This window comes from Dermacentor variabilis, chromosome 7 (genome assembly GCF_050947875.1).
Source record: "Dermacentor variabilis isolate Ectoservices chromosome 7, ASM5094787v1, whole genome shotgun sequence".
NCBI lineage: Eukaryota > Metazoa > Arthropoda > Arachnida > Ixodida > Ixodidae > Dermacentor > Dermacentor variabilis.
The window spans coordinates 81,319,152-81,391,240 of NC_134574.1; the positions used below are offsets into that span (position 1 = coordinate 81,319,152).

The 72,089-nt window shown below is 46.8% G+C and overlaps 1 protein-coding gene across 1 annotated transcript; it reads left to right on the forward strand.

The window, feature by feature from the left end:
• Positions 1 to 8,764: 8,764 nt before the first annotated feature.
• On the forward strand, positions 8,765 to 31,739 carry LOC142588722 (cytochrome P450 3A4-like). The gene is made up of 7 exons (XM_075700536.1): positions 8,765 to 8,796; positions 13,033 to 13,156; positions 15,943 to 16,132; positions 22,967 to 23,175; positions 28,978 to 29,421; positions 29,671 to 29,939; positions 31,448 to 31,739. Exons 1-7 carry the CDS (start codon positions 8,765 to 8,767, stop codon positions 31,737 to 31,739), a joined length of 1,560 nt encoding a protein of 519 aa, XP_075556651.1.
• The last annotated feature ends 40,350 nt before the right edge of the window (positions 31,740 to 72,089 follow it).

Consider the following 72,089-nt stretch of genomic DNA (forward strand, 5'->3'; position numbering starts at 1 on the left):
CTAGTGTGAGTGGGCCTTTACCAATCGGCATTCTCCAGGCACGCTGCTTGTGGCGGGGTCAGTGGTCTATCGTACAAGTCGGATTTGTCGCTTCCGCTGCAACTTTTGTCCATAGAAGCATCACGTTCTGGTGCTACTTCGTAAGGATGTAAATTCTCAGCACGCGTGCGAGCTAAAATGCTTTGTTCCAGCTAGCTCAGGTCTTCGAGAGACGACATCGGAAATCAGAAACGCATGCCTGGCCACAGCAACACGAACCGTGCATCACGTGTAAAAGCGTCGTTTCGTTTTAGATGCGCTTGGTTTCCTTTTCATTAGTGAAATACCAAAGCAGTTGGACAGGAAACCGCAAAACCGCGTGGCAATCATCGCACAAGTACTTTAACACTTTGGAAAACAGGAACCGCAGGAACATCGAGTCCATGAACAAAATAATACTTTCTCACGCCTAAGGGCGCACTTGTCTGCCTCCCACTAATGCTGGCCTATAATCGCTATCGCGCTCACCTATCACAGTTTTCAGCATGCTTCCAGCGAACGACTTCATCCCCACTACACATAGAAAAATCTCGATAAAAAAAATTCCACGGCGTTTTCAGAGTTACTGACTCTGGCCGGTAAGCTTCCCGTTGCACTAAAAGAAGTGTGTACCATGCAAATTGGTTGTCGTTCCCTTTAATGTCGATTACTAAACATGCGCCAGAGACGTATATTAAAATGCAATTCTTAGAGCTCCTGTACAAGTACTCGTGCACAGAGCTGTACACAGACGCTTCTAAGTCACATACCGGGGTGTCTTACGCAGCCATTGGCCCATCCTTCTCAGAATACGGAGTACCGCACCCTGAAACAAGTATATTTAGGGCTGAGGCCCATGTACTATTGTAGGCTGTGAAGCATATAAGGAAATCAAACCTCCAAAAATCAGTTATATATATGGACTCCCTAAGTGTCGTGAAAGCCTTGATGTCATTCTGTAAACACAAAAATCCAGTAATTATTGAACTCTATTCTTTGCTGTGCAAGGCGTATATATCTAACCAGTATGTGATTATATGCTGGGTGCCTGGCCTTAGGGGCATCGATTGTAACGTTCTAGCGGACCAGATGGCCACATCAATTGCATCCCATGCTGTTAATCATACCGCTGCAGTCCCTGTCACTGATCTGAAGCCCCTCTTACGAAGGAAGCTGCGAAACTACTGGCAACGCTTGTGGGACTTGGAAACAAATAATAAGCTGCACGTAATAAAGCGACGATTAGGTTTTTGGCCTTCTGCAAGACTATCCCGCCGAACAGATGTCATATTCTGTCGTATAAGAATAGGTCACACATTTGGCACCCATAACTTTTTACTCACTGGAAACGAGCCTCCAACCTTTGGTAGATGCGGGAAGAGGCTGACCGTCCTCCACATCCTCCTGGAGTGTCGTGAAGCCGAATTTGAGAGAAAGAAACATTTTCCCTTAGCATACCGGCAGCACATCCCCCTTCATCCTGTGATGTTACTCGGCCTAGAACCGCTCTTTGACACCAAAGCAGTCCTAGGTTTCCTGAAAGATGTATTACATGTTATTAGCCCCACACATTCGTAGCGAGGCAGCAGTGCTCTACGCAATTTTAGCATTTCACATATTTTGTATACTGCATCGTTCTTTTCCAGTGCCTTTTAGTGTTTGTAGTACACGTCAATAATCATTGCCATAATTTTATTACGCGTAGATTTCATGCAATTTACAATAACACACTGAGGCCCCTTTACAGCCACGTCACATTACCTTCACAGCACCCATCAGTACACTGCGAACTCATTAATACTAGCATGGCGCTCTTTGGCCATACCTGGCCTTTGCGCCATTAAACATCGACCATTCATTCATTGACGCCAACGACAAACTATGTCCGGTGTATTGATTCAGACAGTTCATTTACATACCAGGAGAGGTACACGACGGGGCTTTTAAAGATTGTTTTTCCGTGTCATTATGAATTAGAGTGCTACCAAAACTGTACTCCCTGTCGACAGATAAACCCTGTCGTTTATTATCGGTGAAAGGTTGGACCCAGTTCCCGCGAGAAGTGACGCATGTCGCGGTGGGCTTTCTGCGCAACAAACGATGGAGATGCGGCGCACAACATTCAAAAATGTTACGCAAACTGGATAAAACAATTGGTCACCTGAATGTTTATAGACACAGGCCGACACACACCTAACGTGTGCATGATTTACATCAATACGCTCCATTTTATTGCGGAAACTTGAGCGATAAGTATTCTTCCTACTGTTTGAGCCCGGAAAAAGAAATCGATGAAACTTTTGTATAACATTTTTTTTTCCGAGTGCTCACATCTCTTTGTGCGTAGGAAAAGTTAAAAGTGTGTGAAGTGATTACGACCTTACCAATAAATGGCGCTTGGAAGCGAACTGGAGCGTTACATGCTATACGAACAACGCAGAGTTTAGGCCGCTGCTGTACTAAAACATGAAAAACCACCGAAATTATTTTAGCGAAGTTAGGCCGGACGCATGGCAAATCTTTACGCGAGGCCAAATAAGTGTGACTGAAGTTCAGCCTTTGCGAAATAAAAAAAAAACATTACTTAGGAAACTGTTCGTGAGCTCTACATGTGGTCAATCATTTCAACTGTATAACAATATCCGCGCAACCGTTAAACTATTTGGTAAGTTTAAGGCATCTGAAATACTAAACGCAACGTTTTGAAAGAAGCAGCTTTCTGGAAATTGGGGCTGCCATCCTCAAAGGTTGTTGGTACATCCAAATGCATAAAATCATGTTGTAAAAAGAGCAGCTAAATACATAAATAATTCAAACTCTTTATGTGAAGACAAGATATGATGTATGCGTCAGCTAGCCGTCAGTATCCATGCCTCGAAAGGAATTGGTATATTTATAATTGGTGAGGTAGTTTTATACTTGTACAGGCTGCATTTTTGACAAACCCATTGTGTGCTTTCATTCTCTAATACCCACTTTGATGTACGCTAAGGCTAAGGTCGCACGCGTAGGTTTCAGAACGAAAGGAATCGGGTGCTTTCACAGTTTACTGGTGTGCGTTGATCTTGGAAATATACTATGTGCAGTTCCTCTTTACTTTCTTTTTCTTTCTGTAGTTCGAACAAATATTTATTAACAAACCACATGGAGCGCATCACAGATTTCGACGTGGTCTTGTTGATTGCTTTGTTAGCGCGCAATACTAGACAAGAGGCGACAATGTCCTGCTGGGTAATTAAAGAAAGTCATTGTCTTTTTAATTACCTACTTTAGGAAACATCTAATGTTTGCCGCACCGAAGACGAGCAGTGGTGATATCAGCTCAGCAGAAACCCTACGACTAGCGCCTTCCTTCTACATAAACGTCATTAAAATTATTTTTTTAAATAAACAACAAGGTATCTCGTAGCACATTTCAACAACACAACTCTCGAAAATGGTGCTGGTTTTAGCGCTGGAACAAATACACCTTCACTAGTGCTACGCTTGAATTTGATGACCATAGAACACGTGCCCTATATTGAGTAATTAAAAGTTTACTAAATACTGTTTATTAGCTCTGTCAACCTTTCGTTTTATTCTGCAAGTAATGGCCGCCTATTGAAATGTAAACCATCCAGAAAGGAGAAAAGCGATATGTCTAATAGCCTATTTCAAAAGAAAGTCCACAAAAGAAATTAAGTGGTGTGCGTGTGTGTATTACTGTAAGTAAAGATTTAGTAGCAAGACCAGTGCATTGGCCGTCTGCATCTTTTGCTGTCGTTTAGCCCTCTATGAATGAAGACGTCATCACATACAAATCACACAGATTGCTATACTTCAGCTCCTAGCTTATAGTGAGCTGTTCCCATTAAAGGCGACCGTGAAATATTCGTTCGTTCGCGGGGCTTAGTCTTATATAAGCGACAGCTCGATTCTCTACACCACAGAACAAACAATTCATTAGGTTGCATAAAAGTCCTTTCGAATCCTTGAGAGCGGGCAGACACGTTCAGCCCGCTCCCTAGCTCACGAATCCTGCTCGCATTAAAAGAGCATAATTACTCTGAACCCACTTCACTCCGTCCCATACATCATTGCAATAATTAAGTCTGGCCGCTCGACAATCACATAGCTGTACGCTGGACGAACTAGAACAGCTGTACCGTTCACTGCAAAATTAAATTGTCACGCGCCAGCGGGCCATATGACTGGGGAATCTATACAGGAAACACACTCACCAGAGCAAAGTACATTTTGTAGTGGTAGTGCATGTCATCCTCCCTTATATATAGCTTTTACCGCTGCATTACCCTTTCAGAAGGTAATGTGCTCCTGACGCATGTACACCAAATTGTGAGCAACATGGTTTCGTGGGAACTCTTCTTCAGCGTTTTACAATTAGTGTTTTTAGGTGCGGTTTCCTGCTTCATTTTGTGGGTGATCGAGCGCCGTCACAAGCATGGCTTTTTCAAACGGCTTGGAGTGCCCGGCCCCAAACCGGACCTGTTCTGGGGAAACTGGACGCAGCTCAAGCGGGATCGCATACAGGTTAGGAGCCTCTATTCTTTTTTAAACAGTTTTCCAAAAGCGGTATTGCAGCATTTCAAGGACATCTGCCGATATTTTTATCACAGTTGCCCGCTCGATTTCCCTCTCTCTAGGGAGTCGCACTGGACCGTGAGCTTCTCCATATATTGCAAGCAGGGCGTTATGTGCTGTGCGAATATCTTTATACATTCGTTCAGCCTATCCTTAGAGCACTGATATTGTGCATGCGTTAAAGCTTTTTTTTTCTTCAACCTCGCATTTAAGTATGAGATAGCGTCATCCACAACGTTTTTTTTTTATTTTAATTAGCACTTCTATCGAGTTATTCTCGTCGCACATAGTACTTTCGCCCATTCAGAAGTTAAATGACGCCATACATGTTGCTAACATCTCCACCTTATCTACATGCTGAATATTATCTATCTATCTATCTATCTATCTATCTATCTATCTATCTATCTATCTATCTATCTATCTATCTATCTATCTATCTATCTATCTATCTATCTATCTATCTATCTGTCTGAAGCTGTGGAAAATGGGAAAGTGGCGTATCGCAAGCGAAGTTAAAATTTCGAGTCGCAATGCTGCTGTTCCAGTAAAGCAGGCGGCGCCTCCAAGAGCACGAAACTTTCGATACCTTCATCCGCGACGGCGCGTTAACAACGGGAGGATAGGCACAAATAGCTATAATATGAAAATCATGGTCAGTATACCACACCATGCTACTTCGGGCCCTACTCGGCAACATTATAAGCTATAGGTGTTAAGTCTACAAGCTCCAAAAGACGAACAATGGTGATGAACCTTTCAGACGGGCTTCTGTTTAATATATCGTGTCCCTGCTAACGTTATCCAAGCTATATAAAAAAAAGTAATAAAGACAGAAACACAGTGCCACATACAAATAACACCTACGCTGTTCAGTCGTCAGATTTTGGCGACCGCACGCCGTTGGGCTTATAATGGCATCTTGCACCCTGCTTTTTTTTCCTTTTTGTTTTGTTTTAATATTGTGGCTAACGTTAGCTGGGACAACCTACATACCGAGGATGCAAAAACTCCCTTGCTCAAGAAAGGAGTGCTGAATGTTAGAGCAGTTTGGAATGTCCAGCGTAAAGTTTGCCGCTTTAGGTAACTGGTGAGTGAAGCATACCATCGTAGCTACTTCTCGACAAGTACACGCAGTTGCTAACACACGAATTTTTTAAGAGAAAATGAGAAATATTCAGTAATATAAATTTATACAGAAAGTGTACGTACAACCAATAATGACACGCTCAGGCTGACAGCGAATGGTGGTTTGTAAACCAGGTACTAAGTAAAAAAAGGCGGTGGTGACAGTACCGCCTTATTATCTAACAAACTCCCTGCTGCCTTCTGCACAGTGAACACATTGGTGGAGGGCAGTTAACTCGCTACTAATAAGAAATAACGCATTTCTTTCATGCAGTGCACAATCTGGTACCTTGACAAAACTTTCACTGCGCTAATGCGTCTAATGTATCTAAAGAGGGCTAGAAACTTGTGACGTCACACTGTAGCCGTGAGCACTGTTGCATAAAGGTTAAATTCACTGACTTTGAACTTTTCTTTCAGTATTAATAATTATGTCTTTATTGATAATCAAAAAGCATATATGTTTTGGTTATAGTCCATCAGTGCAAACATGTGTTTCTCCTCATTCTCCCTTGAAGTAACGACGACGGTTAATGTCCTGTTGACCTTCTGTACTGACGACCACATGCCCACATGCGCTGACGCTTTCATCGTATCATTTCGAGATTTCCAAGCTCTCTGAGCGTGTCATACTCTCTAAGGCTCACCCTACGACAATGTTATATCCTATGCAATCGGTGTTACGGTACGTCTGCTCAGTTTCAACGGTTCCCCCGGTTTCATCCAGAAAACGCAGGCTCGTTACACTGTCACGCTGTACCTCTGCTAGTCTAGAGAGCAGGTCAACTTCTACGCCCTTTGAACAAGGCATGCAGTCAGTGGACCGACCGTCAGTAGTATATACAAACTTCTGTGTAGGGTGTCCCACCGACAAATTTCACAGCAATAAGGAAAGGGCACATATGTGTAGAAAATAATTATGTATGGACCATGTGTTTTTTATCTGCACCAATTTGTTTTTTTTAATTGCCTGTGGCAGAAAGCAGCATTCTAATGTTGAGCTAAATAACTCGTAAGAAATCCATACAATAATTTATACGTAATTAGCATAAACATGATAGTTATTCATTATCCATTTTCATTTCTCCTTGAAGTAATGGGCCGCCTCATCGAGTAGTTCAGACCAGGGACATGCAATATCTATAAAGTAGCGCTTTTCTGTGACTAGGTTAAGGTTCATTAATCAACTTCTTAGTTAATGAGCTTCAGTACATGTTGCATTTGCAGAATTGATTGAGCCAGTAGTCTGTACCTACATTCCCAACTATTATTCCTTTATTTCTTTCGGTTTGAGTCCGATATGGCAGTCACTCATGAATGTCTTTTTTTCGTATTTATTTCGCACACGGAGAGACGGAACGAGGGTTGGGATATGTTTTTTTTTCTCTCCCACATGTGTTCTCCCTTGACCTTCATGTTTTACCGGTGGCGGCCAACTTGGCTAGGATGCCCAACGTGTAACATTACTCGCCAATGGGGTCCTTTAGTTGTCCTTTTTACTTTCTTAATTCGTGAATTAAGTTTTAAGCAGGAAGCTGATGGCTGAAGTTGGTGGGTTCACGTGCAATGTAACCTCTACAGTGATGTTTGTCGGGCGACTGATGTGCCCAATATTTTAGACATGCTGAGAAAAGAAAACGTAACACACCTCGCTGGAGTGCCAGCGCAAAAGGAACGCTCTAGGGCGCTCGCGAGTTGATCACGCTTCGAATGAACAGCGAATAACACAGGCTTTCCGTAATTATTATGTCTACCTAAATAATTTTACGATTGCGATAGCGATTATGTGGACACTCCCGGCGAATTATTACCGCCGTCCTCGCCATCGGCGTTACTGTGACGTTTGGCGTACATTTAAGTATATGCTACATGCCATGCCATGCTATATGCCCTGCTGTATATGCGCCTCATTCTATCACACTATTCGATCGCTAAAGTTGCCCATACCAGGATTTACACTCTTCGCTAAGTTATTCCTCGGAACTTTGGGAATGGCAGTCCACAAAAATTTCGTAAAACATAACGTGACAGCGCGAGCCTTTAGTGTTGAACTATCTCAGATTATTGAATGTGCGGAACAGTGCGGATCGAATGCGGCTATTTACGGGCAGCGTAGTGGTGAGCGATGTTACTACAGAACCTTCCCGGTGTGGCCAAGTTTTTATTGGTGCGAGACACCTTGGCGCATGCGCGTATATCGCGTGCGTGTTAGAACGACGCCCGAAGACCAAGCGCAACGCTAAACCTTCTTATCACAATCAGTGCTTCACCCTCTTTAGGCTGCACTGTCTCCGGGATGGGCCAACGAAAGAGGTTAGAAACATACAGGATAAGGAAAAGTGATGATTTTGTAACTTGTTCTCTAACTTACCTTATTTACTTAATGTAAGACGACGTAAACGCGACCAACGTGGTACTCTGTCTTTTCTATGGTTATTAGTAAACGCAAACGCAGAAGCCTTTACCTAGTATACTTCGCGTTTACAACGCGATGACTCCTAGAAACCGGCGAACGGCGTCCTCACAATAGCACATGAGATTAAAATATGGCTTCCACGGCGGTCGCATTCCGACGGAGATAAAGTGCACAGAGACCCATGTACTTTGATTTTTTAGGCGCAGGTTAAACAACATCAAGCGGTCGCAATTATTCCGGAGTCCCCCCCTACGACGTTCCCCTAACCAGATCGTGGCTTTGCCACAAAAAACCCCATAATTTGTATATACTTTTTTGAAATATGACTGTCAGCAAAGGGTCCCCAGGGCATCCGAGCGATAGCGAGATAATCCACGCAGCATCGCCCAAACACGGACCGCATGAGGCGGTTTGTGCTTGGGCAAGCCACCACGGAGAGACCCCAACCTAAGGAACAGTCCGGATTAAAATTTTTGGCGTACTCGTTGCCGCTTTGGTGTCCTAAAGGTGCTGCCGAGGTGTATGAAATCAAGGCACAATGTTTGCATTGGTGAAATGTGAATGGATGGATGGATGTGTGTTGTTTAGTGGCGCAAGGGCCAGGTGTGGCCAAAGAGCGCCATGACTGATAATGATGTGTTAAGCGCTGACTGGTGAGTTACGATGATGGGGTGTAACATGGCTGTAAAGTGGCCTAAAATTAATCGCTATCGTAGAAGCATAAAACGATATGTAGGTATAAAATTATGACAGTGATACGTGGATTGGTCTCTGGGTATAGCACGGATGACAAGTGATTATGGGGCTAAAATGCATGAATATGGAAATAACACATATGTCTCCTTAAGGCTTTTGAGCCCAAAGGCTGGGAGGCAGGTGCTTTCTTTTAATGCAGCTACCGCAGCAAAAACCTCTATTAAGAGGCTGTGCTACGGATTTCCTGGGGCTATAATATAAAAACTACGTACGCTTTTAAAAATTGAAACAGTGATTTATGTTTAAAGAGAGGTTCCATATCTATAATCATTTGAGGATGAAGTAGAATTTGTTGCCGGTGTGGTAATGGAAAATGCTTTTTCCTATTTGCGTCTAATTCCCTGCATTGCATCAGGATGTGAAGCGCGGTAAGTGGCTCACCACATTTATCACACGTGGGTGGATCACCACCTGACAAGAGGTATGCGTGTGTACAGTATGTGTGTCCTATTCCAAGTCTGCAAAGTGTTATTTCCGTGCGGCGGTTCTTTGATACCGGCGGCCAGTTGCCAAGATATGGCTTAATAACATGCAGTTTATTTTCTGTTTCTTTATTCCGCAACCGCTGCCAGTAAGCCCTGAGCGTTTTCCTTATTGAGGGCTTAAGGTCCATTACAGGGACAGTCGTGGAAGTGTCTGCAGCGTTCGCGTGGACAGATGTGGCTAGCTGGTCAGCCAACACCTTTCCTCCAATCTCGCGCTGCCCTGGCACCCAGCATACTACGATATGCTGCTTGGACGCATAGGTGGTGCATAATGCTGAGTACCGAGATACAATTATAGGATTTTGATATTTCTTGACAGTTTTCAATGCGTTTACGACGCTCAAGGAGTCTGTATATATAACTGCCGTTGGGATATTCAATTCTTTAATGTGTTTAACGGCAGCCAATATTGCGTAGGCCTCTGCTGTGAAGATACTTGTGCTCGTGTGCAGAACATCGGTATCCGAAAAAAATGGACCGACTGCTGCGTAAGATACGCCAGAATTACACTTTGATGCGTCTGTAAAGAATTCAGGACAGGAGTATTTGTGCTGTAATTCCAGGAAGTACATTCGTATATGCGCGAGAGGCGCGCGCTTTGTAACAGCTACGAAGGATGTATCACACTCTATTGGTTGCCACTGCCACGGGGCCGTATAGCAGGGAACATAAGGTGGTATTCAAGCAGGGGAACCCTTATTTCTTCAGCTATGTCTCTAAGACGCAGTGAGAAAGGCTTTGCCACTGTGGGCCGGTTGCGAAAAAGTTGACAACTGGACAAATTGCTTATGGTGTAATACGCGGGGTGCTGACTGTTTTCGTTCACTCTAAGAAAATACATGAAAGACGAATATCTTCTCTGCAGTTGAAGGGACCATTCATCCGATTCAACGTACAGGCTTTCCAAGGGGCTTGTTCTAAAGGCGCCTGTGGGCAGGCGAATTCCTAAGTGGTGGAGAGGGTCTAGCATCTCTAGAGCAGATGGAGTAGCCGACTGGTAAACTATGGCTCCATAGTCTAGTCGTGTGCGTATGAGGCTTTTGTACAGGTTCATGAGACATTTTCTATCACTTTCCCAGGTTGTGCGTGAGAGCACCTTTATGATATTCATTGTTTTCATACATTTGTTTTTAAGATATTTTATGTGCTGTGCAAAGGTCAGTTTTGCGTCTAAAATTATGCCTAAAAATTTATGTTCCCTGTTTACAGGCAGACGCTCACCATGCAACACAATTTCAGGATCAGGGTGCCGGCCTCTTTTTCAAGAGAAAATCACACAAGTGCTTTTTTGTGGGTTCAATCTGAATCCGTTCCCATCCGCCCATTTGGAGACCTTGTTAAGACCTAGCTAGACCTGTCGCTCACAGATTGCAAGAGAACTTGATTGAAATCCTATGTGCACGTCGTCAACATATGTTGAATAGAAGATGTTATGTGGTATGTGTAGACGAAGAGAATTCATTTTTACAATAAAGAGCGTACAGCTAAGCACCCCACCCTGCGGCACTCCAGTTTCCTGTACAAATTTCCGTGACAAAACATTGCCCACTCGAACGCGGAATGTGCGATTAGATAACTTTCTATAACATTGAACATATTACCACGTATACCTAAGTGTGAGAGGCCTCTCAATATCCCGAACCGCCACGTAGTATCATAGGCTTTCTCCATATCAAGGAATACTGATAAGAAAAACTGTTTATGGACAAAAGCGACACGGATACGTGCCTCGACACGTATGAGATGGTCACTGGTGGATCGACCCTCCCGAAACCCGCACTGGTATGGGTCGAGCAATTTCTTTGACTCGAGGAAGTGTAGTAGGCGACAGTTAATCATTTTTTCGAATACTTTGCAGAGACAACTTGTTAGTGCTATAGCTCTGTAACTTGTTATAGAGGAAGGATCCTTTCCATGCTTCAATATTGGAATTATAATAGCCTCCTTCCAAGCAGAGCGGATCCTGCCGGAAGACCATATAACATTGTAAAGGGACAGGAGGGTTTTCTGTGTTTCGGAACATCTCATATATTACGTGGTCTGAACCTGGGGCGGATGTATTACAACAGTTCAGAGCTGCCTGCAGTTCTCCTATGCAGAATGGTTCGTTGTACGCCGCGCTTTTTGCACATTTTCTTTCTAACTTTTGCTTCTCTATTCGTGTTTTGTAATTTCGGAATGTTTCGGAGTGGTGTGAGGAGCTGGATATGGTGTTCAAAGTGTGTACCATGAAAGTTGGCTTGATCTTCCAGGCTTTCTCCGTGGCTATTTACTAAAGGCAGGGAATATGTTTGTTGCCCATTGACTTTTTTCACTCTATTCCATACTTTCCTCTCATCTGTGTACGAGTTGATGCTTGATATATACTTCGCCCAACTCTATCGTCTTGCTTGTCGGCGCGTTCTCCTCGCCTGGGATTTGACATGTTTAAAGTTTTCCAGGTTTTCTGCAGTTGGAGAATCGCGAAGCATCGCCCACGCTTTGTTCTGGTTCCTCCGTGCTTGCTTATATGCATCGTTCCACCAGGGAACACGCCGTTTGGAACCCATGCCGCTCGCTTGAGTAATACATTTGCATGCGGCATCAAGTATAGAAGCTGTAAAATATGCAGCAGCGTCATCTATGGTTACACCGGACATCTCAGACCAGGTCATGTGTGTAAGAGTTCGGTACTGTTCCCAATCTGCTGAGTCAACCTTCCACCGAGGGACCTGCGGGGGAAGTTGATCTTGTTTCGGCGTAGTTAGGATTATTGGGAAGTGGTCACTCCCATACGGGTTGTTAAGCACATTCCATTTAAAATAGGGTAAAAGCGTCGGCGATAAAATGCTAAGATCTATGGCAGAGTATGACTTGTTGGCCAGGTTAAAATATGTGGGCTCCTTCGTGTTCAAGAGACATGTTCCAGAGGAAAAAATCACCTGTTCAATGACGCGACCTCGCGCATCACAGCGTGAATCACCCCACAAACTACTGTGTGCATTAAAATCACCGAGAACCATACAGGGCTCTGGGAGCTCATCTATTAATGATTCTAAGTCGCGTCTGTGAAACTGATAATGTGGTGGTATGTACAATGAGCAGATGGTAATGAGTTTATTTAAAAGTACGGCTCGAACGTTCACGGCCTCAAGGGCCGTTTGGAGCTTCAGATGCTGACACGCTACACTTCTATCAGCAATGATGGTTACACCGCCAGATGATGCGACAGCATCCTCGCGGTCATTCCTGAAAGTCATGTATTGTCGGAGGAAGTTAGTGTGCTTAGAAGTTACGTGGGTTTTTTGAACACACAGCACTTTAGGTTTATACTTACAGAGGGTTTCTTGGACGTCATCTAGGTTTCTTACTAGTCCTCTAACATTCCACTGTATGATGTTATGCATTTTGAAAAAAAGTTGTGCTGTGTCTCGAGAGAGAGGAAAATGACGTTACTTTACAGAGCCTTTGTTAGGCCATGTAACTGGTGTTTTTTTTTTCTTTTCTGGAGCGGTCAAGAGAACCTTGCCGCTCCTTCGACGCTACCTGCGCCGTTTGGCTTGGACTGGTGTCCATAGCCTCTTGCGAGGCACTGGACACCCGCTCTAGAGAGCGATGCGTGCGTCGCGTAGATTTCATCTCAAGCGACGAAGTCTTCGTCCCCACCAGGCCGGAGGTCGACAGGACCCCTGTGGCCTCTGCGGTGCCCTGGCTGCTACCAGAGCTTGAAGAGGCCACTGGTGTGGACAGCTTGAGAGATGGCAGGGCAGCGCTGGCTGCTCCCACCGTAGGGGCAAGTGGCGCTAGCCTCGGCACGCTAGGCGTGGTCCGGGCTGCCGCCAGAGGCTGTTGTTGTGCCGCCCCCCGTGGCACCACTGCAGCGAAAGTTGTTTTCAGTGAAAGTAACGAGGAAACCCTTTGTAGTGTTTCACGGAATTTTATGTTCTCCTTCAATTTTACAGTAATTATTTCCTTTTTGTTCTTCCAAGCTGGACAAGCTCTGGAGTATGCAGGGTGACTGCCGTCGCAGTTCGCACAATGTACCTCATTATTGCAGTCGTCAGCAGAGTGACCGGTTGTGGCGCACTTTGCGCACATAAGTTGTCCTCGGCAGTTCTGGGATGCGTGAACAAATCTCTGACATTTGAAGCAACGGCGCGGGTTCAGAATGTAGGGTCGAACATGAAGTTTTACATAGCCGGTTTCAAGTGTTTCGGGTAGAGTAGTTGAGCTGAAAGTGAGTATTAAATGCTTTGTTGTGATTTCATTGTCATTTCGTCTGATTTTGATGCGCTGCACATGGATTACGCCTTCGTGCTTCCATCCATCCAGGAGTTCTTCATTCAATGTCATTAGCTCTTCATCTGGTACTACGCCTTTTACGGTATTCATGGTTCAATGTGCGCTCACAGAAACAGGGATGTTACCAAAGGCTATGAGGTGTGCGAGTTTGTTGTACTGTTTCTTCTCTTTTAGCTCGAGCAGCAAATCCCCACTTGCCATCTTTGTTACCTTATAGCCAGCTCCAATGGTCTCTTTTAGGCACTTGGCCACAAGAAATGGTGAAATTGTTCTAGCTTTTGTAGATAATTCTTCGCAGTGAAGGACGTGGAATTTCGGAAATGTTTCGTTCTTTCAGGGTAAGAACAGCGAGGTTGCGTCGGTGCGTACCGTTTTCGAGGCACGATCGGGTGAAAACGGTTTCGAGGATCCCATAGAAAAAATGGTTTGTTCGGCAACGGCGTCTGCCACGCACCACGGAGCCCAAACAAGGGGACGTGGCAGAACATGTAAACAAGTCTGCACAGCGCCAGCAGTATGCCGTTACTATAACCCAATATGGTATACCCAAGGTAGGACAGCCACACGAGGTTAACCCTTGCCGCCAGGAAAAGTTGAAGTGAATGGAAAAGAATAGGGGACAGGAAAGATTAAAAGTAGACGAGAAAGACGAAGATGAGGGTAGAGACAGGAAAAGGCGACTGCCGATTTCCCCCGGGTGGGTCAGTCCGGGGGTGCCGTCTACGTGAAGCAGAGGCCAAAGAGGCGTGTTGCCTTAAAGGCCCGAACACCCGGCATCGGCTCAACCCCCTTTTCCCCGTGACCGGGGAAAGGATCCCCCTTTCCTTGGACACGGCTAAGCCGCGCACGGCTACACGCGGGAGTGTCCGACCCTCGTGTGCTCGGGTACGTGGTGTCGCAACACACCAAACGCCTGCTGACGCAGACGCCCCTGCGGGGGTTTAATAGGAATGGACGCGCGATTTGCCACTAGCATTGCGAAGGAGCTACTAGGCATAGTCGCGTTGCAGGTACAGGGCGTACATAAACAAAGCCTGATTTCTAAGGCGCAGGTGTGCCTTAGTTTACGGCCCAGTATGCTTCCCGTACCTTTCACGCGGTGACACTGCAGTCACCTGCTGGAATAGAGAGCTTTGGTAAACAAGCTGCACGTTGCCTGACCCAGACATTTACTATGGCCTCAGAAGTTCAGGCAGACGGCTCGTGGTCAATGTTATCTGCATTCTCCTTTTCTAAAGCCTGATAAGCGTAAGCAAGGGGCAGCCTGAAATCTTCCGCATGCTTTTTTTAGGGCGCGAAGGGGCACAGGTTGGTCGGACAGGTTGACTACTTCCTAACAACGTTGTCCGGTAATGCCTACGAGAGCTTGCTGCTATATTTAAAAAAATGAAACAATACGCCTAATCTAGAGATCTTACCGCAATTATCCAAGTTGTCCTTTACTTGTCTTTACATTCATTTAAAATTTCTTCGCCACGCTGTCTCCGTATAAAAAGTGATCTTGGGTCTCATTAACCTTTGGCTCTTGCCTTTCAACCTTGGCATTTGTGTGTCATGAATGCCGAGAATCGATGCGCAGTTTATTGTGTCTTTAATTTCTTCTTATGATTCCGCATTCCCCAAACATCTTCAAATACTACGTTTACAAAAGAGCTACGACATTCAGGAATAATTCAGAAAGTTCTTGGACATAACGATACGCTCTTGTAGCTCATGCTAAACTCTAGGCGTAGCAACGTCCTCCTACAACAATAATAACCTAGAATTGAATAGAAAAGCACATTATCAGGCCGGTAAATTCTACCGTTCTTCTCTGAGCAGGACAGGAAAAGAGACCCGAGGGCTTGGTATTATGTCAGTTACATAAACAAAAACATATAACGAAACGACGTAAAGCACGGGGAAAATTACGTGTAATACGTTTATTTGAAATGTTGAAATAACAGCGAGAAGTGAAATGAAATTAGGCGAAAAGACAATAAGTGTCACTTGAACATCTAGGAAACGTACTATCATGCGTATAAGGAGTACAGTTAGCAAGCATAAAGTTAATCATTGCCTTTAATTACCGAAGATATGGTTAGACTTTTTATGCAATATGTGTACTTGAGGTTGTTTCAAATCTGCACCTTACTTCTGCGTTCAGCAGGGTGTGGTTCTTACGGTATGTGTATTAAACACAGCTCTAAATCTCCAGGTGCACATTTGAGCCAGTCCGCTGTAGGCTGCCTTAGGTGAACTGCTGACATCTGCCTAAAAGTGATGTTATAAATGCAGGTGATGCACGAGTGGATCGCAAAATATGGCAAAGTATTCGGTATCTACATGGGCGACAAACCCCACATGGTCCTCACCGATACCGATATGATCAAGGAGTGCTTCATCAAGCCATCGAAAATTTTCCAGGACAGACCAATGTTCTTCATTGACGCTGAACCGTTTTCTAGCGCGCTGACTTTCTTAAAAGGTACGTATTCTGAATTAAGAAGCACATTCGCTGGCAATCTTGTAGCTGAAATGGCTACAGCAACACTAGTTCTACGTAAAGAAGAAGGGCTGTCCACATAGGCCAGTAAATGTGGCTTCTTCTTTGAACCTTGAACCATAGTGCCTGCTTCCTAGAGATACCATATCTATAAACTTTATTTCTTAATGACTCTTAGTCATCGCTGCCGGACTCCAACCGAGTCCCTAATCTCGGCGATGAGTTCATTTGTCTGGTTCTAGTAACGAATTTGGTGCGGGTTACCAGCAGCGGCCATACTGTAGGGCGCGTCTCTTGCGGTGGGGCGCTCCAGCTCACCCGCGTGTAGGGAAAGGCGGGATTAGTGTTCGAGCGAAAAAAAAAAATGTCCACGAAGACCCCCTAAACTGACCATACTGTGAAACATTGGAATCAGGCTGAGCAAGCATCAATTTATTAGCTGTAATGTCACTCTTTCAAACGACGCCAACTAGCAATGTTACAAACACAACTGCAAAAGCATACAGGTAGCCGCTAACAGCTGGTTGGGCTTTATTATTTGGCCACTGGGTGTAGACGCAAACAAATGTACCGACTTGAGAGGATTTGAATGAAACCACCTGGTAAGAAGCGACACGCTAGATAGGTAAGAGGAAGAAAAAGTCGTGCATCTCTGCTTGTTCACCACCGGATAGCGCCGCTTTGTCAAGACTCGGACTACCAGGAAATGTTTAGTCCAACTAATACTGCAGGAAGCAGCCAGACTTATGGCACATACCATTGCGTCAGGTCTCGCGCCACCTGTACCTGTTAAAGTCTAATTTCATTTTCGTTACAGTAACAAAAAAAAGTTTCAATTCTGTGGCTCTCACCAAAGCCACGATCTCACTATGAGGCGTGCCGTAGCGGAGAACTCAGGAATAATTTTGACCGCCATGGGCGCTTTTTTTCCTTATTATTCAAAAGTTTCCCTGCGGCATAGAAGGTGAGCCAAAACTAAATAAACGAGCGCTTTTGCATTTAGTTCCCCTCATAATAACGCTGGCACGGTCGGGATCGAGCCCACGACCTATGTGACCGCATGGCCACTCTCGCGGAAGTATAAAATGATTTCTTATAGCAAGACATTAAAGGACAGGTGAGCAAGAGATTAGGCAGCAAGTTGCAAATACGTCAAAAGTGAAGGGCACAAGCGTTCTGCATCCCCTAGTCGACGACTGCACTAAGGTCCTTAATACCATGCACCCTTTCGCTTCACCAACCAACCTGGCTCTGACGACGGAACGCAAATGTCCCCAGCGCAGTGGTGCATAAATCATCTCTACGCCAGATGATCCACTATAAGGAGAGGTAGGAGGATAGGCGGAGGCACGCTGGGTTCAGTTACTCTGGCAGTTGCTACCGACCTAGTGTGGGATATAGATTTACTGGGTTCGCCTGGCGATCAAGAAGTCCAACGCTTAGTGAGAAGGACGGAGCAGCAACGCAAGCGCCGGCAGGCAGAGCGCGAGCGGGCATACCCAGACAATGGGAATGCGGGTTACGTGCAAGCGTATGAGAACACGCTTGGGAATACGTATGGGAATACGCTTGCAGGTAATCCGCGGAATACGGAATAGTACACGGAATACGCTAGCACCCGTACGCCTCCGCATAACCTTCGTTGGTGAAGTGAAACGTCACCATAATTTTCAATGCGTAAGCGTTTCTGTGTTTACCCAACGAGAGCAATATCCGTCCGTCTGTCCCGTAAAACGATCGCTTTCAAAATAAAGCCTGCAGCAGCGAGCGACTTTACCTTCACGCTGCCTGTAGCTTCAAAGCGAGCGAGGCGGCGGGAACACAACGCTCACGAAGCTCTCAGCACAAGACGCACCCTGCCCCTTTCGCAGATCGCTTTAAAATTAAGGGCCCGCGCGTCATTCCTTAACGCGAAGCCGCGTAAACACAGCGCGCGGAGCTATCGGTAGTCGGCACCCTGTCCGCGTAGCAGGCTTTTAACATACGGTCCTTCAGATACATATATGCGCACAAAGACAGGACGTCGAACGAAGAAGAGGCACAAAACATGCGCAAACTTCAACTGGCTTTTATAGTGACAGCGACATATATATATATACATACACACGCTTCCACAATCAAGAAAAAGCAGGAAGGCAAGAAAAGAACAAAAAAACAAGAAAGTGAGAAACGTGCATAGCCACGTGTGCCGGAGCAACCAAAACTTGTCACTGTACAACGAACTCGCCCAAAACGTAACGCTTCTGAACTACATTTCAAGCTACGGTCCGCGCGGCCGTGCCGTACACGCAGCCGCTGCTTGTGTATGTTTCATCACGGTTCATAATGGTTCAACGTGGATGTATAAGGCGCTGAAGAGCGATAACGGCTTATAATGATCGGAACGCCATCAGCCCTCCTGACGCCGTCACCTGCACGCCGCCGTATCGACTATTTTGTGTTGCCGCAGCACTATCGTTCGCACTGGCCGGATCAAGTTTCATAACCCTGATAATGACATAGGGCTGAGTGGAGATGAGCAAGTGGCACAATGCTTACGCATACTTGAACACTTCCAGAGGAGTCTCGCCATGAATTTTTTACCCAGCACAATATTCAGGACCGACACAAAATTAATACGAACCCTATTCTTTGCCTACTTCGGCCGTTTCGAGCCTATCTATCTATCTATCTATCTATCTATCTATCTATCTATCTATCTATCTATCTATCTATCTATCTATCTATCTATCTATCTATCTATCTATCTATCTATCTATCTATCTATCTAGCGTCTTAAGCCAACGCAGTGGCCCAGTTTGTCTACCTGCCTGGGCCACTAGGTATGTGCTCCTGGTCATGACGCCGTCGTGGTCATTATATTGTCATCATTCCAGCTTCGTATTCTTTATTCATGCTGTCGTCACCACACCTTCAATTCCGACGCACTCGCCCAAGCTGAAAGCCTGGGTCAGTAGATATGTGTTCGGGATCGTGATGCCGTCGTGTTCGTTGTGTCATTGTCATTCCAGCTTTGTTAAATATCTCCCTTTTTTAAGCAGTTATGCTTCATTTATGCTTCAATATCTCCCATAACTAACGCTACCGTCGTCACACAGCCGTCCCCTTGCCGTCGTCGTCACGCTGCCATGTTATAATTGTCATCACTTAAATAACGCCATCCCATTGTCATGTCATCGCCGTCATATACCACCTTCATCGTTCTGTCAACGTCAATCTTTATTTGTTATGCTATTTTAATCATACTTTCGTCATTAATAGCGAATATGCCGCCCTTGTCATGGTGTCATCGTCAACGCTATCATGCATCCCGTGTAAGACTATCATGTTATGCCATCGTGCTCCTGCCATCATCCTCACTACAGCTAAGTCATCCCACTCTCGCCATGCCGTCGACAATGACTGTATCACGAATGACGACAAGTCATTGTCTTCCTAAACTTGTCGTCATCCCAATGTTCCCATGCCGTTGTCATGCCATTGTCGTCACTGCATCATCGTCATAGTCGTCGTCCCGGTTTCGACGTTATACCATGGTCAGGGTGCTGTCATCACTGTAAATTCGACATCCAACTCTCGTCACCCCGTCTTCGTCATACTGTTGTCGTCATGCCATCACGGTGTCGCTATCTATCACCAACGTCCTCACTTCTGTACTATCTTCATCCCATTCTTCTGTCATTTCACCATCGCCATAACTTCAGCATCGTCATCCCACTGTCGTAGTGCCGAAGTCGTCATACTACCTTCATCGATCTGGCGGCGCCATTATTTGTTCGTCATTTTATCGTATTCATGCTGTCGTCATTCAATCTTGATTATACCACTGCCGTCATGCCATCGTCGTCGCACAGACGCTGTCGAGCACTCGTTGACATGGCACTGTCGTCATGCCACCTTGGTCGTGCGAATGTCGTCAATTTCGCTTCATCATCTGGTTGTTGTCACACCGTCGTAGATGCTTCCTAAATCATGGTACTAAGTTATACACAGAAAAACCACCGTGTGCGATTTACATGCATCCTTCGGCATGTACGTAAATCCCTTTCGCGGTCCAGGATCAGCGAAATGAAAAGCTTGGTGCGTATACTAAGACAAAACGCTAAGCTTCTCTTCACATGCTAAATATGCGAAACAACGTGCCCTTCGTTCTACTGGTATTATTTGTCGTATACTACGTGGCTTTCACTCCCATGTTCCCTTTGTGAAATTGTATCCTACTGTGTGCACTTTATTACTAGAGTATGCCTCTGCAGTTTGGAGCGGAACGTGCAAATCTAATTTTGACCTCGTGGAACGCTTCCAGAATAATTTGACAACTATTTTCAACATGAAAGAAGGTAGGGCATGCAGACACGGACACAAAAGAAGACAACCTGACTGCACAGCATTTTTGTTGTCTGGTTTTCTTGTGTCCGTGTCTGCAGGTCTTACCTTCTTTCACAATGAATCGATACCAACTAGCTCAATATTCTGTAAGTACAAGCTTCACGTCTAGCACTCCGACATCACATGCGTGTACTTCTACTTATCTGCACAATCCTGCATCTTTGGCTTCGTTCATTGCTATTTGTTTTCTCCGACCTAGGACTAGGCCATGGTTTACCCGGAATTTTGCGTGTCGGTTAGAAGTTTGGATGATGTCCGGCTTTCTGCTACCATCGACCGGCCATGCTAGGATGATATGTGCTATACTCTCCGCTGAATCCTGGCGTCAAGTTAGGTTTTACTAGGAGTGCCTCAAGGTTCGTTGTGTAGCCCCAGGAGGCGATCGCCGCCAGAACAAGAAATGCGCCGATTGGATGAGGACAGCGAACCACCACATGGAATTCTAGTGAAGGGTGAAAATTTGAGAGTTTATCCCTCCACTAAATAAAACATTTGAATATTATCACACCAGGTGGCACACCATGCATCAGATGCATAGGATGCGGCGCAAGGCAGATAGATAAGTCTTGAGGAAGGAAAAGAAGAGTATGGAGGTGTATAAATATTGATGTAACGAAAAACTTGCATGGCATACCTGAATAATTCAAGCAGGCTAAGTGACTGTTATTCACCATCCCATTTCAAAGGGAATGTAATTAAATCAGTATCGTCATCATTACCATCGTATTGTGCCATGTGCATGCGCGCCGCGTAGCATCGATAGGTACAAATGTTGCACTGCAGTTCCGGTATGTGCCACGAGTTGCCCGAGATGTAGCAGTTGCACATAGCACTTGCATGCTGCATGTAGCTGACCCTGGATGTAGCAGGCTGGGTGACTATTTGTCGTCATACCGTTTCTAACGGTATGCCATTATTATCATCAACATCATCAACAGCAGCGTACGGTGCCACGAGTCAAGGGATGTAACAAAATTATAGATTTTTACCTCCATTTTCTGAACACATAAGCAAAGTCTGCCCGACTCTTGGCCAATCCCCGCGAGTGGTAAGCGCCAAACTCATCAAAGACATCATCATCATCATCATCATCATCATGTGACATACGCGCCACGTAGTCTGGATACCTGTGTTTAATCTTCGGTACACATTATGGCACCTCCTCGCAAGCGACGAGCTATAAGAAGCGAACCAGGCAACATCGGGTTCAGGAGACCGCTGTGCAGAGAGCAGGACAAGCCGCAGCTCGATGTCGACGCCGGGCGGACATCGTTCTCGTGAAAATGACGCGAAGATACTTCGCCGCGAAGACCTGTCGTGCTTGGCACCGAAAATGGAGCTCCTATGTAGCCGCTCCTCTAGCTTTCGCTGTAACTGCGCGGCGTCTGCCGCGCAGGCCTGTGACTTTTTACTTGTGCCAATAAGCTAGGTAAGATTTGCGCTGCCGCGCAGAGAAAGAATGAGCAAGTAAAAGAGAAAACGCGGACAGCCGTAAGTGTCGTGCAACGTACGAACAAGTTGGTAGACTGCCGTACTGGGCCGGTATTTAATTTCCTCTCAGGAGCGACCGTGTTACCTTGTTCTCTTGTGTCCGTGTCGGCACGCTTTACCTTCGTTCACGATGAATACATATCAAATAACTCAAGTTTCTGCAGTTTTAATGCATTTTCAAGCGTCCCTTTTGCCGTTATGGCGACCATAGTTTGGCTCTGTGGAATACCACATCAACTCACACCTCTAAAATACACACTTATTAAAGTGAACCTTTTGTTCCTTTTTAAGGTGGTCCATTCCATTGTGCGTATTCCAAAACTTCTCAATCATGTGCAAGTTTCTGTGCCGCAAAAGTATACCGTGGATTTTTCTGCTTTTCCTGCCTGGCCTCGCTGCATTAAAGAATGACCTGCGGCTTGAACATAAACACATGTAAAAAGTATTCTGCCTGCATTGACCTATTTTAGAGTTTATTTCCTGTGTTTTGTATACATGTAAGTGATCATGTTATCGGATTAACTCCCTTTTACACCCGCATTTTCGTATTCTGTTTCCCCATTTGTCTCTGTTTCTCCATCTCATTTCCCTTCAGACGCATTTCTCTTGTCCGTACATTTCTTTCTCTCGCATTACTCTTTAGGTGCACCAGTACGAAGGCTTCGTAGCTTCTCCTGGCGATATATTTCATTGATTTATTGATTGATTGTCAATTTCATGAAAATTCTTTTTAAATAGCATAAAGCTGAAGCCACCCATTCTTTACGAGATGCATGGTGCTGCAATACATAGCGAATTGTACAACTTCATAAGTCAATGCGTTAGCAAGCAACGTCTGCAGCGCGGTGCAACTTGCGTTTTATTTCATCTGCTGTCTCGGACAAAGTGACACGGGTGCCAGGTGTTGCAAGCACTCTATTCCTTTCTTCACCGCAGGCGAGAAGTGGCGAGAACTGAGGTCGCTTTTCAACACGTGCTTCACGACTAGCAAAGTCAAGGACCTCTTTAGCGCCGTCGATGTGTGCACGACGGAGTTCGTGAAGAAGATGGACGCCCTCAGCCGAAGCGGGCACACAATCGACGTTTATCACAACGCCCACTGCCTTACGCTGGACACCCTCGCGAAGACGGTCTTAAACTGGCAGGTACGCTAAGGCTTCGGTACGTCGGTTTTTCTTCCGACATCTTCAAAAGCATTTAAATCAAATGCTGCAAAACATTTGGCTATGTTTTTGTATCCGACTAGACAGCGATGCGAATAGCCCAAATTGAAAATGGGTGTAATAACTTGCATCCACAGAAAATGAAAAGCAGATCTTAGTTTAATAAGATCGCTTTCTGCAGCGGTCAAGGCATTTAAGGAATGTTTTAACAATTTACTTTAGAAATCTATTTACTACATATTAGTTAACTAGTCAATTTCACCTGTTAAAGGATTCAGTAGTTATTAACCCATCAATATTACGACCTTGTTCGCGAATTAATTGCAGCCGAAATTGCTTCGCAAAGCATCGCTTAAATATATATATATATATATACATCATTAGCCTGGTTACGCCCATTGCAGGGCCAAGACCTCTCCCCTACTTCTAAAACTACCCCGGTCATGTACTAATTGTGGCCATGTTGTCCCTGCAAACGTCTTAATGCCATCCACCCACCTAACTTTCTGCCGCCCCCTGCTACGCTTCCCTTCCCTTGGAATCCAGTCCGCAACCCTTAATGATCATCGGTTACCTTCCCTCCTCATTACATGTTCGGCCCATGCCCCATTTCTTTTTCTTGATTTCAACTAAGATGTCATTTACCCGCGTTTGTTCCCTCACCCAATCCGCTCTTTTCTTATCCCTTAACGTGACACCCATCATTCTTCTTTCCATAGCTCGTTGCGTCGTCGTCAATTTCAGCAGAACCCTTTTCGTAAGCCTCCAGGTTTCTTCCCCATACGTGAGTACCGGTAAGACACAGCTGTTATACACTTTTATCTTGAGGGATAGTTGGAACCTGCTGTTCATGATTTGAGAATGCCTGCCAAACGCACCCCAGCCCATTCGTATTCTTCCGGTTATTTCAGTCTCATGATCCGGATCCGCGCTCACTACCTGGCCTAGGGAGATGTATTCCCTTACCACTTCCAGTGCCTCGCTACCTATCGTAAACTGCTCTTCTCTTCCGAGACTGTTCAACATTTTTCTTTAGTTTTCTGCAGATTATTTTTCAGATCCACCCTTCTGCTTTGCCTCTCCAGGTCAGTGAGCATGCATTAAAATTGGTCTCCTGAGTTACTAAGCAAGGCAATGTCATCACCGAATCTCAAGTTGCTAAGGTATTCTCCATCAACTTTTATCCCCAATTCTTCCCACTCCAGGTCTCTGAATACCTCCTGTAAACATGCTGTGAATAGCATTGGGGAGATCGTATCTCCCGGTCTGACGCCTTTCTTTATTGGAATTTTGTTGCTTTCTGTATGGAGGACTACGGTGGCTGTGGAGCCGCTATAGATATCTTCCAGTATTTTTACATATGGCTCATTTACACCCTGATTCCGTAATGCCTCCATGACTGCTGAGGTTTCGAATGACTCAAACGCTTTTTCTTAATCAGTGAAAGCTATATATAAGGATTGGTTATATTCCGCACATTTCTCTATCACCTGATTGATAGTGTGAATACAGTCTATTGTTGAGTATCCTTTACGGAATCCTGCCTGGTCCTTCGGTTGACAGAAGTCTAAGGTGTTTCTGATTCTATTTGAGATTACCTTAGTAAATACTTTGTAGGCAACGGACAGTAAGCTGATCGGTCTATAATTTTTCAAGTCTTTGGCGTCCCCTTTATTATGGATTAGGGTTATGTTAGCCTTCTTCCAAGATTCCGCTACGTTCGAGGTCATGAGGTATTGTGTATATAGGGTGGACAGTCATTTTCTATGATAATGTTCCCACCATCCTTCAACAAATCTGCTGTTACCTGATCCTCCCCAGCTGTTTTCCCCCTTTGCATAGCTCCCAAGGCGTTGTTTATTTCTTCCGGCGTTACTTGTGGGATTTAAAGTTTTTCTAGAATATTCTTTGTCACATTATCGTCCTGGTGTTACTGGTACTGTATAAATCTCTATAGACCTCCTCAGCCACTTGAACTATCTAATCCATATTAATAACGATATTGCCGGCTTTGTCTCTTAACGCATACATCTGATTCTTGCCTATTCCTAGTTTCTTATTCACTGCTTTGAGGCTTCCTCCGTTCCTGAGAGCATGTTCAATTCTATCCATATTATAGTTCCTTATGTCAGCTGTCTTATGCTTGTTGATTAACTTAAAAAGTTCTGCCAGTTCTATTCTAGCTGTAGGGTTAGAGGCTTTCATAGATTGGCGTTTCTTGATCATATCTTTCGTCTCCTGCGATAGTTTACCGGTATCCCGCCCAACGGAGTTACCACCGACTTCCATTGCACACTCCTTAATGATGCCCACAGGATTATCGTTCATTGCTTCAACACTAAGGTCCTCTCTCTGAGCTAAAGCCGAATACCTGTTCTTTAGCTTGATCCGGAATTCCTCTAGTTTTCCTCTTACCGCTAACTCATTGATTGGCTTCTTGTGTACCAGTTTCTTCCGTTCCCTCCTCAAGTCTAGGCTAATTCGAGTTCTTACCATTCTATGGTCACTGCAGCGTACCTTGCCAAGCACGTCTACATCTTGTATGATGTCAGGGTTAGCGCAGAGCATGAAGTCGATTTCATTTCTAGTCTTACCATTCGGGGTCCTCCACGTCCACTTTGGGCTAATCCGCTGGCGGAAAAAGGTATTCGTTATCCGCATATTATTCTGTTCTGCATAGTCGACTAATAACTCTCCCCTGCTATTCCTAGTGCCTATGCCGTGTTCCCCCACTGCCTTGTCTCCAGCCTGCTTCTTGCCTACCCTGGCACTGAAGTCGTCCATCAGTATAGTGTATTTTGTTTTGACTTTACCCATCGCGGATTCCACGTTTTCATAAAAGCTTTCGACTTCCTGGCCATCATGACTGGATGTAGGGGCGTAGACGTGTACTACCTTCAATATGTACCTCTTATTAAGTTTCAGAACAAGATCTGCCACCCTCTCGTTAATGCTATAGAATTCCTGTATGTTACCAGCTATATTCTTATTAATCAGGAATCCTACTCCTAGTTCTCGTCTCTCCACTAAGCCCCGGTAGCAGAGTACGTGCCCGCTTTTTAGCGCTGTATATGCTTCTTTTGTCCTCCTAACCTCACTGAGCCCTATTATATCCCATTTTCTACCCTCTAATTTCTCCAATAACACTGCTAGACTCGCCTCACTAGATAACGTTCTAACGTTAAACGTTGCCAGGTTCAGATTCCAATGGCGGCCTGTCCGGAGCCAGGGATTCTTGGCACCCTCTGCTGCGTCACAGATCTGACCGCCGCCGTGGTCAGTTGCTTCGCGGCTGCTGGGGACTGAGGGCCTGGGTTTGATTGTTGTATTCATATAGGAGGTTGTGGCCAAGTACTGCATCAGGGTGGCCAATCCTGCTCTGGTGAGAGAGTGCGTTACCGGTTCTGGTCACCGGGATCAGGCCGCCTGTTTGTGCAATTTTCTCAACACACGGTTTTTTTTGTTTTTTTCGGTGGAGAATTGCGCGGCACCGGGATTCGAACCACGGTCCTCTTGCGCGCGAGGCGGATACTCTACCGCCCCCGCAGGTGTTGTACGCCTCATTTAACCTACAGTGGTGCCTTATTTGATCAGTCAAGGTGGGCCAATCTGAGCTCGGTTATACCGCACGGATGGCACTCAACTAGAGAACCTGGTATTTGTGACCTGCACACGTGTGGCCATACATATTAGAGATTTTTTTTTAGAGGAGGGTCCCCGTACAGTGATAAACTAAAAGAAAAGACATATTCAAAAGCGGGAAAAAAAAGGAAAACAAAAAAAGAAGAAATAGAACAAGTGATTTGAATTCGTGACCCTTGGATGTTGCCCGGAAAGATAGCTCAGTCGGTTGGTCCGTCAGGCCCCAGGTTACATTGAAGCGCCATAGCTCCTGTGCAGAGCCTCATACTTACGTGGAAAGGGACTGATGTTATCCGTGATCGTCGATTTTGTCAATGGTTGGAAGGCATACTTTCTTGGAAAAAATGGCCGCCCGTCGATGAGAGGGAAGTCGAGCGGCTCTAGAGCATAGGAAAAGCTTAAGCAGGTGCGAGCTCAGCGCGGCACGCTTAGCGTGGGAAGCTAGCCCGAGTAACTATCCCAAGGACTGCTGCTCACGAGGGCGAAATACCTTCGTCTAATTATAATAACCCTAATATGACTACTTTCGAAAAGAGACCGGCGCAGAGGGCTGTACTACATATTATATATATATATATATATTCATCTCATCTATGGGATCGAATGCGAGCGCTGTTGCTTTGTGTCTGCGTGTAGTATTTAAGACATCGAGTTTAAGGGAGGAGAAGAAGAAAGGAAAGTTTCTGAAGCATAATTGCAGCGCCGTGGTTTTAAAGCACACCCGCGGTAAAGAAACGGAAGGAGATATAAGCGTGCGTGGCCATGATACGCACACGACAAACTGCCTTAAAACATTTAGAAACTTGAGAGAAAGTTTCGTTAACAGCCGATAACCTGGCAACCAGCACATGAATATGACGAGAGAAATTATTCAGACGTGGAAACTTTCCTTGAACTAAGTATGGTATGCGAGACAAATGCTTGTAAGTATTGAACTTTTTAAAAGATGAGGGGAATATGCGCTCACCGAGAGGACAGCGTCCGCACGAGACCACACCAGGCACCTTACTGAGACATGGAGCGCTTTCTGGCCGGAACAAAGCCCCCTTCTCTGCCGGCCAAGCGCAGAAAACGTGCATTCCGATCGCTCAAGGCTGCGCGGACATAGTATAGCTCTAGAGTCTAGGAAAAGCTTAAACAGGTGCGAGCAGCGAGCACGTCACGCGTAGCGTGGGAAGCTAGCCCGAGTAACTATCTCAAGGACTGCTGCTCAAGAGGGTGAAATACCTTCGCGTAAATATAATAACCGTAATAAGACTACTTTCGAAAAGAGAACGGCCCAGAGGGATGTACTACGAGTGCTATGACTCGTAATTTATATATAAATATATAGTCATATCATAAGAAGCCATACAACACTGACACCAAGGACCACATAGGGGAAATTCCTTGTGCTTAATAAATGAAATAATGAAACGATATAATAATGGAAATTAAAGTGGATGAAAAAACAACCTGCCGCAGGTGGGAACCGAACCCACAGCCTTCGCATTTCGCGTGCGATACTCTACCAATTGAGCTACCGCGGCGTCGTTTCCCCATCCACTTTCTTGGATATTTATGGGTCCTAGTAGAATCCTGGGAGTGTTAGCCAGCGCCTCCACCCACAGACCTTGGCGGCGGACGTGGAACGTCCTTTTTGCCGCAGGCGTCACGAGAACGTGATCTTTTTGGGTGAAGGCAACTGGTCAATAAACCCACACATACTACCTGAAGCCATCAATGTTGCCGGATTCAAGACCCTCGTTATGTAGTAAACGAGAAGAAAGAGGGTTAACCAAGGGGCCCGATTTTTATTAGTCATATCATAAGAAGCCAACAAACATTGACACCAAGGACCACATAGGGAAATTACTTGTGCTTAATAAATGAAATAAAGAAGCGATAAATTAATGGAAATTAAAGTCGATGAAAAAACAACCTACCGCAGGTGGGAACCGAACGCACAACCTTCGCATTTCGCGTGCGATGCTCTACGAATTGAGCTACCGTGTCGTCGTTTTCCCATCCACTTTTCTTGGATATTTATGTGTCCTCGTAGAACCCTGAGAGTGTTAGCCAGCGCCACCACTCACAGACCTTGCGGCGGACGTGGAATAGCGAACTTTAGAGTGTTTTACACACTATTTTTTGCGTTTTCAGGTGAACTTCCAAATGGACGAGGCTAACCCCACAGTCTCCAGGCTCTGCACAGTATTCCAACAAATGGACGAAACGGCCATAGAGAGCTTTTTTGCCTTTCCATTATTGCGCGCGGCGCTCCGATGCGTCTATCCGTTCTCAGACTTTTGCAGGAACATGAGGGAAGTCTCGAACGACGTGCTTAAAATTTTGAACTGGCGAAGAAGTCCAAAGGCACCGCGAGAGAAAGATGTGCTTCAGTGCCTGATCGACCTCCAAACGGCAAACGAAGGCGCCACAGAAAAAACGAGGAGATACGCACGTGCCCTTAACGACAGCACCCTGTTGTCAAATATTATCATGTTGTTAGCCGTTGGCTTCGATAGTACTTCTTCTTCGCTGGCTTTCGTGTTCTACTTGCTGGCAAAACACCCGGAAGAACAAGAAAAGATTCGCGCCGAGGTGGTGGCAAAAATGGAAAGCTTAAAAGCTGCGAAAATTGACCGCGTCAATGACCAAAGTACTCCGTCAGAGCAACAGCCACCAGAGAAGCCAGATATAATCAAAATGCTTCACAATAACAACGCTTCTCGGTTCTACGAAACGGACAAAAGCCACCAAAAGCCACAGGGGCAAATGCAGTCTAACGCAAGTGATGCAACGCGCCGGGACGACACAGTCACAGGAAATGGGAACATTGCAGAAACGCTCCAGGAGTGCACTCTCGAAGCAGACGACATACTAACCCTCGAGCGTCTAGACATGGTTGTACGCGAGGGACTCCGCCTTTACCCCGCACTGCCTGTCATGATCTTGCGCGAGTGCTCCCAGGACACGACAATCTTGGGTCACTATATTCCCCGTGGGACAACGGTCGTCGCCCCTCCTTGGCACATCCACAGAGATCCGAAGATATGGAGTGACCCGGACGAATTTATTCCTGACAGGTTCGCGAAGAGAGAGCAAAGCACCCTGTCTTCTACGTACTTTCCTTTCGGCCTCGGATCACACATTTGCCTCGGCCAAAGACTAGCTATGCTGATGATGAAAACTGTTTTGTACAAAACGATTTATACGTTTGAGCTGAGCTTGAGTGCAGAGGAGTCAGGCCCTATGAAAGTGAAAGTACCGGGCCTCTTACTCAATCCTGTTGACCCATTGCGGCTTCAATTTAAGCGTAGGTCAGGTGCACGCGAAAAGTTGGTTTGATTCGGATATGGCTGACCTGTTTCTCACTTCCCGTTCCTTCGAAACCATCACCGCCATAATAAATCAGCTCGGAAAGTATCACTTGCATTCTTTGTGTAACTTAACCCTTCCTTTAACCAGATTGAAATACCACGAGAAAAAAAACTGTACGTTCAATGCGAAATTTTCTGAGAACGCAAAGATGCTTGAACATCGTTACTGTATCGTGACTTAGGAATACATATACTGAGTCCAGAAACCAATTCTTGAAAATATCAACTATAGTGCTGGCGTGCTGTACCCCTTTCCTATAGCTCAGTTAAATTCTTTGAACCCTCGTGCCTTTTGTAAGGGTTCGTTTGGGCACAATTTGCGAGCACTCTCGAACGCTGTCGTAGTGCCACAATAGTCAGTTATATTGCTGCTCACGAGAAGCGGTAGTGAAATTTGATTAATGTTCTCGGGCTACCATAAGTGCTATCTCCGCAAAATTATGGCGTAGGCTGTTCATTTGCAGGACAATCACAAAAGGTAAATGATGCGAGAGCTCTCGGTAATTTTGTTTTTCGTGTTTTGTTATTGAGTGTGATGCGTTCATAAATGTAAACAGATATTCCACAGCACTGAAGATCACGGCTGGCAGACGACGAACGGCCATAAAGAACCAGCAGTTGAGCAGAAATGGGAAACAACACCCAAACATGCCGCAGAAAACATCACGTGTCAAAAGAAAAAGGCCTTCTAGTTCCTACAAATACTTCCTGTCAAAGGCCCGACGAAGAGCACAAGCAGAAGTAATCAGGGTATAGGCACCCAGGTTAGGCCCACCAGAACTACGTGTGAGTCAGCGAGCGAAACATCTGAGAACTGTTCGGACCGATGGCAGGAGCCCAAAAAAAGTTTTTTTTTTTAATTTAACGCGGCGGGTGTAGGCAGAGAAGCGGCCGGGGAAGATAGCACCTACCTCAGTGTTAAACAGAACGTCGACAGAGCCAAACACTACGGAGCCATTAGCAAGCTTTGCATTGGAGACTGAGAGTTCGAGGCGAACACCTATGAAGCCGCCCCGGAGAACACTTCCAAGGGCCTGATTAGGAACATTTCCAAGAGTGAGAGCCCGGCAAACATCATCGCTAATCCAGTGATGCGGCGCAACCCCGGAGTGCTGCACGCGAAACGCATGAGCAACACGGACAACATAATCGTTTTGTTCAACGGACTCCACGTACGGAGATACGTATATTACGGACCTATGCTCGTCAGATGCTCCCTCTACAGGAAGCAGATTGACGTGTGCTACGAGTGCGGAAGGCTGGGACAACTGCACCGACGTGTGCCCCAATCCCAACGACAAGATTTGCCTTGGATGGGGACGCAACAATCCGACGCCTGACCATCGATGCGAGCCGCGGTGTCGACTGTGCGGCAAGGGACACTTCACGGGAGACCGCAGGTGCAAGGCGAGATACAAGACCCCATACATAGTCAAGCGTCGCCAACAACAGCGAAAAAGACAAGAAGAGGAAGAAGCAGCCACAGCGTACGGTAGCGGTTACAACAGCAGCAGCGACTGTAATGGCAACGCCGGCTACTAACTCAATTTTCCAGAGGTAGACCGTCATTCAGTCACCGACAACCGAAGCGGACGCTCGACTAGCCGCGGCGGGAAGGGCGGTGCAGGAAAATCGCGATCCCGATCCCGCTCTCGCAACCGAGCACAGAGGCCGAGAAGCACGTCGATGACGCGCGGTGGCGGCGGTCCGGGCACCGCAGCTGTGGGCCACATCAACCAACAAAGTCAGCAGCAGCAGCTGTGGCAGCAACAACAAGGTCACAGGAGCACTGGGCAACAGGTGAGCTGGGCGGCTGTCGCCGCTCCTCCCGGCGGCGGAGGCGCTTCGGCGGGCCGCTCTGGCGAGCCCACCGTCGGCGGCGGCGGTGAGAACGAGCTCGAGCGAGCGATAGGGCGAGTCCTAAAACAACGTTTAGAACCATTAGAATCAATATTTGCCGAGCTTAAACGCGGAAATGCGCTCCCTAGAGAGGAAAATATCAAATTGAAAGGCGAGGCTCCACAACCGCAGCAACCTTCGCAACGTCAAACGACGATGCCGCCGTCCTCGGCGCCTCGATCGCGGACTCCATCACGGCCGGAGCCGGCCGGGATGGACACGGACAAAGAGGGCAGCTCGGGGGAGACGGCGGATGAACGCAATGATCGTCCAGTTACCGCGAAAAGGATCGCACTAGATCCCGCAAGACCCGACAGCAAACAGGGATGCGGCCGTTATGAGCAAATACAGAAACGAGTAGACAGCATCGACAAGAGCTTCGAGGAACGTTTTAGAAAACAGACGGCTCATATGAACGAAATGTTCAGTAACGCGCTAGCTAAACTCTCCGAACAAATAACACAAATGTTCGCCGCGCACTTGGTGCGCATAGACGACATAGAAGCGAGGCTGTCGCCAGCTGCAGGCAGACCAATCCGAACAATGAGCAAGCCGTACGCTAGACAGCAACAACGCAATCAGCAGCAGCAAAACACGCTCACGGACGTAGAGACGCAACCGCAGCTGCAACCGCAGCAGCAACCAAGTCGCCTCGATGGTGACGGGTTAAATTAAACGCAGGCATCACCATGGCTACACACGCAATGAAACACACTAATACTGGGAAACAACAATACACAATCTGGAAGTGGAACTGCCAGGGCTACAGGAGGAAGCGGGGTAATCTCCAGCAATTCATACGCAGCCGCGAGACGAAACCGGACGTGATCCTTTTACAGGAGACAAACCATCCGGTTAAACTAGCTGGCTACAAAGCCATAGACGGGACCGCGACGGAGAACAGGAAAGAAGGAAACGGGCTACAGCCCGCGTGGCGGGTGGCGCGGAGCCGGGGGCGATGGTGCCGAGCCGGCCGTCTCCCCCGCCACGCCCGTTGCCGCCGTGCTCGTTCGACGTAACGTCACTGTGGCGCAGCGAGAACTTGCCTGCGTAAATATACCTCACGTGTTCGTAGAATTATTTCCTAAGAGCGGCCGAGGACTCTTCGTCCTTAACGTGTATAGTAAACCCACGCTGCAGCACAGATTCGGGGACTTACTGCGGGGGGGGGGGGGGGGGGGGCGCGCGGCTTCCGGCGGCGAGCCTCTACTTGTTGCGGGCGACTTTAACGCGCCGCACGGAGCCTGGGGCTACACCCAAGAAACATCCAAGGGCAAACACCTTTGGGAAGACTCGCAAGACCAAAGGCTTGCACTGATCGCGAATCCCGCTGATCCTACACGCAGAGGGAACACGCGTGAGTGCCGATACATTACCAGACGTTGCGTTCGTTTCGAACGTAACAACAGCGCACTGGCAAAATATGCAGAAAGATTTGGGGAGCGACCCCGCGCTGATTGAGATCACGATAGGCAAGGGCCCGAGCTGTCGTGGTACTAACCCTGAGGGCAAAGGTCGTAAGCTCAAACTCGTGAAGTGGGGCACGTTCCGCAAGAAGCGGGGCGAGGGGACGAGCCGATTACGGACATAGACGAGTGGGCCGAGACGCTCAGAAGGGACGTAGGCGCAGCAACGAGTGACGTTCCGCCCGAGCCGAACCTCGAAATAATTGACAGCAGGCTCCTACACATGTGGGAAGCAAAGCGAGCCCTCCTAAAGAGATGGAAATGCCAAAGACATAATAAGGCGTTGCGCAAACGCATAGCGCAGTTAGACAGAGGCATCGAAGAATACGCACTGCAGGTATGCAGGGCACAATGGGAAGACACGTGCAACGGCCTCGAGAGGCAGATGACCGGGGCGAGCGCTTGGCGCCTTTTTAGACACCTATTAGATCCGGAGGGGACTCAGGCCACTCAAGGCCACAAGACTCCTAGACTAGTAAGAGATTATAAAGGCGATAACTTCCTCGACGCAATAGGTGACGGTTACTTTAAGAAGGCCCAAAGCATCCAGCACGCCGAGTACGACGGCGTCGCAAACGAGAAACTGGACGCGGAATTTAGCGAATCGGAAATTCGGATAGTCCTGTTCGAACTAAACACTCGAACGGCGCCCGGCCCGGACCGGGTTACCAACAAGACTCTCCGCAACCTAGACGACGAGTCAATCTCCCGACTCGCGGCCTACGTCAATGAGTGATGGCGAGGGGGTTCCCTTCCTGAAGCGTGGAAACGGGCCCGCGTTATCATGATTCCTAAACCTGGCAAGCAAGTTACGCTCCATAGTCTAAGACCGATTTCGCTTACGTCTTGCGTCGGCAAAGTCATGGAACACGCAGTTCTCACCCACGTGACCGACTTTCTCGAAGATCATGACGCGTTCCCGCACACCATGCTAGGATTCTGCCGCAACCTCTCCGCACAGGACGTATTGCTTCAGCTTAAACACCAGATCGTAGGCGACACTTCCAGCTCCACTAAGGCAATTCTAGGCTTAGATACTAAAAAGGCCTTTGACAACGTTAAGCACGAATCGATCTTAAAAACAATTAGAACATTAGGACTAAGCCAAAGAATGTACAATTACGTTAAAGATTTCCTCGCGGGCAGGCGCGCATGCGTCGTCGTCGGTGACGAGGAGTCGCCGGAATTTGAGACGGGTCCGTGCGGCACGCCGCAAGAATCCGTCATATCACCATTACTCTTTAATTTAGTTCTCGTTGGTCTACCCGAAAAATTAACAGAAATAGAAGGATTACATCACAGTCTCTACGCGGATGACATCACCCTCTGTGTTCCCGGGGGAGGATGTGACGGTCACGTCGAGCGAACGCTACGGGCAGGAGTAGATGCGGTTCAGAATTACTTGCATGGAATGGGCCTCGAGTGCTCGGCTACCAAGTCCGAACTCTTACTCTACAAACCCACAAGGAGAGGCCGTAAAACCCTACGCGAAGAGGAACGGGAATATTCCAAAATACGCATTACATTGGCAGATGGTACTCCGGTACCGCACGTAGAGAAAATTACAATCCTAGGGTTACACCTGCAGGCAAACGGCCATAACGGAGAGACGGTGCGAATACTTCGTCGTTCGGTAGTTCGGAAGAGTTCGGAAGAGTTCGGAAGAGGGCGGTCGGCGTTCCACTCAACGCGAGCACCGACAAGTTTCTAGAGCTTGGAGTTCACAACTCCCTTAACGAGTTAATCGAGGCGCACGACGTTGCGCAATACGAACGATTATCGAGGTCAAAGGCGTGCCGATGCATCCTCGAGTCGCTCAGCATCGCGTACCACACTCAGCATGGAGAAATGACGGCGGTTCCCGCCTCTGTTCGCGACCGCCTGATCATCCCGCCGCTTCCCAAAAACATGCACCCGACGCACCACGCCGGGAGCCGCAACAAACAAGCAAGCGACCTTCAGAAGTTCGGTAACAGCAACGAGGCGGTGTACGTAGACGCGGCGCGATATGGAGGAGGGAGACGCGCACACGCGATTGCGGTTGTAGACCGCTCGGGTAAGTGCCTCGCGAGCGCCACGGTGACCACGGGACACACAGAGGCGGCCGAAGGAGCCGCGATAGCCCTAGCACTCGTCGCGGTGCCGAACGCTGCGATCGTGATCAGCGACTCACAGGCGGCCATCCGCGGCTTCGCGCGCGGTCGTGCCTCGCGGGAAGCGGCCCGCATAGTACAAATTTCTGACGACGGCGACTCGTCATCGCCCTCGCAACCCCGAAATTCTACGGTCTTCCTCCTCTGGACCCCAGCACACACCGATGTTCCGCTCGCGGGCAACGAGGCGGCCTACGCCACGGCTCGAAGTCTCACACGCCGAGCCGCCGCTGATTATGTGGCCGCTTCCGCCCCCGAGAGAGGGGCATCGGATCTGCCGTATCGGGACACTACAACAGAAACACAGCAACTAGAAACAAACTGGGCGTGGGGCGATCGCCTAACCACGTTCAGAGACCTCACCCAACACTACAGACTCGAAAGACGCACATTCCCGCCACCGCACGATAAATTGAACAGGAACGAGGCCGTAACTTTACTTGAAGCAGTTTGGCAAGGCGCATAAGACCAGGACTGGAGAAGAACACAAACGACAGGACCGGCGCCGGTGCTGTCGTTTGTGTTCTTCTTCTCGAGTCCTGGTCTTCTGCGCCTTGCCAAACTATTTCAAGCATGAACCAACTAGCCCAAGCAAGAGCTTTACTTGTAACTTTACGCTTGCTCCAGACACACCTACCCTAGCCCCGCTATCTTACACCACTGCTATCCGCGTTTATATCCAACAGACGCGTGTAAAACATGCGGACAGAGAGCAACGCTGCGACACATGCTCTGGGAGTGTGCCGGCAACAACGGTAGTCAAACCAGCTCCGTTCGCGACGCGTCCATAATTGCGGCGGTTGCCAGAGTAGGAGAAGGCTCGAGCTCGCTTCTTCCCGACGCCGCACCGGATGCGGGAGCCGCCGGGGACCTTCTCCGTAGGCGTCGCCGCTGCTGGGAGGCAGCTATCAAAAGTTCAGAGCTGGCAGACCAGCTCTGGGTCGTCCACAAAGCCGAAGATTCCGCTCGAGTCCAAGGACTTCGAGCCGTCACCTGAGGCCACCACAGCAAGAACTACCGGACTATTCTTCAATAAAGTTTCTTCTTCTTCTTCTAATTCTTCTTCTATGTTCTGAATTTCGCCGCAAGAGGTCCTACGGAGCGGACTTACTCTACGTGTGCTCCAGATTCAGCGAGAAGTTCTTTAGGTTTGGCACCTCGCAATGGCTGACTTCCTGCAGCATTTGACTCAGCTCAAGAGGCACCATTCAGACAGACCACGTGTACAGAGGTGAGCTTATTTTTCAGGCAAGTACTAATCATGAAAGTTGCAAGGCGTAGGCTGCGCCCAGCTAAGCCTACTGAGGATTGCCGAGCCCCGCTACCCGAAGCCACGCGCCTCGAGATCCACGCTCACACCCGGCCGCCCGACAGGTTTCATTAATGTTTATTCTCTCGTCAAACACAGCCATAACTTATCGTTATGGAAGTTGGGCGAACAGACTCCCCAGCAGCAATAACAAATACTGAAGCAGAAATGAACGACATGTAACCGACGTTCGGCAGCAACAGGCGAAAGACACTGTGGAAGACCAGACCGTTGATGTTGCTTCTAGCGTGATGCCAGATGAAGAAAGAATGCATCGCAACACAGGATAGACAGAAGGAATTCTCCTACGACCAACAGAAGGGGCAGAACCCAAGTGGTGGAAAACCGCAAGAAGCTCCACAAAAGCCGTGGGGCCACAACAACGCCAGCAAATTACACCTTCGCTGGCCAAGGACTCCACCGCCAGCAGAGATCCATTAAAAGAACATGTATAGGCATAAAGCAGGTATGAAAGTATCAAGCTAGAAAGACGGAGTGATAGGAAGAGGATTAGCTCAAACATGCAGCACAATTGCAACAAAACTTAATTCGGACGAGTAGCGAAGAAGAGGACTGCGCACTTAAACTAGCCGAACTAACAAACATACCAATTGGAAAAGCGATTTACGAAATCACACCATACCTCAAGTCGATTCCGGGCACTGTACGCGGCGTTGTTCACGATAGAGAGGAAGGAACCACTGACGAACTGCTAGTAGATCTGCTAGCAATGACTGACAACTGCAAAATCGTGTACACTAGAATTCTAGGAAGATCGACGTCGGTAGTGAACACCTTCGAGGGCCCGCGCGTGCCGTTTTACATTAAAGTTGGATGTGTGCTCACCCGCTAACGACCCTACACAAAGTCAATCCAGTACTGCAGATCCTAAGGGGAGATAGGACACATACAAAACGTCTGCGCTAAACCAAATGGCAAACTACGTGACCACAGCGGAGAACACGACGCTTGCCCAAACAACCAGCAATGCGGGCTGAAAGGTAAGCTGTGCAGAATGCCCCATCAAGCGGCGAGTAGAGCCTGTCGAAGGAAGCTGAAGCCGGCCTCGTCGCCTTTGAGAGTCACGGAGGGATCCAGATCGAGACAGAGAAGCGTCTGGTACCAGCCCAATGTAGTAACTACCAGCGACAAGGAGCACACGATTACGATGTCGCACCCACCATAGTCACCAAATAAGACCGAACAGAGAAAAAGTTCTAGATCCAAGTTGACATCCAGGGGTAGAGAACTGAGCGTACCGAGGATAACGGCAATTGGCATGGATCGCGACAGCGCCAGCACAAGGTAGGCTGGACAAACGTCCTCACAGGGCACAGTCAGACGCCGAGGGAAATAACTGGCCTTCAAGGCAGAAAGTAATCGACGTACGAAAACACGGTAAGGATTCTCCGAAGCTGAACGAATAATTAAAGCGAGAGCTAGAACATCAAAAGAGGAAGACACAAGAGAAGGAGGCCAGAGCAAAAAAGTAGACCTCATGCCAAAAATGAAACTATACAAAGAATATAGCCAGCAACTGCAAACACCAATACCGCGGCCGCCATCATCACCACAACCATCATCACCACCACGATCACAGCCAGTATCACTGGCAGAACAAACAGTGATAACTCGCAACGACCTCAAGACACTTGAAGACCGCATCAATGCCAAAGTGGCCGTCATGGTGGAAACCATTATTTCCTGAGGTATCACAGGATGTACACACCATGATAACGCAAATGATACATAGTGGGTTCCAGTCTCCCAAGAGCGAAATGGAGAAGCAGATTCGGGCACTAGAGACCAAAATGACGCAATCGGGGGAAAGCTTCAGTCAGCGCATCCGTATGTTAGAAAAAAGAGAATGCACTGAAGAAACCTAAATACTCAGCGAGAAAAACTGAGATCCTTCAGATCCTAAGCGAACAAGATGGCGAGGCCAACTAAAGAAAAAGAAGACTACAAGCAAAACCAGCGGCTCAAAATTTTGCAATGGTACTGTCATTCCATCAGAAGTAAGAGAAGCAACCTTATACAATTATGCGCGCAATTTGACCCAGATATTACAGCCCCACAAGAAACCGAAGGTGAAGCTTTCAAGGACAGTAGTTACTTCACTCACCTCACAGACGCTAAGACGAGGACAGCAATCCTGACGCAGAAGACCATCGACGCTCAACGGCACGACATCCAACGCCGCATCGAGCACACCCTCGTGGAAATCTCGCCCGAGAAAAAAACAGCAGCAAAGGTTCTTTGTGTCAGACGTGTACAGCCAGCCAAAGGACCACCTAAAGTATGTAGACAAGCTAATGCGAGAAGTGAAGAAACTGGGCAAGTTGGTGATTTTAACGACCTCCATGTGGCCTGGCGGTATGGGGCCTCAAAGAAAATGCATATGTGCACAACATGGCCCAACGCCTCTTCACGCTGCTCAACGACCCGCAGACACCCACGCGCATCGGCAACAGAGTATCTAGAAACACCTGCCCCAAACTCACGTTGGTACAAGGACTCAAACGCTATGAGTAAAGCTGCATAGAGGGGAATCTGCGCAGCGATCGTTATATAGTGCGAAGGATCATCCCTCACCACAAGGCGGCGATGAATATCGGAAAAGTCAAGATTACGGACTAGCAGGCCTTTCGTAATGACGCTTTCGCAAAAGTGACGTTGATGCCACGTCAGACGACACAGAATTTTGTGTTAGAGGAGTCGTGGAATGATGCGAGAAGCACACGAGGACAATCTAACTGTCGCAAGACGACCTGCGCGGTCGACGCGCGCTTACTCCACCTATGGGAGTCGCGGAGGGGACTGGCGAAATGCTGGCAACGCAACAAGTGTAACTGCAAACTCCAAATTCAAAGCTCCAAGCTCATCAATGAGGCGCCGAAGTACTCTTTACAGTTTCAAAAAAAAAAGAACTGGTTCGAAACTTGTAAGAAGCTTGAAAGGGCCCTAATCTGCGAGCTCACCTGGGTGATACTCAATACTACACTAGCTAAGAAGAATAAGAGCGCCGCCAAACAGAAAGCACAGATTCACACACAACCACCCAGGGAAAGAGGAAGACATTATCAAAGTGAATGAGAGGTTCTTCGTGAACCAGCGGAACATAACTGTACATTCGCCTTTACCGAGCGTCGAGGCAACCCAAACATTGAACTTGATCAACTCTTCGCAGTAGCAGAGTGTGAGAAGGTCTTGAGCAAGCTCACCAGCAACACGGCGCCGGGCTACGACCGAAAAAACAAAACACTCTGGAACCGAAACCGACCCTCTGTAGATACATCAGCGAGTGTTGGGAGGAGGATAAGCTACCACCCGAATCGAAACATGCGGATGGAACAATGATTCCTAAACTCAACAAGCCCATCAGTTCAGAACTGCGACTTATATCCCTCAGCTCGTGTGCTGGAAAACTCTATGAGCACATGGTGCACAAGCGCATGATCGAACATCTCGAAGACAACGAACGTGTCTGAAACATCATGTTCGGATTTAGAGCTCACCTATTCAAGCCAGACGTGTTACTGCAGATCAAGGCAAAGATGATATGTGGTGTTTAATGGCGCAAGGGCCAGGTGTGGCCAAAGAGCGCCATGACAAGTGGTGATATTGACGATGTATTATGGAGATGTGACTTGGCTGTAAAGTGGCCTAAAAATAGTTGCTGTAAAGTGCTTAAAATCTACGTGATATAAAATTATGGCGATGACTAATGACGAATACTGTGAACATTAAAATCCATCGTAAAAGAATGACATAGCATTGAAAATATATGAGATGGTAAAAATGGCTGGAGCACTGTTGCCTCGCCGGAGCCCTTGAAGCACAAGGGCCTAGAGGCACGTGCTATACGAATGAGCTATCACAGCGGTATCCTCTGAAGAGAGGACCCGCTATGAACATGTGGGGCTAATAACATGCAGGACAACATCCTTCAGGAAACTTAGGACTGCGTTGGTATCAAATAGCGGTTCTGGGCCGAGTAACATTGCGGGATGAAGGGGGATCTGCTGCCGGTATGCTAGGGGAAAATGCTTCTTTCTCTCAGATTCGGCTGCCCGACACTCCAGGAGGACGTGGAGGACGGTCAGCCGCTCCCCGCATCTACCGCAGGTCGGAGGATCATTTTCATGGAGTAAAAAATTATGTGTGCCAAATGTGTGTCCTATTCTGAGGCGACAGAATAGGACATCTGTTCGCCGTGATTTTGTTACGGAGGGCCAAGAACCTAATTGTGGCTTTATCACGTGCAGTTTGTTATGTACTTCTGCGTCCCACTTACGTTGCCAGTGGTTTCGCAGTTTCCTTCTTAAAAAAGGCTTCAGGTCTGTGACAGAGACCGAAGCAGTAGGATTAGCTGCATGCAATGAAATTGATGTGGCCATCTGGTCTGCTAGAACGTTACCCTCAATGCCCCTATGCCCGGGCACCCAGCATATAATGACATGCTGGTTAGACATGTATGCTCTACAGAGAATGGAATACAGCTCGATTATTACGGGGTTTCTGTGTTTACAGTGTGACTTCAAGGCTTTAACGACACTTAAGGAGTCTGTAAATAAAATTGTTTTTTGAATATTTGATTTTCTGATATGTTTCACAGGCGACAATAGTGCATGGGCCTCAGCCGTAAATATACTTGTTTCAGGGTGCAGTACACCGGATTCCGAGAAGGACGGACCAATGGCTGCGTAGGACACCCCGGCATGCGACTTAGAAGCGTCTGTGTAAAACTCTGTGCACGAGTACTTGTACTGGAGCTCCAAGAAATGCATTTTGATATGTGTCTCTGGCGCATGCTTAGTGACCTCTACAAAGGATGTGTCACACTCTATCAGCTGCCACTCCCAGGGCGGTACTAGCTTAGCTGGAGGCATTAGGCGTTGTTCGAGAACTGGGACATCCATTTCCGTGCTAAGTTCTCTTGCACGCAGTGAGAAAGGAAGTCTCATAGAGGGTCTGTTATGAAAAAGTGTTTCACACGTCAAGTCGTTAGCGATTGTGAAACACGGATGTTCCTTATTAGAGCGAACCTTGAGAAAATACGTTAAGCTGATGTTTGTTCTCTGAAGATGGAGTGGCCACTCATCTGACTCTACATATAGGCTTTCAACAGGGCTTGTCCTAAATGCGCCAGTGGCCAGACGGATACCCAGATGGTGAACAGGGTCTAACATCTTAAGTGCGCTCGGTGCGGCAGAGTGATATACTACGGCACCATAACCTAACCGTGATCGAACTAGGCTCTTGTAAATATTCAATAAACACTGTCTGTCGCTACCCCACGTTGTGTGGGATAGGATTTTAAGTAAGTTCATTGTTCTAAGACATTATTCTTTAATGATGATATGTGGTGTTTATTGGCGCAAGGGCCAAGTGTGGCCAAAGAGCGCCAAGACAGTGGTGATGAGTTTGCAATGTAGTTATGGCATCGATGGGGATAATGTAAAGTGGCTGTATAGGGGCCTTAAGAATAGTCGCTCTAGAGTGCGTAAAATCTATCTGCAATAAGAATATGTCGATGACAATGACGTGTTCTATGTGCAATAAAATCCATCGTGAAAAGAGTAATGCAAAATAGAAAATATATAAGCTGGTAAAATCACTTGGAGCACTGCTGCCTCGCCAGAGCCCTTGACACGCAAGGGACGAGAGGCATGTGCTATACGGAAAAACTATCACAGCGCTATCCTCTATAGAGAGGAGGCGCTGCGAACGTATGGGCTAATTACATGTAATACAACATCTTTCAGGAAACCTAGGACGGCGTTAGTGTCAAAGAGCGGTTTTGCTCCGAGTAACATAACAGGATGGAGGGGGATATGCTGCCGGTATGCTAAGGGAAAATGTTTCTTTCTGTCATGTTCGGCTTCCCGACACTCTAGGAGGACGTGGAGGACGGTCAGCCTTTCCCCGCATCTACCACAGGTTGGAGGCTCGTTTCCCGTGAGCAAAAAGTTATGTGTGCCAAAAGTGTGTCCTATTCTTAGCCGGCAGAGTAGGACATCTGTCCGACGTGATTTTGTTGCAGAAGGCCAGAACCCTAATTGTGGCTTTATTACGTGCAGTTTATTATTTGTTTCCATGTCCCACGAGCGTTGCCAGTAGTTCCGCAGTTTTCTGCGCAAGTAGGGCCTCAGATCTGTGACAGGGACTGCTGCGGTAGGATTTACAGAATACGATGCTATTGATGTGGCCATCTGGTCCGCCAGAGCATTGCCTTCGATGCCCCTATGACCCGGCACCCAGCATATGGTGACATGCTGGTTACATATATACGTTTTACATAGGACGGAATAGAGTTCATTGATTACTGGGTTTTTGTGCTTAGAAAATGACATTAGGGCCTTCAGAACACTTAGTGAGTCCGTATATATAACTGATTTCTCGAGTTTTGATTTCTTTATATACTTTACAGCTGACAACAGTGCGTAGGCCTCAGCCGTAAAGATGCTTGTTTCCGGATGCAGTACATCGGATTCCGAGAAGGATGGGCCGACGGCTGCATAGGACACCCCCTCGGGTGACTTCGATGCGTCTGTGTAGAACTCCGTGCAGGAGTGTTTGTATTGGAGTTCCCGGAAATGCATTTGTATTTCAATCTCTGGAGCGTGTTTTGTAACTTGCATGAAAGATATATCGCATTCTATGTGCTGCCACTCCCAAGGAGGTAGCAGCTTGGCTGGCTGCATTAGGCGGGACTCGAGGAGTGGGACATGCATTTCATCACTAAGCTCCCTCACACGCATCGAAAAAGGCCGTCTTACGGAAGGACGATTATGAAAGAGCGTGGCATATGTCATATCGTTAATGGTATTAAAACATGGGTGTTGAGGATTAGAGTGGACTTTCAGGAAGTATGTTTGGCTGATGTATGTTCTCTGCAGATGTAGTGACCACTCATTTGATTCTGCATATAAACTTTCTATGGGACTTGTTCTGAAAGCTCCAGTGGCCAGTCGAATTCCTAGATGGTGGACCGGATCTAGCATCTTTAGCGCGCTCGGGGCTGCAGAATGATAGATCACGGCACCGTAGTCCAACCGCGATCGGATGAGGCTCTTGTAAAGATTCATTAAACATTTCCTGTCGCTGCCCCATGCTGTGTGGGATAACACTTTAAGTAAGTTCATTGTTCTTAAGCATTTGACCTTGAGGTACTTTATGTGTGGAATGAAAGTTAATTTCGAATCAAGTATGATGCCTAAGAACTTGTGTTCTTTGTTCACAGGAATTCGCTGACCATACATTTCGATACTGGGTTCTGCAATGAGTCCTCTCTTTCTTGTGAAAAGCACACAAGAACTTTTGTTGGGGTTGACTTTAAATCCGTTTTCTTCTGCCCATTTGGACACTTTGTTCAAGCCCTGTTGAACTTGCCTCTCACATACTGTAAGGTTGCAGGATTTGAATCCTATCTGTATGTCGTCTACGTAAACAGAATAAAAAATGGCTGGCGGTAACGAGGCAGGAAGGGTGTTCATTTTCATGATGAAGAGCGTGCAGCTAAGTACACCTCCTTGAGGTACACCAGTTTCCTGTATAAAAGGTCGCGACAATACATTGCCGACTTTCACGCGAAATGTACGGTTGGACAAATAGCTTTCTATTAAGACGAGCATATTGCCACGGATGCCAATTCCCCACAAGTCTCTCAATATTCCATAGCGCCACGTAGTGTCGTACGCCTTCTCCATATCGAGGAATACGGATAGGAAATATTGTTTATGTAGAAAGGCGTCGCGAATGTTTCCCTCAATGCGCACAAGGTGATCGGTTGTGGACCGCCCTTCTCTGAAGCCACACTGAAAGGGATCGAGGATATTGTTGAGTTCAAGGTAATGTACAAGTCTGCGGTTAACCATTTTTTCAAAAAGCTTACAAAGACAATTTGTAAGAGCTATCGGACGGTAACTTGCCGCCAAGGAAGGGTCCTTGCCCTGTTTAAGAACAGGGACCACAATCGCTTCTTTCCATGTGGATGGGAGGTTTCCCGCAGCCCAAATAGCGTTGAAAAGCGTGAGTAGTGTAAGTTTGGTGTCAGCGTGTAAGTTTCTGATCATTTCGTACATGACCCTATCAGGTCCCGGCGCAGAGCCCCTGCATGTGGTCAAGGCAGCTCTCAACTCAGCAATATTGAAAGGCCGGTTATAAGGTTCATTCTGCCTGGATTTTCGTATTATGGGCTTACATTCTTCTATTTGTTTGTATTTCAAAAATGATTGCGAATAATGGTTTGAACTCGACACGCTCTCGAAGTGTTCCCCAAGTGAATCTGCCTGATCTTTTATTGTTTCACCTTGTGTGTTTACCAAAGGAAGTGAATATGTTTGGCGCCCTTTTATCCTATTAAACCGGTTCCAGACTTTGGCCTCATCTGTATACGAGTTGATACCGGATAAAAACGTCTGCCAACTCTCCCTTCTAGCCTGTCGGCATGTTCGCCTGCCTTGCGATTTCACTTTCTTAAAGTTAAACAGATTCTCCGCAGTGGGAGAGGCGCGTAGCAATCCCCACGCTTTGTTCTGTTTCTTACGAGCGATCCTACAGTCCTCGTTCCACCACGGGACACGCCGTTTGCATGCCCAGCCATTTCCTTGTAATATACATTTAGTTGCGGCATCTATTAAAAAGGCTGTAAAGTATTCCACGGCAGCATCAATTCCTAACGAGGACATCTCATCCCATGAAATATTACTGAGAGTTCGGAATTTCTCCCAGTCAGCTGTATCAATCTTCCACTTGGGAGCCTGTGGTGGATATTCGTTTTCTTTAGGTGTTCTTAATAGTATGGGGAAGTGGTCGCTTCCGTAAGGATTGTTTATAACTTCCCATGCGAGTTCAGGAAAAATAGAAGGAGAAACTATGCTGAGATCAATTGAAGAAAAGGTTTTGTTGGCAAGACAGTAATATGTGGGTGCCTTCTTATTAAGCAGACACGCACCGGAAGACAAAAGGAGCTGTTCAACGAGACGACCTCGCGCATCGATACGAGAGTCGCCCCATAGGGAGTTGTGCGCATTGAAATCGCCAAGAACAACATAAGGTTCTGGCAATTGATCTATAAAGGATTGGAATTCATGTTTCGTTAATTTGTAATGTGGGGGTATATAAAGAGAGCTAATGGTGATGAGTTTGTTTAGGAGAACAGCTCGAACCGCCACTGCTTCGAGAGGCGTTCGTAGCTGTAAAAGTTGACACGCAATGCTCTTATGGATAACAATGGCGACACCGCCCGATGATGCGACAGCATCATCGCGATCTTTGCGAAAAGTTATGTACTGTCGGAGAAAATTTGTGTGTTTAGATTTTAAATGTGTTTCCTGTAAACACAGCACTTTTGGATTGTGTTGGTGGATCAGTTCTTGTACATCATCAAGGTTTCTAAGGAGACCTCTGACGTTCCATTGTATGATTTGTGTATCCATATTTAATGTAAATTAGTGCTGTGTGTACGGAAACGGAAAGATGCCTTAGATTACAGAGCCCTTTCGAGGCCCTGTAATTGGTGTTTTGTTCTTTTTGAAGCGTTCGAGTGATTCTCGACGCTCCTTAGGCGCCTGGTGCGTCTTGAGGATAGGTGTGGTGTCCATTGCCTCTTGTGAGGCGCCGGACACGTGCTCTTGAGAGCGGGAAGTTTTCAGAGGGAGTCCCGCCTTGGAGGGCAAGACCCCTGCGCCCACCAGCCCGGAGGTCGATGGGGCTCCCAGAGGGATTTGGCTGCGCTGGCCGTTGCCAGCGCTGGAAGGGGCCTCGGAGGCTGGGGCAGCCTCGGCTGCACCCACCTTCGGGGTGGATGGTCCCTTCTCCTCGGTTGACGGAGCAGCGCTAGCTGCAACCGCCGCGGGGGCAGATGGCGTGACTGCCGACTCACTGCTTGTGGGTCGGACAGCCGCCGGAGGCCGTTGTGACGCTGCCCCCTGACGCGCCACTTCGGCAAAGCTGGCCTTAGGAAGGTATGCAACCCGCCTACGTGCCTCTTTGAATGATATGTTTTCTTTTACTTTGATAGTGACTATTTCTTTTTCTTTTTTCCAAGACGGGCATGACCGCGAGTATGCGGCATGCTCGCCATCACAGTTCACGCAGTGTGGAGCGTTTTCGCACGTTTCAGAGGCATGGTCACGGGAACTACATTTTGCACATGTCTGGCGGCCTCGGCAGTTCTGTGAGCTGTGGCCGAATCGCTGGCACTTAAAGCATCGTAGGGGATTCGGAATGTACGGTCTCACTCGGATTTTCACATAGCCTGTCTCGATAGTGTCTGGTAGGTTGCTTGAGCCAAATGTAAGTATTAGGTGCATGGTATTGATTTCTTTTCCGTCACGTCTTATTTTAATTCTCTTAACATTGATCACGTTCTGATCATTCCAACCATCTAGAAGTTCAGCTTCAGACAATTCAAGCAGATCAGCATCCGATACAACGCCACGGGTAGTATTCATGGTACGGTGTGGGGTCACTGTGACTGGAACACCCCCAAAAGATACAAGTTTGGACAGTTTTTCAAATTGTTTCTGATCGCGGAGCTCTAGGAGAAGATCACCGCTAGCCATTTTCGATGCTTTGTATCCGGGACCAAAAACTTCTGTCAGAGATTTCGAGACAATGAAAGGTGAGATCATTCTTACAGTCTTCTCAGGCTTATCGGAGTGGATGACATGAAAGCGGGGAAAGTTCTGTGTACGATTGCCAAAAAACTTAAAGACATCTTCGGTGCGCCCTCGCTTCTGAGGGCGATCAGGAAGTTTGGGGAAACCAGTTTCCATGAAGATATATAAAAATTCGGCAACAGCGCCGACCGCCCACCACGGAGCCCAACGCGGGGACGCGGCAGAGCTTGCATACAAGTCTGCACGACGCCAGTCGTACGCCGCCACTATAACCAAATATGGTGTACCCAAGGTTGGATAGCCACACAGGGTTAACCCTTGCCACCAAGAAGAAGGAAGTAAATAGAAGAGAGAAGGAGACAGGAAAGGTGGAAAGTAAGGGAAAGACGAAGGTTGTAGGAAAAGAGAGACAGGAAAAGGCGACTGCCGATTTCCCCCGGGTGGGTCAGTCCGGGGGTGCCGTCTACGTGAAGCAGAGGCCAAAGAGGTGTGTTGCCTCCGCCGGGGGGCCTTAAAGGTCCGAACACCCGGCATCGGCTCAACCTCCAGGATCCCCCTTTCCCCGGACACGGCTAAGCCGCGCACGGCTACACGCGGGAGGGTCCAACCCTCGTGTGCTCGGGTACGTGGTGGCGCAACACACCAAACGCCTGCTTACGCAGACGCCCCTGCGGGGACATTATTCTTTAAGATGTTTTATGTGAGGTATGAAAGTGAGCCCGGAGTCAAGAATAACACCAAGGAATTTGTGTTCTTTGTTGACAGGGATTTGTTGTCCGCCCAGTTCTACAGAAGGATCTGGGACCAGGCCTCTCTTTCTTGTGAAGAGAACACAAGAGCTTTTGTGGGGGTTGACCTTAAATCCGTTTTCGTCTGCCCACTTGGAAACCTTGTTCAAGCCCTGCTGTACCTGTCTTTCGCATACTGTGAGGTTGCAGGATTTGAAGCCTATTTGTATATCGTCTACGTATACGGAATAAAAAATGGCAGGTGGTAGTGAAGCACGTAGCGTGTTCATCTTAACGATAAAGAGAGTGCAGCTGAGCACGCCTCCCTGGGGTACACCAGTTTCCTGCGTAAAGGGACGTGACAGTGCATTGCCGACTTTTACTCGGAAGGTACGATTTGACAAATAGCTTTCAATTGTGTTCAGCATATTTCCACGGATGCCAATTTCCGACAGGTCTCGCAAGATACCGTAACGCCATGCCGTGTCATATGCCTTCTCCATATCGAGGAATATCCATAGGAAAGACTGTTTGTGTATAAAGGCATCGCGGATATTTCCTTCCATGCGCACAAGATGATCGGTCGTCGACCGCCCTTCTCGGAATCCACACTGATAAGGATCGAGCATATTGTTGACCTCGAGGAAATGTATAAGTCTGCGATTTACCATTTTTTCAAAAGCTTACACAGACAATTAGTTAGAGCTATCGGGCGGTAACTTGCCGCCAAGGAGGGGTCTTTTCCGTGCTTTAGAACAGGGACTACAATCGCTTCTTTCCATGTGGATGGGAGGTATCCGGAAGCCCAAATAGTGTTGAATAGTGTAAGTAGTGTAACTTGTGTGTCAGTATGTAGGTTTCTGATCATGTCATACATGACTCTGTCAGGTCCCGGTGCAGTGCTTTTGCATGTGTTCAAGGCAGCTTTCAACTCGGCAATACTGAAAGGCCGGTTATACGGTTCATTCTGCCTGGATTTTCGTATGATTGGCTTACGTTCTATTATTTCTTTATGTTTAAGAAAGGACTGGGAATAATTGATTGAGCTCGACACACGCTCAAAGTGCTCCCCAAGTGAATCTGCCTGGTCTTGCAGAGTTTGGCCTTGTGTGTTTACCAAAGGGAGGGAGTATGTTTGTCGCCCTCTTATCCTACTAACCCTGTTCCAGACTTTCGCCTCATCTGTGTACGAGTTGATGCCCGATAAAAAGTTCTGCCAGCTTTCTCTTCTAGCCTGTCGGCGGGTTCGCCTGCCTTCGGATTTTACTTTTTTAAAGTTGATAAGATTTTCTGCAGTGGGAGAAGCGCGTAGCAAACCCCACGCTTTGTTCTGTTTTTTACGTGCGATCCTACAATCGTCGGTCCACCACGGGACGCGCCGTTTGCACGAGAGGCCATTTACTTGTGATATGCATTTAGATGCGGCATCTATTATAAAGGCTGTAAAATACTCCACAGCAGCATCAATTTCTAACGAGGAGATGTTATGCCATGCGATACCCGTAAGAGTTCGAAATTTGCCCCAATCAGCTGTCTCAATCTTCCACCGAGGTGCCTGTGGTGGATATTCGTTTTCTTGAGGTGTTCTTAGTAGTATGGGGAAGTGATCGCTTCCGTAAGGGTTCTTTGTAATTTCCCATTCAAGTTCAGGCAGAATAGAAGGAGAAACTATGCTGAGATCGATTGAGGAAAAGGTTCTGTTTGCTAGAGAGTAATATGTGGGTTCCTTCTTATTCAAAAGACACGCACCACAAGAAAACAGGAACTGTTCAACAAGACGACCTCGCGCATCTATACGAGAGTCGCCCCACAGGGAGCTGTGCGCATTGAAGTCGCCAAGAACAACATAGGGTTCTGGCAGTTCATCTATAAAGGACTGAAATTCATGTTTAGTTAATTTGTAATGCGGGGGTATATAAAGTGAGCAAATAGTGATGAGTTTGTTTAGCAGAACAACTCGCACCGCCACTGCTTCAAGGGTCGTTCGAAGCTGTAAAGGTTGACATGCTATACTTTTATGTGTGAGAATCGCAACACCACCCGATGATGCGATGGCATCATCGCGATCTTTGCGAAACGTAACATACGTACGGAGAAAGTTTGCGTGTCTGGATTTTAAATGTGTTTCCTGTAAACACAGCACTTTTGGATTATGTTTGTGGATGAGTTCTTGCAAATCATCAAGGTTTGTAAGGAGACCTCTAATGTTCCATTGAATGATTTGTGTATCCATATTTAAAATAAATTGGTGCTGTTTTTACGGAAACGGACGGGATGCCTTAGATTACAGAACCCTTTCGAGGCCCTGTAATAGGGGTTTTGTTCTTTCTGGAGCGTTCGAGGGAGCCTCGCCGCTCCTTAGGCGCTTGGTGCGCCTTGAGGATGGGTGTAGTGTCCATTGCCTGTTGTGAGGCGCCGGACACGTGCTCTTGCGAGCGGGAAGTTTTCAGAGGGAGTCCCGCCTTGGAGGGCAAGACCCCTGCGCCCACCAGTCCGGAGGTCGATGGGGCTCCCAGAGGGATTTGGCTACGCCGGCCGTTGCCAGCGCAGGAAGGGACCAGGGAAGTTGAGGCAGCCTCGGCTGCGCCCACCTTCGGGGTCGATGGTTCCTTCTCCTCGGTTGACGGAGCAGCGCTAGCTGCAACCGTCGCGGGGGCAGATGGCGTGACTGCCGACTCACTGCTTGTGGGTCGGACAGCCGCCGGAGGCCGTTGTGACGCTGCCCCCTCACGCGCCACTTCGGCAAAGCTTTTCTTTGGCAGGTATGCTACCCGCCTTCGTGCCTCTTTGAACGATATATTCTCTTTTACTTTTATGGTTACAATTTCTTTTTCCTTCTTCCAGGAGGGGCACGACCGTGAGTACGCGGCGTGATCCCCATCACAGTTTACACAGTGTAGAGAGTTCTTACATTCTTCAGTTGCGTGTTCAAGGGCACTGCATTTGGCACATGTTTGGCGGCCTCGGCAGCTCCGCGAGCTGTGGCCAAAACGTTGGCATTTGAAACATCTCAAGGGATTTGGCACATACGGTCTTACACGGAGCTTGATGTACCCGGCCTCGATTGATTCGGGCAGGACACTTGAATTGAAGGTGAGGATTAGGTGCTTGGTCGCAATTTCTTTACCCTCGCGCCTTATCTTGATTCTTTTGACATTTATGAAATTTTGTTCGCTGAAGCCCTCCAAGAGCTCAGCCTCAGTGAGCTCCAGCAAATCATCGTCCGAGACAACGCCGCGGGAGGTATTCATCGTGCGGTGCGGGGTTACTACTACTTGGGTCTCCCCAAATGATACTAGCTGTGGCAGCTTCTCAAATTGCTTCTGGTCGCGGAGCTCCAGGAGGAGGTCACCGCTAGCCATCCTCGACACCTTATATCCTGGGCCAAAAACTTCGGTAAGGGACTTAGATACTAGGAATGGGGAGATTGTTCGTACTTGTTTAGCTGGTTTTTCTGCGTGGATTACATGAAAACGAGGAAAATTGTGGACTTGGCGTCCGAAAAACTGAAAGACCTCTTCGGTGCGCCCTCGTTTCTGAGGGCGATCAGGGAGTTTAGGAAAAGCGTTTTCCATAAGTACAGTTGGGTTTTCGGCCGCGATGCCGACCACCCACCATGGAGCCCAACAGGGGGACGTGACAGGAGCTCCTGCTATAGAAACCCTGCCAACGCCAGCCGTACATCGCTGCTATAACCAAATACAGCATAACCAAGGCTGGCTAGCTACACAAGGTTAACCCTTGCCGCCGAGAAACTAGGAAGTGAGGAGAAGTGATGAGAAGACAGGAAAGATGAAAAAGACGAGAGAGAAAGACGAAGATTGGAGAGGAGGACAGGAAAAGGCGACTACCGATTTCCCCAGGGTGGGTCAGTCCGGGGGTGCCGTCTACGTGAAGCCGAGGCCAAAGGGGTGTGTTGCCGCCGCCGAGGGGCCGTAAAGGTCCAAACACTCGGCATTGGCTCAACCCCCAGGATCCCCTTTTCCCCGGACACGGCTAAGCCACGCACGGCTACACGCGGGAGGGTCCAACCCTCGTGTGCTGGGGTACGTGGTGTCGCAACGCACCAAACGCCTGCTGACGCAGACGCCCCTGCGGGGGATCAAGGCAAAGGTGATAGACAAACTGCACATGCACAGCAGGAGAGCCGTCCTCGCACTAGACGTCAAAGGGGTTTTCGACAACGTGTCACGTGAAACGATACTTCAATACCTCAACATCTATAACTGCGGAGAAAAGATACATAATTCATTCCGACCTTTTCTGAAAGTGAGGAGAGCCACAGTGGGAATACGCAACTTACCCAAGCGGACCACCAGCACTGGTCCAAGCATGGCCCAATTCTGGCAGAAATATGTACCAACCATCCACCAATGCTGGCATATTGGCAAAGTGCAACCCAATCCAATGCTGGCCCATAGTTAAAGCCAAGATTGGACGAATATTATGACAACGCAGCAGCCATTGTGCTGCTAGCGTAGTGCCAGTGTTGAGCCATATCGTTGCCATTATTCATCCCAGCTTCGAGCCAATGCCATTTGCATGACGAATAATGTAAATTCGCTGACTCCAGCGTACGCAGCCATTTTTACCGCGGACCTTTCGCTAGCGGCATTTTTGATAGCAATTTTCCCCATACTGTCTGCCTCAATAGTAGCTAGGAAAGCTCGACAGAGAGACATTGTGTCAAGAAGCATAAGTCCTCTATGGATGCAAATAATAATAACAGGATACTAAAATTCACTTTTATGACAGTTTATTTAGGAATAAATTTGCACGAATAGGCGTTTTCCGTGGACCTAAATGAGTGACGCTCGGTTATGTTCAAACAGTTTATTTACAGGCAGGCGCCAAAGATCCAGTTCTCGTGGAGCTAGGTGAATGGCGGTAGATCAGGCAGGGCCCCGAGGATTGGAATTAGGCAAGGTGCCGAGGTCGGTGGGCTGGCCAGGGCTTTCAGGGCAGGGAGCTGACATCGGTAGACAGGTTGGTCAGTGCTTGGATGACAGTGGGCGATTCAGGCCCCCGAGGACCACGATAACGCGGTGGTTTCGTTGAATTTGCTACCACCTCCCATAGCGACTTCACCCTTATTGGAGGAGACGCTCGCACTGGAAAATAAAAAGAAATATTATAGAGATGTTGGTATGACAAAAGTATGTGGCAATATTTGCATGTTGAAAAAATTTTCACACTGCAAGAAAAGAAGTTTGAGCAGAGAGTTCGAAGGGGTGAATTAAGAAATTTTGTTACAAGAAATTTGTCAGGCAACAATGTTTAATATTTAGACATTTTTGGCACGTTTCGTAGAAAGTGTAACAGAGAATATTTAGAACACAAACATAAAATGCGCAGGATCCGTCCGCCTTGTTTAAAACCCACACCTAGTCAGCGTAGCACTTTCTAATCAAAAAATTGCAGCTAAACCTACTACAACACAAGAAGCCTAGTTTCAAATAGTGTAGACACAATGCGGCCTTCGTGCAAAATTTTTTCATGTAATATCCGAGAAGTTGCGTCGGGAAGCACTAGTAAAAATAGGCATTTATTATACGGAAAGAAAGAAAAACACGCCGTGCGTGTTTGCTGGATATGATGCCTGACCTAGAAGCGCGGTTCCTCCGTATGACTAGCAGGATCAGGCAGTGTGCATGGCACGATAAAATCAAAGTCCTAGAATTTCGGTGAAATTCAGAGATTTACACGTGTTTTACTCCGAACACAATCCAAAGGCTGCCATTAAAATAATCTTGGTAATTACAGGCACACTTCATTAGCCAGGGCTGTTTCAGCGACTATATATACCGCGTGTTACCGCAGCAGTTTATAATATTCATCGTAAAACATCACAAAATAACTGTCAATTCAGCTCACAGCGTTTACGCTCAGTAAAAGTTGATGGGTCTACACGAGCAACTTATCAGCACCTAAATTTGCGCGGGCAAGAAATAAATAAAATAAGAGCATATTTCAGTGATTCTCTACGCTGTGTGCTCACTTACTGCGATAGCAGCATTTTCCTACCGTGAAGACCACCATTTCATTTTAGAGTGCCTGCTTATTCCTGAAATAATTGCGTTCCACCACAACAGGGAACTCGACAACAATCTGGCGGTTATATGAGAATGTATTCATTTAAATAAAGGGTACTCAAAATATGTATTATCACATTTAAAATGCAACCACTACACACAAAAACCTGTTTTAAATTTCCAGTCAGCCTAAATTTATAATCCGCACATCAATGCCCCAAAATTACAGCAGGCAAACACAATATAACGTTGCAATCGCCACCACACAGTGTTTGTTCTACGTCAAGGACGCAGCGAAACTATGAGAAATGCTAGAACTTCAACATTAATATACGCACAAATCCTAAAATCAAAGCAAAAAGAAAAAGCGCTTGAATAGCTGGACATAATTTTTAAGGCAGGAGTATCCTGAAATTCAGCTCACTGAAACAACCTTGTAAAACATACAACTTAATGCCCCGTTTCCTAATTCACTCCGTCTGGCTTCTTATAAACCTTATAACATGCGCAAAATAAATGCACCCGCCATTGTAAGGCCCACGCTTATGTGTATCAGAGTTCATCCTACATCGAAGATGGTGGCCACCAGCACCGACTTTTCTCTAATTGTTGTTTCGCCTATAATTAATTCCAACACTCACAAAAATCCGTGGCCACTTTGCTGCGTATTTCAATATGTAGGTCTCTCAGTAGCAATGACGACCATAAGCGAGCATTTTTCACGATAGCAGTGCGCTGACAGGAACATACAAGACTGTAAGCATTCACGCCACCCAGTTGGTGTGATATAGTAGGATACAACTTTTAAAAACAGCAATTGGCAACCAAGGCACACGGACCGCGCGGGGTTGTTACTTCGCCAGCCCACAGAAGGAAACAAAATCGTCGTCATGCGACCATTTCAAAGTGGTGTCGTACTTGATTGCTGCGGACATGGAGGACGGAAATAACAGGAGGTAGCATGCCGCAACGCGAATGAATCCCTCGTGGCGGCCCAACACGCGATAAAGCCGTCAGAGCGCGCCGTAGGTTTTAGTACTCCCGTTTGATTTTTTTTCGATGCACATTCGAAACCATTTCAAGCTCTTCAAATAAACAAAAAAAATTACCGACGATTACGTTACTGCCTAATGCGAAATTTGAGCGCAGCAAATAAGCTGTTTCACCTTTTGGATAGATTGAGGCAAAGAAATCGAGCAACACATGTATGCGCTATCACAGAATTTTTTTTTTTATTTTTCACACGTATTCCTTTAACAAAGACTCCACTAACAGTTCTTGACAGTCATGAAGGAAGCTTTGTGGTCGGAGAAATAGACTGATATATGTTCGACTTGGTACACCAATGCTTGATTCTCAAAGACGAGATCTATACAAGTGGCTCGCGAGGTTGTCACAGCCGTGGGGGAAGCAGAGGCTAAGCGCCGCCGCCGAGAAGACCCTGCCGTTCGCGCCGCCGAAGCGGAGGCTCATTGCCGCCGTCGAGAGCAACCAGCAGTAAGCGAGGCTGAAGCAGAAGCTCATCGCCGCCGCTGAGAAGACCCTGCAGTTCGCGCCGCCGAAGCGGAGGCTCATCGCCGCCGTCGAGAGCAACCAGCAGTAAGCGGAAGCGGAGGGGGGCGGCGTGTACACCCAGCGGCAAACGATTGGGGCAGAAGCGCGCGCAGCAAGCGGACAACACGATAAAGGGAGGAGGGAAGAGATAGCAGCGACTGACTGATGCCTTTGACTGATACTCTTTCTGCATGGCGGCGGCGGTGTTCTATGCAGTCACGTTATCTTGACTCTCTAGCGGCGTCAGCGGCATCCAGCGGTATCAGTCGGTCGCTGCTAGCGCTGGGGGGATGAAAGGGGGGCGGAGCTGGTTACGAGGCCGACGACGACGCCGACGACGACGACGACGCGAAACCCAGGAACGGACGCCAAAGAGCTGCGCTCTAAAACATGGCTACCACCGCGGCACTTTCGCTCAATGCCGTGCTCAAGTTTCTGGATTGCGGCTTCGAATCGCGGCGTCGCGTTATGCGTGCCTGTTCGGCGAGCCGCATCAGAGATAATGCCTCTCAAGCGTGTCGGAAGTTGAAGGCAAACGTTGCAGGCCTCTCCGAATGGTACGCGGCGTTGCTACAATGCTGACTGCTTTTGCGGTAAGCGTGCGCTGCGGTTCGTGTTGCAGTAAACTGCATAGTAATGTATGTTGTCATTTCAGAAGCTAAGCACGCATATCCTATAAAGGGAGGCTCAAAACTGTTCTGTATAGTATAGTTTGAGTTGTAGCGCACATTTCTCTTTCGTTCGCCGATACATGCTATGTTTTAGCAGCCGTGGTTGCGTAGTGGCCATAGTGTTGGGCTTCTAAGCACGAGATCGCGGGATCGAATCCCGACCACGGCGGCCGCATTTCGACGGGGGCGAAATGCGAAAGCACCCGTGTACTTAAGATTCAGGTGCACTAAAGAACTCCCGGTGGGCCAAATTATTCCGCAGTCCTCCACTGCGGCGCGCCTCATAATGAGATCGTGGTTTTGGCACTTAAAACCCCGTAATTTTTTTGTAATAAGATCGTATCCGTCCGATAACCTACCGCTTGTTCGTGTTCGCAGCACGCAGTGTTCGAAGCAGGACCAGTGCTTGGGAGCATAGTGGGGACCGCTTGATCCAGCCGTATATCGGTCTCAAACACCAAAAGCTGGAACAAGCGCTCTTTGCAGTTGCTGCTGCTTTTCATGGGAGCAGATAAATTGACAACGCACCGCGCTTCACGAGAGAACAGCATACCACGTACGTAGCAAATGCAATTCTTGCGCGAGTCAGCGTCATCTGAGGCAATAATGAATGAATGTTTGGTTTTTATTGGCGCAAGGGCCAGGTATGGCCAAAGAGCGCCAAGCCAGTGTTGATGAATTCGCAATGCAATTTTATGAGTCCAATGAGGTTGATGTGATGGCTGGCTGTAAAGAGGCCTTAAAATAGTCGCTCTAGAGTGCGTAAAATCTATCTGTTAAAAGATTATGTCGATGATAATGACATGTTCTATGAGCAATAAAATCCATCGTGAAAGAATGATGCATTATAAAAGATAGGTGAGATCGTAAAATTACCTGGAGCACTACTGCCTCGCCAGAGCCCTTGAAACATAAGGGCCTGGAGCCATGTGATATACAGTATGACTTTCACAGCGGCATCCTCTCAAGAGAGGAAGCGCTACGAATGTATGGGACTAATAACGTGTAGGACATCATCTCTGAGGAAACCTAGGACTGTGTTTGTATTAAAAAGCGGTTATGGACCGAGAAACATTACAGAATGAAGAGGAATGTGTTGACGGTACGCTAAGGAAAAATGTCTCCTTCTCTATGATTCGGCTTTCTGACACTCCAGGAGGACGTGGAGCACGGTCAGCCTCTCCCCGCATCTGCGACAGGTCGGAGGGTCGTTTCCGGTAAGTAAAAAGTTATGGGTGCCAAATGTGTGTCCTATTCTTAGACGACAGAATAGGACATATGTTCGGCGTGATTTTGTTGCAGAAGGCCAGAAACCTAATTGCGGCTCTATTACGTGCAGCTTATTTGTTTCCATGTCCGACAAGCGTTGCGAGTAGTTTCGCAGTTTCCTGCGCAAGAAGGGTCTCATATCTGTGACAGCAACTGCAGCGGTAGGATTAACAGAATACGATGCAGTTGATGTGGCCATCTGGTCCGCCAGAACGTTACCATCGACACCCCTATGACCCGGCACCCAGCATATGATGACATGCGGGTTACATATATATGCTTTACATTGGACGGAACGTAGTTCATTATTTACTGGATTTTTGGTCTTACAGAATGACATCAAGGCCTTCACAGCACTCAGGGAGTCCTCATATATAACAGACTTTCTGGGTTTTGTTTTCCTTACATGCTTCACAGCCGACAATTGTGCGTAGGCCTCAGCCGTAAGGACGCTTGTTTCCGGATGCAGTACGTCGGATTCCGAGAAGGATGGGCCGACGGCTGCATAGGATACCCCGGCATTTGAATTCGAAGAGTCCGTGTAGAACTCTGCACAGGAATGCTTGTGCTGGAGTTCCCGGAAACGCATTTGGATTTCAATCTCTGTAGCGTGCTTTGTAACTTCCATGAAAGATATATCGCATTCATCAGCTGCCACTCCCAAGGAGATAGCAGCTTGGCTTGATGCATTAGACGAAGCTCGAGGAGTGGGACATGCATTTCATCACTAAGCTCCCTCACACGCAGCGAGAAAGGCTGTCTTACAGAGGGACGGTTACGAAAGATTGTAGAATATGTCATGTCATTAACGGTATTAAAACATGGATGTTGAGGATTTGAGTGGACTTTCAGAAAATATGTTTGGCTGATGTATGTTCTCTGCAGATGGAGTGGCCATTCGTTTGATTCTACGTATAAACTCTCAATGGGACTTGTTCTGAAAACTCCAGTGGCCAGTGAAATTCCTAAATAGTGGACCGGATCTAGCATCTTTAGCACGCTCGGGGCTGCAGAATGATAGATCACGGCACCGTAGTCTAACCGTGATCGAATGAGGCTCTAGTAAAGATTCATTAAACATTTCCGGTCGCTGCCCCATGTTGTGTGGGATAAAACTTTCAGTAGGTTCATTGTTTTTAAGCATTTGACATTGAGATACTTTATGTGCGGAATAAAAGTTAGTTTAGAATCAAGTATGATGCCTAAGAACTTGTGTTCTTTGTTGACAGGCATTTGTTGACCATACATTTCGATGCTGGGATCTGCAACGTGCCCTTTTTTTCTCGTGAAAAGCACGCAAGAACTGTTGTTGGGGTTCACTTGAAATCCGTTTTCATCTGCCCATTTGGACACGTTGTTCAAGCCCTGTTGTACTTGCCTCTCACATACTGTAAGGTTAAAGGATTTGAAACCTATCTGTATGTCGTCGACGAAAACAGAATAGAAAATGGCCGGCGGTAATGAAGCACGAAGGGTGTTCATTTTCAGGATAAAGAGCGTGCAGCTAAGCACACCTCCTTGAGGTACACCAGTTTCTTGTATACAAGGTCGCGACAATACATTGCCGATTTTAACGCGGAATATACGTTTGGACAAATAGCTTTCTAGTATATTTAACATATTTCCATGTATGCCCCTTTCCGATAAGTCTCGCAAGATCCAGTATCGCCACGTTCTGTCATAAGCTAGTTAGTTAGTTAGTTAAATGGGGGTTTAATGGCGCAAAAGCGGCTGAGGCTATGCTGCGCCAAACACGAGGTGTTTAAAAATTAAGTTTATGAAGGAAAAGGCTTTGTTAATCTATATTTTATGTAAAAACCCAGTGTCGTGTAGAAATTTACGGACGTCACATAATGGGACTAGCGGATCATCACCTAAAATCAGAGCAGGGTGTAAAGGTATGTGTAGTTGATATAATTTGTGCAAAAGTGTTCGTCTGTGTGTTTCAGTCTGCGTACATGTGAGTAATATGTGTATAACTGTTAGTGGCTGTTGACATTTCTCGCATGTTGGTGTGTCTTCTTTCGTAAGTAAGTAATTGTGTGTGAGGTGTGTGTGCCCAATGCGTAGCCGGCATAAAACAACTTCGATGAACCGCTCTTGATGATAACACGACTTCCACTCGCCAACTATGGGTTTCGTGAGATGTAGTTTGTTGTCAGCACAACGGTCCCATTCGCGTTGCCATTTCGCCGTTAAGGCTTTTCTAATCGCACGGATGCAATCTTTGTATGGAAGTGTTGTGTTTGTTATATCTTTGTTCGCTGCCATCGATGCACATCTATCGGCTGCTTCGTTCCCCGGTATCCCAACATGACTTGGTACCCAGCAGAGGCGGATTGATCTCCCATATTTATTCAGCGCGACCATGTTTAGTATATCCCCTAACAAGGGTTCACACTCAGATTTCAGATTTAGAGCTTTCAGTGTACTTAAGGAATCAGTGTATATGACTGTGTTTTTGTGCTTGCCAGTGATAATCTTTTTAACTACTACCCATACAGCATAAACTTCAGCAGTGAAAACCGAAGCATGTTTTGGTAGACGAATACTTGTTTCCCAATTTTCTGTTACGGCCCCTACACCCACGTGTTCTTTTGTTTTGGAGCCATCCGTGTAGAATTCCATGTGATTTTGATACTTGTCTTGAAGAGCACGGAATTCTTGCATGATGTGTTCGTGTGGAGTGTTTCTCTTCTTTAAATGTGTTAATGTCCAGTCACACAACTGCGTGAAATTGTACCATGGGGCCAACCGTTGTGGTTTCTTGGCGACCTGGAGGACTTCGTGGGGGATGTCATAATCCTGACAGTATTTCTCATACCGCAGGAGAAGTGGCCTAATCATGTTCGGTTTATTTGTGTAGTGTAAGCGTGAGTTGCACTGTGTGAGGATGTTATAGCATATGTGTTGCGGTGATGACTGAATTCTAAGTAGGTAAGAGAATGTTAATAAGGCTCTGCGCTGCTGTAATGAGGGTTCATTACACTCAACATATAAACTTTGAATGGGTGACGTTCTGTAGGCACCACTTGCCAGTCGCAATCCAAGGTTATGTACTGGATCAAGGAGTTGGACGTAGGACTGCCTGGCTGAGCCGTAAACCACGGAGCCGTAGTCTAAAAGGCTACGCACAAGAGACCGGTAAATACGTAAAAGACAGGTTCGGTCAGAACCCCAGTGCTTATGAGCCAGAACTTTTAGGATATTCAATGCTTTATTTGCCTTAATTTTTAGTGTTTTAATGTGGGCTAGGAAGTTTAGTTTTTTATCAAAGATTACCCCCAAGAATTTACATTCCTGTTTTACCGGCAGTGCGACATCATTCAATTTTAGAAGCGGGTCTAAGTACAATCCTCGTTTTTGCGAGAATAGCACTGTAACGGTTTTTTGAGTAGAGAAGCGGAAGCCATTTTTCTCAGCCCACTCGGTTAGTTTATTAATTGTTATCTGGAGCTGTCTTTCACATGTTTGTAAGTTTGAGGCGCGGCACGCTATTTGCAGATCATCCACATATATGGAGTGCATAACAGAGGGGGGGATTGCTTTGTTAACAGAGTTCATTTTTACTATAAAGAGTGTTGTACTTAGTACGCATCCTTGTGGCACTCCATTTTCCTGGATGAATATACGTGACAGCGCCGTTCCTAAACGCACCTGGAATGTTCGGTCCGACATGAAATCGGCTAGACATTTGAGCATTCTACCTCGGATTCCTAAATCTGCTAAGTCCCTTAAGATACCAAACCTCCATGTTGTGTCGTAGGCCTTTTCTAAATCAAAGAAAACAGTGAGACAGTATTGTTTGTGTAGAAAGGCCGCACGTATCTCGTCTTCCAGCCGGACTAGGTGATCTGTTGTGGAGCAACCTTTCTTGTATCCACACTGATGGTTATCTAGCATGTTCTCTGTTTCAAGGATGTATGTCAGTCTTATGTTGATGATGGCTTCATAGGACTTTGCAAGACAACTTGTGAGTGCTATGGGTCTATAACTGGTTGCTGTTGTGGGAGGTTTTCCAGCTTTCAAGAACGGGATTATGATAGCTTTCTTCCATTCTTTCGGCATTTTTCCCGTTTCCCAGATTTTATTAAAGAAACGAAGCAAGGTTTCAACTGCATTAGGAGGTAGATGAGCGAGCATCGCGTAATGTACTCTGTCCGGACCAGGTGCTGTTTTTTTGTCAGTTGTTAGTACTCTATTGATTTCCGGTAGTGTTAGAGCGGCATTATACGGTCTTTCTGAACTTCCTGTGGTCGGAAGCTTTAGTTTTTCTGCTAATTGCTTATGTTTTAGAAATGCAGCTGAATAGTTTACCGAGCTTGATATAGTATGGAAGTGTTCTCCTAATATGTCTGCTTGTTCGTCTATATTTGTTTGCGTGCCTGGAGGTGTTAGTATGGGGATAGTGTAAGAAGCGTAGTCGCCTCTAAACTTACGAACCTGATCCCACATTCGTTTGGATGTTATTGAACTATTTATAGACGAGACATAATTTTTCCAGGACTGTCTTTCGGCTTGTCTGCGTGTGTACCTGGCTTTCGCTTTTGCTTTTTTGAAGGAGAGTAGATTGTCTTGTGTTGGGTATCGCCGGAAGATACCCCACGCTTTGTTTTGTAGTTTTTTTGTTTGTGTACATTCCTTCGTCCACCAGGGTTTCAGATTTTTTCTTAATAGGCCAGAGGATTGTGGGATTGTTTCTGCTGCAGCAGCAAGTATACAGGCGGTGATCTTATCATTCATTTCATCTATGGTTAGCTCATCTGATATGTTATCTAGACTGGCCTTTTCAGTAAAGAGAGGCCAGTCTGCTAGGTGGAGTTTCCAACGGGGTGGTCTTAATGGTATGGTAGGAGAAGGAGATTTTCTTTTAATAATAGCAGGCATATGGTCACTACCATAGGGGTTGTCAATAACACTCCATTGAAAATCGTCAAAGAGAGATGGAGAGCATAGTGCCAGATCTAAGCAACTCATAGCGCCTGTGCTTGGGGAGTAGTAAGTTGCCGCACCGGTGTTTAAAAGGCATATGTTATTTGTTAGGATAAAATCTTCAAGCGTTTGACCCCTGGTGTCAGTTGTTTGACTACCCCACAACGTGTTATGTGAATTAAAATCACCGGCTAATAAAAATGGTTCGGGTAGCTGGTTTAAAATTAACTCTAGGTCTCTTACGGTAAAATGTAAATGCGGCGGAATGTATACTGAACAAATGGTGATGGTTTTGTGAGCTAAAACGGTGACAGCAACGGCTTCTATGTGAGTGTTAATGGGAACTTCTCTGGCTGCTATACCACCTGGCAGGACAATGGCTACACCACCTGACAGCCGGTTCGCCTGAGTACGATCGCGCCGTACAACAGTGAAACCTTTCAAAATGTTTTTGTGTTTTTCGCCTAGGTTTGTTTCCTGTAAACACAGGGCTACAGGAGAGAAGTTTATTAATATGTCTTTAATGTCACCTAAGTTGTGTAAAAGCCCTCTACAATTCCAGTGGATAATAAAAGCCATTTTAAAATGGAAAGATAAGAAATGGCATTACGGAAAAATTAAGACGTGTGGTATAGGTGACATGGATTAAAAAGGCTAATACAAATGAGCGATAACCTTTAGGTTAACGCTTTCTTATTTTGAGTTGTTATTGGGATTTTGTCCCTCTTACCGCGCTCGAGAGAGCGCTTATCCTTCGGTGTCGAGGACACCGGGGTTTTTGTTTCGACCTCCATCGCTCTCTCTGAGGCGCTGGAGGACCGAGAGTTAGGCGCCGAGACACGTGCCTCGGGCCTTGGGGTTCGTTTGATTTTAGGGCCCTGCGGGGCTGGTGTCTGCAGGGCTGTCGTAGAGGGTGGAGCAGTACTGACTGCTTCCACCACGGGGGCGGGAGGAGTCACTGCGGCACCACTGCGCGTGGGCTCGGAGGACTCCGGAGGCCTCTGTGACGCTGCCCCCGCCTGCGTCACTTCGGCATAACTTCTTCGGGGAAGGTACGACAGTCTTTTTCTGGCTTCGAAGAACGAGATTTTTTCTTTAACAGTTAGTGCAATGACTTCTTTTTCTTTTTTCCAGCAAGGGCAGGACCGCGAATAAGCTGGGTGATCTCCCTTGCAGTTAACACAATGTGGCGAAGAAGTGCAATTCTCTGATTGGTGATCGTTGGAGCTGCATTTAGCACAAGTTGTTTGTCCTCGGCATGCATGTGAAGCATGTCCAAATCTTTGGCACTTGAAACATCGTCTAGGATTCGGGATATACGGTCTCACATTGACTTTGACATAACCTGCATCGAGTGAAGTAGGCATTACGCTTGTTCCGAAGGTGAGTATAACATGTTTGGTGGGGATTTCTTGATCGTTTCTTCGGATTACTATTCTTTGTACTTTGGTGACATTTTGTTCCTGGAAACCTTCCAGCAGTTCCTCGTCGCTTAAACCAATGAAGTCTTCTTCAGATATTACTCCCCTGCTTGTATTAAGTGTTCTGTGGGCTGAAACAGTCACTGTCGCTTCGCCAATACTGGTAAGTTCAGAGAGCTTGTCTGCTTGATCTTTGTTATTCAGTTCTAGGAGGAGGTCCCCGCTAGACATTTGGATGCTTTGTATGTTGGTCCGATTTTGTCTTTCAGACACTTCGCTACCAGGAAAGGAGAGAGTTTCCTTACCGGAATGTTGCTTTCACTATGCACTACATAGTACTTTGGAAATGTTGGGGCGTTGCTTTGAAAGGAAAATTGAAATGGTACTTCGGTGCGGCATCTCTTCAGACGCCGATCATAAACAACAGAGGCTTGCGCTGCCATAGGAAAATGTGTATGTTCGGCAACAGCGCCGACCGCCCACCACGGAGCCCAACGAGGGGACGCGGCATAGCTTGTGTACAAGCCTGCACGACGCCAGCCGTACGCCATCACTATAACCCAATATGGTGTACCCAAGGTAGGATATCCACACAAGGTTAACCCTTGCCGCCGTGGAGAAAGGAAGTAAATGGAAGAGAGAAGAAGACAGGAAAGATGTAAAGTGAGAGATAAAGACGAAGGTTTGAGAAGAGAGAGACAGGAAAAGGCGACTACCGATTTCCCCCGGGTGGGTCAGTCCGGGGGTGCCGTCTACGTGAAGCAGAGGCCAAAGAGGTGTGTTGCCTCCGCCGGGGGGCCTTAAAGGTCCAAACACCCGGCATCGGCTCAACCCCCAGGATCCCCCTTTCCCCGGACACGGCTAAGCCGCGCACGGCTACACGCGGGAGGGTCCAACCCTCGTGTGCTCGGGTACGTGGTGTCGCAACACACCAAACGCCTGCTTGCGCAGACGCCCCTGCGGGGTCTGTCATAAGCCTTTTCCATTACGAGAAATATCGCTAAGAAAAACTGTTTATGTGCGAGTGCATCGCGGATATTTTCTTCAATGCGTACAAGATGATCAGTCGTGGACCGACTTTCTCTGAATCCACACTGATAGGGTTCAAGCATATTGTTAAGTTCAAGGAAATGTATCAGTGTACGATTAATCATTTTTTTTTTCAAATAGCTTACATAGACAACTTGTTAGAGTTATCGGGCGATCACTTGCCGCCAAGGAAGGGTCTTTACCAAGCTTCAAGACGGGAATAACAATAGCTTCCTTCAATGAAGATGGGAGGTATCCGGCAGCCCAGATAGAGTTGAAAAGTGCGAGAAGTGTCATTTGTGTGTATTCGTGCAAGTTCTTAATCATGTCATACATGATTCTATCAGTTCCCGGTGCAGAGATCCTACATGTGCTCAATGCAGCTTTAAGCTCGGCAATCTTAAAAGGGCGGTTATATGGTTCATCCGGACGGCATTTACAATCTAGTGTCTTAAGTTCAGCTAATTGTTGATATTTGAGGAATGATTTTGTGTAATGTGTAGATCTTGATACATGTTCGAAGTGTTCGCCCAGAGCGTTCGCCTGGTCTTCCAAGGTAGTCCCTTGGTCGTCCACTAAGGGCAAAGGGTGGACTCTTTGCCCCTTTATCTTTCTTACACCATTCCATGCTTTGAACTCTTGGGTGCAGGAAGTAATGCCCGAGAGAAACTTCTCCCCGCTAGCCGTCCTTGCCTGTCTCCGCGTACGCCTTCCTTGCGATTTTGCCAGATTAAATTCTATGAGGTTTTCTGCAGTCGGGGAGCGACGCAGCAAACCCCACGCTTTGTTTTGTTTCTTTCGTGCCAGTCTGCACTGCTCATTCCACCAGGGAACCCGTCGTTTACATGAGAGTCCTTGTGTTTGTGGAATGAATTTTTCTGCTGCGTCGAGTATAAAACCAGCAAAATATGCTACTGCTTCATCTATGATAAAATCGGTCATAACATGTCGAGATAAGTAAGTTGAGTTGAGTTGAGTTGAGTTTAATGGCACATAAGCAGCTTAGGCTATCATGCGCCAAACACTAGGTGTGGATTCTTTCAATAAGTTGGGACACCTCAGTGAGTCCTTGTCTGGGCAAGAGCCCGGAGAGTCCCAACAAATTAACTAAAGACCTCGGCCTTCTTCTCAGAGATGAGAAGGTGGATGAGGTGTTCTGTAATATGTAGTTAAGCACTCTGCGAAGTTTTAAAGATTTATGAGAACTCCTGCTTCTTTTAAAAAGCTAAAAACACATGATACATCAACAAGCGCATCTTCTCCTAAAATCAAAGCTGGGTGAAAAGGGATGTGTTCTTTGTAAAATATGGTAAAAAACGTCTTCCTCAATGGTTCAAGTTTTATGCATGAAAATAGAATATGGTTTACTGTTAGTTCATCTCCACATAGTTCACATTGGGGTTTGTCTTGCTTTGTTAGAATGAAGTTGTGTGTTAGGTGGGTGTGTCCTATGCGAAGACGGCACAGGATCACTTCTTTGAAACGTTCCTGGTGTGTGCAGGATTTCCATTCACCTAACACGGGTTTTAACAGGTGTAATTTGTTTGCTTCATTGTTCCAGGCAGACTGCCATATTTTCCTTAGTTTATGATGTATTAACTTCATGCAGTCGTTAGGAGGTAGCTTTACTTTTGTGATTTCTTTGTGCCGGACCTGTGCCGCGCATGCATCTGCTCTCTCATTGCCACTAATTCCGACGTGGCTCGGAACCCAGCATAATTTAATGTTGAGTCCTTGTGTGGTGGCTTTTATTAAATTGTGTATGATGTCTCCTAATAGTGGTGTGACTGCATTTCTGGCATGAAGAACTGTGAGTGCACTTAGGGAGTCTGTGTATATGATACTATTTGCGAGGTTCTCCTTTATTATTTTGTCTACGGCTATAGAAATGGCGTAACATTCAGCAGTGAAAATGGATGAGCACTGAGGAAGTCTTACTGTTTCTTCCCAGTTCCCTTGTACAACTGCGCTTCCAACATGTTCATTCGTTTTCGAACCATCAGTATAAAAGTTTGTGAAGCTGCTGTATTTTTCTTCTAGTATAAGGAATTCCTGAATTATGTGTAGTGGCGGAGTTTGTGCTTTACGGAACTGTGTTAAAGTGAGATCGCAAGTTGTGGCAAAGATGAACCATGGGGGTAGTGGATTTTGTCTGTGGGTAATGCCAGGTAATGTGTCCACTATGCCAAGATTCCGACACATCTCTTCAAATCGCAGGAGTAGTGGTCTTGTAGTTTGTGGTTTGTTGTTGAAAAGTACTCGTGAAGGGCATTCTGTTACAAGTGGGTAGCAAATGTGTTTTGGTAGAGATTGTATCTTAAGAATATATGCACAGGTTAGAGCCGCTCTTCTAGTTTCTAGTGGGGGTTCGTTTGTTTCTATGTAAAGGCTGGTTATAGGAGAAGTTCGGTATGCACCGCATGAAATACGCAAGCCTGAGTTATGTACTGGGTCTAATTTTTTAGGTATGTCGGTCTTGCTGAACCATACACTATGCAGCCATAATCTAAGGAGGAACGCGCTAAATAACGATAAATGTGTAGAAGACATGTTCTATCAGAACCCCAATGTTTATATGACAGTATTTTTAGTATATTTAGTGACTGGGAAGCTTTCTTTTTGAGGGTGGTTATCTGTGGTAGGAATGTGAGCTTTCTGTCAAAAGTTATGCCTAGAAATTTGTGTTCATTCTTTACTGGAAGTACGGTTTCATTTAGGTGTAGGGTCGGGTCAACTTGTAGGCCTCTTTTGAGTGAGAAGAGGACAGCAACTGTTTTTTGGGGTGAAAATTTAAACCCGTTTTTGTCTGCCCAAATCGCAAGTTTGTTCAATGTGAGTTGTATCTGTCTCTAGCATGTTGGTAAGCTGGAGGATGTGCATGCTATTTGAAGGTCATCAACATATACAGAATACATAATGGACCTAGGAATGATTTTTGCTATGGAGTTCATTTTCACTATGAAAAGTGTCGTACTTAAAACACAACCCTGCGGCACTCCATTCTCCTGGACGAATTTCTTCGACAGAGTTGCACCAAGGCGTACATGAAATGAACGGTCGGAGATGAAATCTTTCAAGCAGTTCAGCATCCTACCACGAATACCAAGTTCTGCTAGGTCGCGGAGAATACCAAACCTCCAGGCGGTATCGTAAGCCTTATCGATATCGAAAAAAACTGCTAAACAGTGTTGCTTGTGTACGAATGCTTCTCGCACTGTATTTTCTAGGCGGACGAGATGATCAGTCGTTGAACACGTTTTTTTTAAATCCGCACTGGTGAATGTCAAGGAGTTCACGTGATTGAAGAGTGAACGTCAGCCTAACGTTCAGGATACATTCAAATGATTTTGCCAGGCAACTTGTGAGGGCTATAGGCCTATAACTAATAGGGGTGGTTGGTGGTTTTGCAGGTTTCAGGAACGGTACAATCACGGCTTTTTTCCAAGCTTCCGGAATTTTTCCCGATACCCATATTTCATTGATTAATTGCAGAAGTGCGTTCACAGCAGCGTCTGAGAGGTGAGCGAGCATTTCATAATGTATTTCATCAGGGCCGGGTGCCGTCTGTTTACCTGCGGACAGTACTTTTTGGATTTCGTGAAATGTGATTAATGCATTATAGGGCTCATTTGTAGAACCACTTGTAGGAAGTTTTTGTTTTTCGGTTGTATGTTTGTGTTTCAAGAACGATTGAGTGTAGTGTGAGGAACTTGAAACATTAGAAAAATGTTCCCCTAGTACGTCTGCCTGTTCCCCTATACTTGTTTGTGTGCCAGGAGCTGTTAAAAACGGAATTGTGAAAGGGGAGGAGCTGCCATTTAATTTATGGACTTGTTCCCACATTTTTTTGGATGTGGTTGAGCTGTTAATAGATGATATGTAGTTCCTCCAGGAAGTTTTCTCAGCGTCTCGACGGATGCGGCGTGCGTTGGCTTTCGTCTTTTTAAAATTTACAAGATTATTATGGGTTGGGTATCTACGGAATATGCCCCACGCTTTGTTTTGTTTCATTTTTGCTTCCCTACATTCTTGCGTGTACCAGATTTTATGATTATGTCGAACCACTCCTGAGGACTGAGGAATAGCTAGCCGCGCGGCATTAATAATACAGGTTGTGAACAATTTGTTTTGATCGTCGACATTTAAATCTTTTGAAAAAACTTTTTCCAGGCTGGCCTGTTCTTGAAACAGTGCCCAGTTTGCTAAGTGTAGCTTCCAACGACGTGGTTTGCTTGGGATGATTTGTGGTGGGGATGATAAGTTAATTTTTACAGGAAGGTGATCACTTCCGTAGGGGTTGTCAACGACATGCCATTTAAAATCTGTAAAAAGTGATGGAGAGCACAGTGATAGATCTAGGCAACTCATAGCTCCTGTGCTTGGGCAGTAGTAAGTTGCCGCACCAGAGTTTAATAGACATATGTCGTTTGTTAGAATAAAATCTTCCAGTGTTTGGCCCCTGGTATCAATAGTTTTACTACCCCATAACGTGTTATGTGAATTAAAATCACCGCCTATTAAAAATGGTTCAGGTAGCTGCTCTAAAATTATCTCTAGATCTCTTACGGTAAAATGTGAATGTGGCGGAATCTATAGTGAACAAATGGTGATAGTTTTGTGAGCTAAAACGGTGACAGCAACGGCTTCTATGTGAGTGTTAATGGGAATTTCTCTGGCTGCTATACCACCTGGAAGAACAATGGCTACACCACCTGACAGCCGGTTCCCCTGAGTACGGTCACGCCGTACAACAGTGAAACCTTTTAAAAAGTTTTTGTGTTTTTCGCCTAGGTTGGTTTCCTGTAAGCACAGGGCCACAGGAGAGAAGTTTATTAACAGGTCTTTTATGTCACCTAAGTTATGTAAGAGACCTCTACAATTCCAATGGATCATAAAAGCCATTATAAAATTGAAAGGTAAAAAGTGATATTAACGAGTGAATGGGAGATAAGAAAGATGTTAGGTGACATGGATCTGAAGAAGGCAGATACAACAGAGTGATAACCCTTAGGTTGTCACCTTGTTATCTTTAGTTGTTATTGGGATTTTGTCCCTCTTACCGCGCTCGAGGGAGCGCTTGTCCTTCGGTGTCGAGGACACCGGGGTTTTTGTTTCGACCTCCATTGTTCTCTCTGAGGCGCTGGAGGACCGAGAGTTTGGCGCCGAGACACGTGTCTCGGGCCTTGGAGTTCGCTTGATCTTAGGACCCTGCGGGACTGGTGTCTGCAGGGCCGTTGAAGAGGGCGGAGCAGTACTGACTGCTTTCACCACGGGGGCGGGAGGAGTTACTGCGGCACCACTGCGCGTGGGCTCGGAGGACTCCGGAAGCCTCTGTGACGCTGCCCCCGCCTGCGTCACATCGGCATAACTGCGTCGCGAAAGGTACGACAGTCGTTTTCGGGCTTCGAAGAACGAGATTTTTTCTTTAACAGCTAGTGCAATGACTTCTTTTTCTTTTTTCCAGCAAGGGCAGGACCGCGAATAAGCTGGATGATCTCCCTTGCAGTTAACACAATGTGGGGAAGAGGTGCGATTCTCAGATTGGTGTTCGTTGGAGCTGCATTTAGCACAAGTTGTTTGTCCTCGGCATGCATGTGAAGCGTGTCCAAACCTTTGGCATTTGAAACATCGTCAGGGGTTAGGGATATATGGTCTCACATTGACTTTGACATAACCGGCATCGAGAGAGGTAGGCATTACGCTTGTTCCGAAGGTGAGTATAACATGTTTGGTGGGGATTTCTTGATCGTTTCTGCGGATTTTTATTCTTTGTACTTTAGTGACATTTTGTTCCTGGAAACCTTCCAGCAGTTCCTCGTCGCTTAAACCAATAAAGTCTTCTTCACATATTACTCCCCTGCTTGTATTAAGTGTTCTGTGGGCTGAAACAGTCACTGTCGCTTCGCCAATACTGGTAAGTTCAGAGAGCTTATCTGCTTGATCTTTGTTATTCAGTTCTAGGAGGAGGTCCCCGCTAGACATTTTGGATGCTTTGTATGTTGGTCCGATTTTGTCTTTCAGACACTTCGCTACCAGGAAAGGAGAGAGTTTCCTTACCGGAATGTCGCTTTCACTATGCACTACATAGTACTTTGGAAATGTTGGGGCGTTGCTTTGAAAGGAAAATTGAAATGGTACTTCGGTGCGGCATCTCTTCAGACGCCGATCATAAACAACAGAGGCTTGCGCTGCCATAGGAAAATGTGTATGTTCGGCAACAGCGCCGACCGCCCACCACGGAGCCCAACGAGGGGACGCGGCACAGCTTGTGTACAAGCCTGCACGACGCCAGCCGTACGCCATCACTATAACCCAATATGGTGCACCCAAGGTAGGATATTCACACAAGGTTAACCCTTGCCGCCGTGGAGAAAGGAAGTAAATGGAAGAGATAAGAAGACAGGAAAGATGTAAAGTGAGAGATAAAGAGGAAGGTTTGAGAAGAGAGAGACAGGAAAAGGCGACTACCGATTTCCCCCGGGTGGGTCAGTCCGGGGGTGCCGTCTACGTGAAGCAGAGGCCAAAGAGGCGTGTTGCCTCCGCCGGGGGACCTTACAGGTCCGAACACCCGGCATTGGCTCAACCCCCAGGATCCCCCTTTCCCCGGACACGGCTAAGCCGCGCACGGCTACACGCGGGAGGGTCCAACCCTCGTGTGCTCGGGTACGTGGTGTCGCAACACACCAAACGCCTGCTTGCGCAGACGCCCCTGCGGGGGATAAGTAAGTTGATTCCTTAAACTGATTCCATTCGGCGGAGGCTAGTTTCCACCGGGGCGTATGTGGGGGGCATTCATGTTCA

What these genes read in the sequence shown, in the direction of transcription:
- LOC142588722 (XM_075700536.1), top strand. Translation starts at nt 8,765, where the DNA reads ATGACTGATAATGATGTGTTAAGCGCTGACTG. An exon ending in GATGTGTTAAGCGCTGACTG is followed by an intron (nt 8,797 to 13,032) that starts GTGAGTTACGAT and finishes CGTCCCCACCAG; the next exon opens with GCCGGAGGTCGACAGGACCC. An exon ending in AAAAGATTCGCGCCGAGGTG is followed by an intron (nt 29,422 to 29,670) that starts GTGGCAAAAATG and finishes GAAACGCTCCAG; the next exon opens with GAGTGCACTCTCGAAGCAGA.